This window comes from Oryza brachyantha, chromosome 6, assembly GCF_000231095.2.
Source record: "Oryza brachyantha chromosome 6, ObraRS2, whole genome shotgun sequence".
NCBI lineage: Eukaryota > Viridiplantae > Streptophyta > Magnoliopsida > Poales > Poaceae > Oryza > Oryza brachyantha.
Window position 1 is genome coordinate 15,778,995 of NC_023168.2, and position 70,759 is coordinate 15,849,753.

The 70,759-nt window shown below is 38.8% G+C and overlaps 8 protein-coding genes across 16 annotated transcripts; 5 read left to right on the forward strand and 3 right to left on the reverse strand.

The window, feature by feature from the left end:
- Window positions 1–4,336: 4,336 nt before the first annotated feature.
- LOC102704347 (receptor kinase-like protein Xa21) lies at window positions 4,337–7,952 on the forward strand. Its single transcript, XM_015838900.2, has 2 exons — window positions 4,337–7,373; window positions 7,486–7,952. Exons 1-2 carry the CDS (start codon window positions 4,337–4,339, stop codon window positions 7,854–7,856), a joined length of 3,408 nt encoding a protein of 1,135 aa, XP_015694386.2. The 3' UTR covers window positions 7,857–7,952.
- A 6,950-nt stretch (window positions 7,953–14,902) lies between these two features.
- Window positions 14,903–24,471, reverse strand: LOC102704625 (anther-specific proline-rich protein APG-like). Of its 8 annotated transcripts, XM_015838923.2 has the most exons (6): window positions 24,291–24,471; window positions 19,698–19,782; window positions 15,746–15,963; window positions 15,396–15,443; window positions 15,194–15,289; window positions 14,903–14,969 (listed from the first exon to the last, which is right to left on the reverse strand). In XM_015838923.2, the coding sequence occupies exons 2-6, from the start codon at window positions 19,709–19,711 to the stop codon at window positions 14,962–14,964; spliced, it is 384 nt and encodes a 127-aa protein (XP_015694409.1). In that variant the 5' UTR covers window positions 19,712–19,782; window positions 24,291–24,471; the 3' UTR covers window positions 14,903–14,961. The 8 variants fall into 8 exon arrangements, 4 of the variants coding, with proteins under 4 accessions (XP_015694409.1, XP_015694411.1, XP_015694410.1 ...); XM_015838925.2 differs by lacking the exon at window positions 19,698–19,782 and having other exon boundaries at window positions 15,746–15,957; XM_015838924.2 differs by lacking the exon at window positions 19,698–19,782.
- LOC102703872 (LRR receptor-like serine/threonine-protein kinase EFR) lies at window positions 20,164–23,691 on the forward strand. Its single transcript, XM_006656123.3, has 2 exons — window positions 20,164–23,200; window positions 23,311–23,691. The coding sequence occupies exons 1-2, from the start codon at window positions 20,164–20,166 to the stop codon at window positions 23,667–23,669; spliced, it is 3,396 nt and encodes a 1,131-aa protein (XP_006656186.1). The 3' UTR covers window positions 23,670–23,691.
- A 9,379-nt stretch (window positions 24,472–33,850) lies between the features above and the next one.
- Window positions 33,851–37,574, forward strand: LOC102704900 (receptor kinase-like protein Xa21). Its single transcript, XM_006657028.3, has 2 exons — window positions 33,851–36,898; window positions 37,012–37,574. The coding sequence occupies exons 1-2, from the start codon at window positions 33,880–33,882 to the stop codon at window positions 37,368–37,370; spliced, it is 3,378 nt and encodes a 1,125-aa protein (XP_006657091.1). The 5' UTR covers window positions 33,851–33,879; the 3' UTR covers window positions 37,371–37,574.
- Window positions 37,575–43,635: 6,061 nt separating this feature from the next.
- On the reverse strand, window positions 43,636–49,826 carry LOC107304313. The gene is made up of 3 exons (XM_015837913.1): window positions 49,767–49,826; window positions 49,474–49,649; window positions 43,636–44,080 (listed from the first exon to the last, which is right to left on the reverse strand). Exons 1-3 carry the CDS (start codon window positions 49,814–49,816, stop codon window positions 43,791–43,793), a joined length of 516 nt encoding a protein of 171 aa, XP_015693399.1. The 5' UTR covers window positions 49,817–49,826; the 3' UTR covers window positions 43,636–43,790.
- Window positions 45,498–49,104, forward strand: LOC102705171 (receptor kinase-like protein Xa21). The gene is made up of 2 exons (XM_015837914.2): window positions 45,498–48,585; window positions 48,679–49,104. Exons 1-2 carry the CDS (start codon window positions 45,558–45,560, stop codon window positions 49,029–49,031), a joined length of 3,381 nt encoding a protein of 1,126 aa, XP_015693400.1. The 5' UTR covers window positions 45,498–45,557; the 3' UTR covers window positions 49,032–49,104.
- Window positions 49,827–54,846: 5,020 nt separating the features above from the next.
- Window positions 54,847–58,808, forward strand: LOC102703587 (receptor kinase-like protein Xa21). Its single transcript, XM_006656122.3, has 2 exons — window positions 54,847–57,898; window positions 58,000–58,808. Exons 1-2 carry the CDS (start codon window positions 54,847–54,849, stop codon window positions 58,365–58,367), a joined length of 3,420 nt encoding a protein of 1,139 aa, XP_006656185.1. The 3' UTR covers window positions 58,368–58,808.
- A 1,254-nt stretch (window positions 58,809–60,062) lies between these two features.
- Window positions 60,063–67,795, reverse strand: LOC102705445 (ABC transporter A family member 8-like). 2 transcript variants are annotated; one of them, XM_006657030.2, is made up of 18 exons: window positions 67,625–67,795; window positions 65,973–66,351; window positions 65,668–65,744; window positions 65,429–65,573; window positions 65,053–65,172; window positions 64,818–64,945; window positions 64,268–64,426; window positions 63,980–64,142; window positions 63,772–63,897; window positions 63,593–63,676; window positions 62,987–63,345; window positions 62,522–62,722; window positions 62,084–62,193; window positions 61,893–61,977; window positions 61,283–61,411; window positions 61,091–61,196; window positions 60,899–60,987; window positions 60,063–60,667 (listed from the first exon to the last, which is right to left on the reverse strand). In XM_006657030.2, exons 1-18 carry the CDS (start codon window positions 67,727–67,729, stop codon window positions 60,368–60,370), a joined length of 2,865 nt encoding a protein of 954 aa, XP_006657093.1. In that variant the 5' UTR covers window positions 67,730–67,795; the 3' UTR covers window positions 60,063–60,367. The 2 variants fall into 2 exon arrangements, with proteins under 2 accessions (XP_006657093.1, XP_015693401.1); XM_015837915.1 differs by having other exon boundaries at window positions 65,053–65,175.
- Between the last annotated feature and the right edge of the window lie 2,964 nt (window positions 67,796–70,759).

Here is a 70,759-nt window from a genome sequence, read left to right on the forward strand (position 1 = left end):
CAAGACAAGAAACTTCCAAAATAAATTAATCGACCAACATGTCATAGATTTAACCTTAGTACCCCACAATCAATCCATCTCCTCTCTCTACCAGTGCTCAACTCACCTTAGGAAGAACACTGGAGGAAACTTGCTCGGTTAGGGCACTAGATGCAGCAGCCAGTAACAGAGCTCAAGCTCACTTGGGGGGAGGGAAGGAGATGGAGACGGCGGCCAACTATAGAGCTCGAACTTGCTCAATAAGGGCACTGAAGGCGATGGATCTCGATATGGGCGGTACCCGGTGTGGGGCAGCTTAGGCTCGAGCCTTATGCCTGGCCAAAAAATGAAATAAAAAATTACTATTTTTTAGTTAAAATTTAATAAAAAATGTATATTTTATTGTTAAGACCTAACCTCGGTAAATTTCTGATTTCGTTCATGGATATCGAGCTCTCTCAGGGAAGGTGTTATCAATAGAGCACATGCTTTTCTCGAGGAGAGTGCTCGAGGAGGTGATAGACCATAGAATGATGGCAGGAAGGTGTAGATGGACATGGATGGAAGAGGAGTGTCTCGCCTGTGGTTGAGACATACCTCAGAGTTGTCACCATAGGTGTTGTTTGCTAGGGAAAAGAGAAAGATAAGAATTTAAGAAGTGGAGTTAAGATCTGATATATGGGCCCATCGATTTTATAATATTTTTATCTGATTTGTTTCTGTGACATATACGCCAAGTGGGACCAAATTTGATCCGGATTGAGTCAAGGGTTAACCTTTTCTGTTTGAAAAGTCTAGGATATGAAATGTATGGTATTTTGTTAGTTAAGTAGGTAATTAGGACCTTTTTATTAAAAAAAGGATGGCTTAGCATACAAATATTTACCTAAAAAAACATAATCATATTTTTTTGATAGTAAAATTTTTAAAACTACTATTAATAAATTTCAAAATAGTAAAACGGTATGTGGAGATTCACCTTGAAAATTACTACTCCCACCGTTTCATAATGTAAGACTTTCTAACTTGCCTAGATTCATATAGTTGCTAATGAATCTAGACATATATATAAATTGTATACACTCATCAATGAATGAATCTAGGCAAACGTAGAAAGTCTTACATTATAAAACGGAGGCAGTAGCTTTTTATGACCTCATAAAATTATTGGACTTTATTGAGTTTTTAGAATGAAAAAGTTGCGGTCAAATTTACACCTCGATGGCTTTAAAAAAATAAAATCAAACGCTACATATTTGTGACCAGAAAGTAAATCGTAGTCCTTTGATATTGATAATGTGTGGTAACTAAACAGTGGCCGCTGGTCGCTGACTCGCTATAGATCAGTGATACCTGGGCATATCGTATCCAAATGAACATAGAAAAATTGATGAACAGAGACATGTACAGAGGCATATTTTGGAAACCTTCCGCCTTCTGATTTAGTGATATAATAACACCATTTTCTACAATTGCACAGCCTCTGTTCTTTCTATTTACTGACCGTAATAACCGACCCTGTTGCCGGCCGGTGGAATTTATTCCCTGGTCACAGTGTCTGAAATTATCGGAAACAACATTACAATTAACCCGTTAATCCTGCGGTACATTTTAACTGAATCTTTCGCAGTGGAGGACGGTTTTCACGCTACATCCATCCCGGCCGGTGCCTCATCATTTACATGTCTTATTCTTCGGACAATCCGGAACTTTGTGGTCAGAGCCCTGACGCTCCTCCTTACTCCGATCAAACGGTGCAACTGCAGCACATCACCATGGAGCAGCGAACCAATAATTAGCAGCTACTCCCTTTCATTTTGAATCGTAACATATTTTTCCTATTTCTATATTAGTATTCATATAAATCTTAAGAAAATAGAAATTTACTCCGGTCCAACAAAAAGTACCTTGAGGTACTAAATCATTTCTCACTATTGGATCTAGCTATGTATGATGTACGCGGTTAGATCCAACAATCAGAAACGATTTGGTACCGCGACGTACCAGTACCTCGAGATACTTTTTATCGGGAACAATTTTACGGTCAACAAAAAGTATCTCGAGGTACCCGTACCTCGAAGTACCAAATAATTTTTCACCGTTAGATCTACCCGAGAGTATGATGTGTATGGTTAGATCCAATGATCAGAGACGATTCGGTACCGTAAGGTACCAGTGCCTCGAGGTACTTTTGTTACTTTTTATTGTACTGAAGCAAATCTCTTTTATTGGCCTGTAAAATTACTCTAAAAAATATTACAAAGTTCGATGGCAAAAAACGAGGCCACGGAGGTAGCATGGATGTATATATACACATGAAGAAAAATGGAGAAGCGGCTTGTGTGCGGTGGTAGCTACCTGGAGCGTCTTCCGTAGGCTTGGCAGCCGGAGGAGGAGCAGCAGCTGGAGCCGGCGCCGGAGTATCGCCGGATGAAGCCACCACCGGGACGGCGGAGGCGGCGGAGATCTCAGCCATTTCTCTCTACCTAGGCACTTGGGCAGGCCGGTGGTGAGCTTGTTCAGCGAGTGCATTCAGAATATATATAGTCACTTGTTAGGGAAACTTTTCTTCACCCTCTATTTTAAAATAATAATATAGAACGTATTTTATTTTCCTAAGACAAGAATTTGACCAACGACTACTGTATTAAAATATAACTATCATGATATTAAATATGTATTGGAAAGCACTTCCTTATACTTATACTTTTATGTCACATAAGTAATATATTAATAATCTTTGAAAAAGTCCTTATTCTTAGTAAGCAAAATAAAATAATGTTTATATTTTAAAATAAAGGGAGTATCAGATACCAGAGACTACTTGAATGTTTTCAGTCACAACCACCAAGTCCATGCGAAATCGAAGAATAACGTGCGCTGGCATTTTTCTTCAGTAAACAAGGTGTGCGTTTACACCTGTACACGAAAATATTCCTGGTTTTTTTGGCAAAGTCCTGGTTGATTATTCGTTGGGTGATACTAGCATCCTATCTTTTATTTCTACTTATATTTATAAATCAATTTAAATTTTTAGCCTTAATTTTAGAGTGATTTTTTAGGGTTTTTGTTATAGTTTTTTTTCTGTCTTTGTTTTTTATCGCTAAAAATATGTATATAAAATTTTTATTCACGGATATTTTTTTATTTACAAATATGTGTTTTCTTTTTTCTATCAAAAGGCAAACAATCACCGCTCTAGCAGATAGGAGATGGCGGCTACCTCAGTGAACTTATTGATGTCGACATGTAGTTTCGCAAACTTTAGCTAAATGAATGCATAATGCATGTGGACTGCAAGTGCTTAAAGCCACAACCCACAAGTTTCATAACACAATTTGTTAAACTATCACCCACCTCTCTTCGCTTTTCTTATGCTTATAAGCCAAAATTTAAATGTTCAACCTTAAACTTAGAGTTGATTTTAGAGTTTCAAACTAATGTTTATTTTACAACCTTAAATTTTAGATCCCTAAGATTACATATATAAGACTTTTATTTATAAATTGTTTTTCGTTTGCAAATATATTATTTAGCTTTTTCCATAAAAACCAAACAATCATCCGTGTCATAGTTTTAGTAGGTATTGTTTGGCTCCTACCGTAACTCTAATTAACTTAACCCTTAGCCACCTAACCCACACGTTATGCACTGCATTTTGTTGTTTAAATTAGCTTAAGCTTAATTTATGATTTATTTGCCAAAAGACTATGGGGGTGATATTTTGGCTTATGCAGGAAAAGATCCAAATAACATATTTACAAATAAAAATAATTAGTGAATAAAATGCTTATATATATTTTCTTAACGATCTAAAAGTCAAGGCATAAAAATAAATTACGATAAAAAACCTTAAAATCTACTCTAAATTTAAGTTAAAAATTTAAATTTTAGCTTACAAATATAAACAGAAGCAAAAAGATAGCTGTGTGACTAAGACCAGTGTTAGCCATCTTAATTAGTTGCCAACCAATCATGCCATAACTATAAATATAATCAGAAGAAAAAGATGAGCCGTGTGACAAGACGAGGGTTAGCCATCTTAATTAGCCGCCAATCAAACATGCCACAACTTTCCAAAAAAGCGTGTGCAGAGAAAATTCCGGTCAACTTGCAGTTTGGTCCACACACTTCCAGCCTTACATGCAAATAACCAACCGAATTGCAAGTCGCTTTGCTGACATGAAGATGTTTATTCATACGGCAACAAGGTTTTCAACTTTGAACAAACACCAGGTGGCCGATCTGTTTGGCAGTCTTTACCTGTATATACCTTCCCACCATATATTGCACTACCAAGTAGCACACGATATTTGAACAACCATTCGTCATCGCATAGATGATATCTCGTCAGGCAATGGTCTCTTCGAGTGCCTCGTCTCCATATGTTGCATGGGTTCTTTATCTCTCTACCTTCTTTTGCTCCACATTGTTAGCCATCTGCAATCAAACTGAATACGATAGACAGGCTCTCCTTTGCTTCAAGTCTCAGCTCTCTGGTCCATCCAGAGCTCTATCCTCATGGTCATGGAGCAACACATCCTTGAATCTCTGCAATTGGGATGGAGTCACCTGCAGCGCGCGACGCCCACATCGTGTCGTTGCAATAGACCTTGCATCAGAAGGCATCACAGGTACCATATCACCTTGCATCGCCAACCTTACCTCTCTTACAACACTGCAACTGTCAGACAACAGCTTCCACGGCAGCATACCATCCAGGCTTGGTTTCCTGAGTGAACTCAGGAACCTCAACCTCAGCATGAACTCTTTAGAAGGTAGCATCCCGGCTGAACTTTCTTCATGTTCCAAACTAGAAATCCTAGGTTTGTGGAACAATGCCATCCAGGGTGAGATCCCAGGTAGCCTAAGTGAATGCATTTATCTTCAGGAGATCAATCTCAGCAGAAACAAATTGCAAGGTATCATCCCCCCAGCTTTCGGAAACCTTCCTATGCTGCAAGTACTAGTCCTCAGTAGCAACAGGCTCACCGGTAACATACCACCGGTTCTAGGCAGCAGCTTTTCTCTCAAATATGTTGATCTTGGCAGTAATGCTCTCACAGGAAGCATACCAGAGTCCTTGGCAAACAGTTCATCTCTCCAAGTGCTTAGGCTCATGGGAAATAGTCTTAGTGGAGAACTCCCAAAGTCTCTATTCAATACTTCATCACTTGTTGCCATTTACCTCCAACGGAACAGCTTTGTTGGTTCTATACCCGCTGTTACTACAAAGTCCTCCCCTATTAAGTATCTCGATTTAACTGACAACTATATCTCAGCAACAATACCTTCCTCATTGGGTAACCTTTCTTCCCTACTGAATCTTCGCCTTACAGGGAATAATTTAATTGGTAACATCCCAGAGAGCTTAGGTCATATACAAACACTTGAGATGTTGACCTTGAATATGAACAACTTGTCTAGCTTAGTTCCACCATCTATCTTCAACCTCTCATCCCTGACATTTCTTGCAATGGCAAACAACTCACTCATGGGAAGATTGCCCTACGATATTGGCTACACACTTCCAAAAATTGAGGGCTTGATCCTCTCATCCAACAAGTTTGTTGGCCCAATTCCAGCTTCTATTCTCAATGCCTACCACCTAAATACGCTTTACCTAGGGGGAAACAGTTTCACTGGGCTCATGCCATTCTTCGGGTCATTGCCAAATTTGGAGGTACTTGATGTGTCATACAACATGCTACAACTGGACAATTGGGGATTTATGGCATCACTCTCGAATTGCTCTAAATTGACTCAATTGATGCTAGATGGGAACAGCTTCCAAGGAAATTTGCCGAATTCAATCGGCAATCTTTCCAAAAATCTTGAAGAGTTATGGCTAAGAAATAACAAACTCCACGGACCCATACCACCAGAAATAGGCAATCTGAAGAGCCTCAGTATATTGTTTATGGATTACAATCTTTTCACTGGCAATATACCACAAACAATTGGGAATCTGAACAAATTAGTTGTTCTATCATTTGCAAAAAATAAGCTCTCAGGCCATATCCCGGATGTTTTTGGCAACCTACGTCAGTTGACAGATATAAAATTGGATGGGAACAACTTCAGTGGAAGAATACCTGCAAGTATAGGACAATGCACTCAACTCCAGATACTAAACCTTGCTCACAACTCATTAGATGGCAACATACCAAGCAAAATATTCAAAATTTCTTCACTTTCTCAAGAGATGGACTTGTCACACAATTACTTGTCTGGAGGAATACCGGACGAGGTTGGAAACCTCATTCATTTGAACAGACTTAGCATCTCAAACAATATGTTGTCCGAAAAGATACCCTCCTCCCTTGGCTACTGTGTGGCTCTGGAGTATCTCGAGGTACAAAGCAACACCTTTTTAGGAGGTATTCCACAATCTTTTATGAAATTAGTAAGCATTAAAAAGATGGATATATCTAGGAATAATTTGTCTGGGAAAATTCCAGAGTTTCTCAAATCGTTGAGTTACCTACAAGAGCTCAATTTATCCTTCAATAATTTTGACGGAGTTATTCCAAGGGGCGGTATTTTTGACATCGATGCTGCAGTATCAATAGAAGGAAATGACCATTTGTGTACAAGCGTTCCAATAGAAGGTATTCCTTCTTGCCCTGTTTTGGTTGACAGGAAAAAGAAACTCAAGGTCTTGGTTCTAGTCCTAGAGATACTAATACCATCTGTTGTTCTTATAATAATTATGTCCTATATTGTGAGAGTGTTAGTGAGGAAGGAGATGCAAGGAAAACCAATGAGCCAACTTATTAGTGAGCACATAAAGAACATAACATATCAAGACATTGTAAAGGCTACAGATAGATTCAGTTCTGAAAATTTAATTGGGTCGGGGTCATTCGGGATGGTTTATAAAGGTAATCTAGACCCTCAAGGAGATGAAGTTGCCATCAAAATATTTAACCTTAGTATTTATGGGGCACAAAGGAGCTTCGATGTGGAGTGTGAAGCCCTAAGAAACATTCGTCATCGAAATATTGTCAAAATCATCACTCTCTGCTCTTCTGTGGATTCTAGTGGGGCAGATTTCAGAGCCCTTGTGTTCCAATACATGACCAATGGGAACTTGGATGCATGGCTACATCCGAAGGCCCATGAACACTCTGAGAGGAAAACTCTGACTATTAACCAAAGAATCAATATAGCCTTGGATGTAGCTTTCGCTTTGGAGTATCTCCATAACCAATGTGCATCTCCACTAGTACATTGTGACTTGAAGCCAAGTAATATCCTGTTGGACCTTGACATGATTGCTTATGTCAGTGACTTTGGCCTAGCAAGATGTCCAAACATTACATCAAATGGAAATGAAGGGCATTCAAAAAGCTTTACTTTCCTAAAAGGATCGATAGGATACATCCCACCAGGTGAGATAACCATACTCATACTCGTAATGACTTAACTCTTTGTTTTTTTATAGAATTATAGAGACTTGCATATATATTATCTAAATTATTGCATAAAATAAATTACATGCAGAGTATGGTATGAATGAAGTGATATCAACCAAGGGTGATGTCTACAGTTTCGGTGTGTTTCTGTTAGAAATGATAACGGGGAGTAGGCCTACTGATGAAAAGTTCAGTGACGGCACAAACCTTCATGAACTTGTTGCAAGTGCTTTTCCTAATAATATCTACGAGATAGTTGATCCCAGAATGTTACAAGACGAAGTCAACGTAACAACAGTGATGCAGAACTGCATCATTCCATTGGTCAGAATAGGTCTCTGCTGCTCCGTGGCATCTCCTAAGGACCGATGGCAAATGGGACCAGTGTCTGCTGAACTCCTTAAGATCAAGCAGAAATTCTCAACCATACATGGTGTAAAGCATCAGCAAGATCAGTAGTGTTCTATTTAAAAATGGAAGTGGCTGTGCTGCTGAGCTACCTTCACTTTGTAAGTTTGTTCTTGCAGAACAATTAAACTATTTTAGGCAGAGTTCCAGCCGAGTTCTTAAAAAAAAAAAAGTGGGAAAAGCACCGATCAAATGGCAAGATCTCAACCGATCTGCACAACTAGTCTTCGATCAAGTGCAATTATGTATTCGCGGAAGCTGGATTTGGGTCAGACTGCAAATGGAGAAGGTGAAGAGCGGAGACGGAGGAATATGGATCAATCTCACACCGCAAAATTCGCACAAAATCAGATGATGGATAGATGATGTAGATAGATATACTACATGGATAGGGGGCGCACCTCCTTGCTGCTTGTGTGCACCCTCGGAGCCCTAGATCCCGCCTCCCGCGCCGCTCCAGATGGTCGGGCCTCGCCTCGGCATAGGGCAATCGCCCCCCGCCGGCCTACTACACCGGCCGCCATGTCCTCACCGCACCTCGCGCGCTTTCGCACCGGCCAACGAAACATTGGTCGCCGCAGGGATCAGCACGGGCCACGAGCGCGCGCCACTGCTGGTGCCAGCCTCGGTGAGGGGGGCGGTGGCCTGTTGCCAAGGTGTGCTATGCTACACGCTCGCCGTGGCGCCGCCGGCGTCGGCTGACGCTCGGCTCGTCAAGAGTGACCGGCTCGCAGATTTGGAAGAGTTTATTAAAAATAAGAAACTGGTTTAATCTAGGTTGTACCTGGGAAACGGTAACCACCAATATTTTTTTTCCAAAAAACATCACACCAAATTTTTAGATATTTAAACAAAGCATTAAATATAGATAAAAAAACTAATCGCAAAGTTAGGGAGAAATCATGAGACCAATCTTTTTAAGTCTATGATTAGTCATAAGTGCTACAATAATTCATATGTGTGATTACGGGTTAATTAGGCTCAAAAGATTCGTCTCACGGTTTTTAGACGAGTTATAAAATTTGTTTTTTTATTCGTATTGAAAAACTTTTTTTTATATCCGATCAAATGTTTGACGTGACTGTAATGACACCCAAAAAATTTTATTTCGTAAACTAAACGGGGCCTTAACTTTGGGAGGATGTGATTGGTGATTGCCCCCTTAGAATTGTCACTAATAAATTGTATGTTACTTGCAATCAGCAAAATTGTTTGATGGGAGAGGTTATCACTTATCACCAATGGTTGGTTTAGAGTTTTTCGCTTTTAGGCTTTTAGCAGGGATGTTTGGCCACGGTGAGATTATTTTGGGGCAACAGTTGAAATACTTGATTTTAAGTGTAGTCCTCGAAGATTGTGTTGTAGAGAATTAATTGGGATCTAGAGAGAAAAAAATGTTTTCTTCCGGATCTCTCTATAGATTTCTTATCTTCAGGGGGGTGACTGACAAAAGGATGATATATAACACTATGGGCTACTCCTGTTCCTTTATAAGTTAAACATTTCTTATGGTTGGTTGATGGTAAGGGATAGGATCCAGTCTTATGCTAATTTGAAGGCCAGAAATTGGGAGGGTTCTGCATTATGTAAACTATGTGATCAAATAGAAACTTCTCATCATATTACTTTTAATCGTCCTTTGGCAAATTTCCACTAGTGTTTGAGCAGAGATGTTTTTCTTATTGTTGGCCTATAGCTCCGGGTAGTTTAGAGATGTTTTTTTTATATGGTACTACCTTCGTTACCTCCGTTCCATAATACAAGACGTTTGACTTTTTTGGGTTGTAACGCTTGACCATTCGTCTTATTTAAAAAATTAGTACAAATATAAAAAACGACAAGTCTTGCTTAAAGTTCTTTTGGTAATAAATTAAGTCACAAGTAAAATAAATGATATTTTCGTAATTTTTTGAATAAGAAAAATGATCAAACATTGCAACAAAAAAAATCAAATATCTTACATTATGAAACGAAAGGAGTAATGAATAAAAAGAAAGATAAATATAGTAGAGTTGATATGGTGCTCTTAGGGGCTTCTTGTTGGAGTATTTGGTTGATTAGGATTGATATGGTTTTTAGAGACAATCTTGTATCTTCACCTTGTATTATCGCTTATAGAGTTGTATCGTTCTTGTCTCATTGGAAAGTCTTGTTAAAAGAAGATGAGGATGATCAACTGGAAACGATGAAGACTAAGCTGCTATGCTAGATCACATCAAGAATCTAAGTCCAAGATCAAGGATAGGTTGATGTTGGCTTTAGTTGTGTCAGTAAGTTGTAGGGGTTGTGGCTGGTGTAGAAATGGTTGTCGTTTGCTCTACTCGGTTTTGTTGTTCGAGTTGATAGTCGGTGTTGTCTTATTTATACTTCGGTGCTATCTTTGTAAGCCGGTGTCCCTAGCATAACCTCTGCCCACTTATCCTTTGCTTTAGTGAAAAGTAGGCTGAGGGCCTTTTCTAAAAAAAACATCCTTTGCTTAGCTCTATAAAATATATGGGCTTGCGTTCGCTGACTCCCCACGAGCTCTATAGGGGCTATTATTACCACGAAAGGGAAATGGATTTGGGCCACTGTGATGGTGTCTTATGGGCCTATCCATTAGGCCCATGTAAATTGTGTAGCTCTGTAGTAGTATCGGGTTAAAAAGTTTTAAGGATTAAAGTAGGTTGTGAAAGGATTCTAAGACTCTTGGTCTATTATCATCCCTACGTAGGCCAGTCTCAGTTTATCGATCCTAGGTGCCAAACCATGTGGAGGATTCATGCTAACCATCGAAATGATAATTATATTATATTTTATTATCATTTGCATCTTAACATTTTTTTGTTAATTTTTTATTTATTTACCTTTTCTATGTGATGGTGTCTTATGGAGGATTCATGTTAACCATCGAAGTGATAATTATATTATATTTTATTTCTCGTGTCATTTGCAACTTAACATTTTTTTTGTTAATTTTTTTATTTATTTAACTTTTCTCTGGATTTCTGAGTATTTTCTGAATTATGGGTATTTCTCATGATGTGACTAGATTTTTTTTTCATGTGTGATTCTCATTTTTACTATGGTTATATTTTTTCCTTGAGGTTTCATTTCTTGGGTGGGGCTGCACACAAACGAGAAAGTTGATCGGGCGATGACCAGTAAACTGCTATTCAATATTTTTGAATAGGGCATATTTGAAATTATTTTATTTAATAAAAGAAATGATTTAGACCTTGTTGTTACGAGAGACATATAAAAACTACCAAAACAAAGTAAAGAGACTCCATATCTTAGAACACTACAAATGAGTAGGTCAGTGTAGCCACAATGCTCGCCAACTCTGATACAGGCAGAAGTACATGAACGAGTATCAGCCATTATCTCAGTTCTTCTAGTAGTTCCTCAAACCGGTGCTATTAAATAAATCGATGCGGACCGTAAAAAAAGGTGTTGTGAACTAGACCATCGATAACTTGATAGACAAGAATCTTTTAAGTAGCCACCAACAAAAAGTAAAAGAAGACAAAAAACTAAACAAATCCAACTTATATACCACAGAAGATAAATTATAGTAGAAAAGAAACCTAAAATACTTAGGCCACCATCGCGGAGCATGAACTCCTAAAGTGCGCGATCAAAGGACCCTTTTGTGTTTGGTTCAAGGAGCGTGGGAGAAATCATGAGCGTAAGCTCGGTATTTGGTGATGTAAACAAACAGAGGGAGATGATGTGGAGAAGAAGCAATTATACAGGTCTTAGTTAGAATACAAGCCAAGGGGGTCTGATTCTGGCAAGTTTAAGACGGGATCTCCTAGTCCTCGTTTTCTCCTTTGTTTTGCTTCCCCACTAGATTTAGTCTTCCCTTTATAATACCAAAGGGTTGCCACAATCAACCTAGTATAGGACGAGAAATGTGCTGCCATAGGAGGGTCATTAACTTCCTCTTATGCCTTCTAGGGAAGCCATGTAATGTTCACACTCTTCTTCAATCAACAAGACATTTGACATGACATGTAACATCGGAGGCCGGCGGGAGGCCTACAGAGCCTATGAGTCCCTTCGTGTGGCATGTACCTGAGGTATAGGCAGAGTTGATAGCCCTCAATTGGTGTCGTCAGACCTTCGGCTTATGGTTTCCACCAGTCAGTGGAGGTAGGTGGCGGGAGGCCATAGACCCGGTCTTGCGTTATCAGATGGTCATCCTAACCGATGTAGATGATGATGAAGGGGACTAATGGAACCTAGCATGGGTGCTTGTACTTTTCATGTATCTTCAGTACAACCATATTTAACACTATGATATGGGGCAGATAGTGCCTACTACCTAGTACCGTGTGTGCCTAGAGCTGCATGTGCTCGACATTGAATGCAATTGGTGAGGTGCTGCCGCGACCCACATAACTCTTTTGGTGGAATGCCCTGACATTCGCCAAGAGGGGATCGGGGTAGGATGAACCCTCCCAAAAGGGGAAACGTCCAAGTCGTGAGGCATCGCCGAGCCACCGATGAGGGAACACCCTAGTTCCTATATCTCTGATAGTAGTCCCTAAACTTTACACCAGACCACCAACATCTGGTGGTCAGGGTGAAGGCCCAACCATCCCGGCGAAGTGGAATTTCAACATGGCCACAACTCAAGGGCTTTGCCATGTAATGGGTCGGCCTTGCCAAGTGGTCATCCCATTCTCAACCTCTGCAGCCCACGCTAGGACATAGGGGGTGCAAATCTCCTCCTAGTAGATGAAGGGTTGCCACACTTAATGTGGCGTGCGCACACGTGACGAGGGTACTTTTCCTCTAGAGTGAATGCCAAACATGGTAGTATGGGGCAGTGGCTACCTCAACCATAGGAAATGAAACACATATTTCCTTGGAAGACGTGTGGAGTTGTCCACATGGCATGAGGACTATGGTTGTCGCAAAGGACTGGGCTTTGAGGGCGAGGGAATCCTAGAAGTTTCAGGAGTGTGGGAATCAAGTGAGTAGAGCTATAAGAAGATGGGCCTTTCCCTTAGCTTACCACACACTCTTACCATTGTTGCCAACTTCCTCACTCTTGTTGTTTTGGTCATCCTTGCACTGCACCAGTCACCACTTGCAATGGAGTGTCATGCTGTTCCGCGCTCTAGCAACCTCATGCCACTGTCGCACCTCAGCAACAAAGCTTTATCCAAAAAATACTCCCTGCTCTCGGATAGGCCCAAGCCACCGCATCCCAACTTGGCATCGTCTGGTTGGCCCAGAGGACCACAAGGAGCGCATCGATCCAGTCGATGCCATACGTTTTGAGAACGATGTATGTTCTTGTCTTGAGGCCTTCAAGATCTCGACGTTCATCGGCTCTACTTATCCATTGCTCTTTGGGTCAGCGGGATAGGCCAAGCAAAGCTTGATGCCATGTCATAACCATAGTCCCCCAAACAATTCACTGGTGAATTACATCTCATTTGTCAATGATGATGTGATCGGCGATGCACGCCAAAGTAGCTTGTGATACCATGGATGAACATGAGTGTTGAATGCTTGTCGATCTTGATCACCAAGTAGGCTTCTGACCACTTGGTGAATTTATTGATGGCGACAAATAAGTACACATAGCCCATGAGTGCTCAGGTGAATGGCCCCAGGATATCCAACCCCCAAACCGTGAATCTGTTTGGTGTGGACGGCACGCCTAGCACCGCTACAAGAGGTCAACTGCGTCTTGGAATGCCATTGGCCAGTAGAAACCTTAGCGGGAGGCTTTCCCGACCAAGGTATGCGAGGTGGTGCGCACGCTGCACTCTACTTCGAATTCATGGACATTTTCCAGAAGCTTGATGCCCTGTTATGGTTAATTGCAATGGTTTTCAAAGAAAAATGCGAGTTGAAAGGTATCAAATACATACAGAACAAGAAATATACACCCTAATTAATCACTCATTGACAAATAAGATAATATTATGTACAAAAGGACAGAAAATAGACTACTAATGGAAGTAATAAAGACTCTTGTATTTCTATTCTTAGTGGTACCAAAATTAAAACTGAATCACAAAAGTAATAAAAACATTGTTTTACATTCAAAATTGGCTAAATATGCCTTGTAAGCTGAGGCTGACACAAATATCAGAAAGCTGTAAGAGGGCTCGATCGACCTTGCACTTGTACTATATTGATTAGACACAGAAGTAGTTATGTTTTTCTTTGCCTCCTTGCCGGCGATGCTCAGCTAGCTATCTTCTCCGGCGCCGGGAGAACGTCGTCCCGTCCACTTCATTGGCTTTTGCATCCGGCAAACTGGTGTAGGGGTTTAGAGCTTTGAGTGACCTTAGCGAGCAACTGGGAGTCAAACAAGAACCGGTCATACATGAGTGGAAATGAACAATTAAACACATCGTACATATATGCGAACGTTACGGCAAGGTTTGTAACGATTATCACCACGATAATCGGCCATACCGCAAGGGCACGATAATGATAAATTATGATTTGTTTCAGTAAATATTGTGAAAATTTAAAAATTTCAAAAAAGGAGGAAAAATCTAAAATAAATCATGGTGATATATCGTGGTAATCGCAACATATCGTGTGGTTTTCACACAAAACCACCATTATCGATATCGCTAATCGACCGCAATCATCATCTCAAATGCTGCGATTATCGTTTCCGCCAAAACCGTGGTGATAATCGCTACAAACTGCGTGGTTATCGTGCCGTATCACGCGGCATCCACTTCAAAACCGTGGTGATTTTATTCAAAAATTTTAAATTCAAATTCATACAATTTTGTGCGATATAATCATGCTATCATGGTGCAACGGTAAACCCTCCACCATAAACGGAACCCTGGTTGTGACACGTGCAAGCGTATATGTGTTGTTACCCTGAGAAAAATTAGGAGGGTGGTTCCCAGGATCAGGGAATGAGTCCACAGGTGAATGCTCTGGAGCAGGACTACGGCTTGGACCAACCAGTGGAAAAGCTGGATCCAACGTAGAAGAATTGATCACATTAGTGAAAAATTAAACACATTGCAAATATGCAAGCCTTGAGGGTTAATTACCGCGGGGAGGAGGAGGGTGGTGTTTAGGATCTTCAAATGAGTCAACAGGTGAATCTTCCGGAATAGGTTTATGGTTTGGACCAACCGTAAGCGGAGCAACTGGGAGCCAGAGAAGGAGGAACTGATTACGCATCTGTGCAAACAAACAATTAAACAAATTTCTCTCTCCAGCTTATTTTGGTTTTTTCATTAGCTTTCATGCACATGCTTCCTAAACTGTTAAAGGTGAATATTTTTGCAAAAAAAAAGAAGTTCATCATCTTACTTTTTTCGTTTATATCTTTAAGTAATCATCACAAAATAAAAAATATTTCATATTTTATTCTTCATTAATAAAAGAACATAGAAGTGCCTTACCCGGAGCATGAGGAGGAGGAGGGTGTTTAGGATCAGGCAATGGGTCCGCAAATGGTACAGGATCAGGTGTACGGACTAGATCAACCTGTGGAGCAACTGGTAGCCCAAAGAAGAGAATGTAACCGATCACACGTCAGAGAAACTAAACAGTTGAACACACGTCGCAACCGTATTGTGACACAAACAACCGTAGTCTTTTTACCATCCGGAGCTGTGTCATGTCGACCTGGATCATCCTCCGGCACCGTCACTGTGGCAGCCAAAGCGGAGCCGATCGTGCGTTGCGTTAGTGGCGTATCTCATCGGAGTGACGCTTCATGTACATTGTCTTTACGCACACAGCAGAGCTTATCTTTTTCGTTTATGGTTACGCTTCTAATTTATAATTTAAAATTTTAACCTTAACCTTAAAGTTTATTTTAGGTTTATTTTAAGTTTTTTTTCTTTTAGATCGTTAAAAACATGTATATAAATTATTTTTTATTCTTAAATACATCCTTTGACTTTATTCTAAGAGAAAAACTAAAAAGATGAGGGCAGCTAGCATGTTACCTGGAGGCGGCGGCTTTTCACGTTTGGACTCGCTGCTAGGTGACAGTGGAATGCTTAACCCTGGAGCGGCCGGAGGCTCGACGGCCGCCGCCGGAGCAGCTGCAGGGTCACCTCCTGGTGCCGCCGGAGTGTCGTCGCCGCTAGGAGCTGCCGGCGGTGGAGTGGCTGCGACGGCGCTGATGATCGGTGCCATCTTAATGTGGCTGGCTGTACTGTAACTAGAGCAGAAGACATGACCGATCAGTCGCTTGTATGTCTCTTTATATACGCGTTCCATGAGCGTCATCGTTTTGACTTTTGAAGACATAACCTAAGTCGCTTAGTGATGATTAAAACATAATTTATAAATAAAACTTATATATAAGTATTATTAATAATTTAAAAGCAAATGATAGAAAATAAGTTATGGTAAAAAATTTCTTAAAATGTATTTGGGTCAGATTGCATGCTAGAGTGGCATGCGTTTACACCAGGAATATGATGTGGCGTAGACTTGAAGCTCAGATCAGTCCAAAAGACATATTTAAAAACTCATTGCAGAAAAGAAATGTGGCGTAGACTTCAAAGTTGGGAGTCAAAAACTCGGAGTCTACGCCTGCGGTCAACTATGAAGTGCTTTTCCCTTACGTCAGCCTAAAACTCAAATTTTCAGATCGATTTCATGGTGTCAGTGGATTTGTACGTACTCAATCCTCACAAAGCTGCCTGTTAGTCCTGCACCGATTGCTTGACTAATCTCTCGTAACTCTGTCCATTCTTTTGTGAAGAAAATGGTGATTTTGTCCATTCTCTCGTAACCCACGTCTTCGACAAACCCATGAGTTGTGTTGTGGTAGACATTTCGTTTGAAAGTGTTGAGGTATAAAAAAAAATTAAGAAGATAGAAATATATAGACTTCGAAAATAACTTTGTTGTCAAGCAATACTTAGCAAGTCTCTATCTCTATTGTTTTATGTTTTTCTTGATTTGTGCACCCAAACTCAACATCACCTCAGTTGTCGGCTAGACGTCAGTATTTGTGTTCAACATTTATTTCTATAACATTTTGTATCAAGCAATTTTCATATTGCTCTTTACATTGTTCTTCATTGTTTGTGCTTACATTCTAGAATTGATCCTCGCGGTGAAGTTGGCTGTGCCCATGGCATGGTTGATTGCATATCACCAAGTCTTGTTCACCGGTTACGGGTGTACTACTGCATGTGGTTAATTTCTGAGTTGACAATGCAGTGCATCCACAAATAGAATTACAATTTCATCAAATTATTGGACCAAATATATGCAATACCTCATAGGGTCATGACCAAATTCAGTCAATTCTTACTGTAGAAGTTACTTTCTAACGGGCCTCGTGTGCCAGGTGATTATACGTAGGAGAGCACGGCCTATAGTTTACAGAAGGAAGGAGGCGGTGGGGAGAGAACGGGAGTAAGGGCACCATATGGTTATTTGTGAAATCGAGAGTGCAAACTTTTTCGATAAATCCAAAAATCTAAGATTTCAAAAGTAACTGATAATGTTCCTTTTTGCGCACTTATTTATCATTCATGGTGAAAATATTTATACATCAAATATAAATTCTCTTCGTTTGCTGGTCCTAACCATCAATGTAGACATAGGACAAATATACTTGCAGCTGGCGTCACAGCCGCATGAGATCCTCTCAGCATTGCAGTTACCATGTGGTTCTAGGATCGTTGCATGTTGTCTTCTAGCAGCATGTCAAATCTAACCCTTAAAATTTATAGGTAAAAAATATAGGTGTAACCATGTGAAAAAGAGGAGAGGGAGAGGGAGATGGAGAGAAAATATAGTGACAATGGGAAAGGAGAGGGCCGGAGAGGTTGACATGCGAACGAAACAAGCGAAGAGGGTGAGAGAGGGAGAGAAGAGTAGGTCACTCAGAGATTGGATGGACTGAAGGGCGATTGATTGTCTTTTCTATGATTTATAAAAAAGTGAAACGACATATTACAAAGACAAAATTATTTGTGAATAAAACTTCTATATACGTATTATTAGCAATCTAAAAGTTAAGGCTAGAAAATAAAATACAATGACACCAAAAATCATCTCTAAATTTAAGCTTAAAATTCAAATTTTAACTTATAAGCATAAGCAAAAATGAAAAGATGGGGGTTTTAGGGTGCTCCATAGTGCCTCTTGAGAGGTAAGACACTCCTATGCAATCGTAATAATTGATTGTTGGGTTTTCTTTATTTAATATTAATAAAAATATTCAATTCCTTGTATTATATACCGTTGCTAAATAAGTAAAATGCTGAAACACATAATTAGCATATCTTAACCATACACACCATTTACCAAATCACGCATAACATAACATGCATGCATGAATGTCATTTGATTTTTCAAAAATTCTAAATAATGGAATCTCCTAAGTATTCAAAATAATATAAAATATATTGACAGTATTTTTCTAATTTGGAGAAGAGCTACTATTATATTTCAAGCCTGTATTTGCTATTGTGCTAACTAAAATAAAAAATGTTCGACTTTAATATCTATGTTGTTCTGTATATTTTAATGAATATAAAATTTATTTTACAGCCATGATACTCTAAATTTTAAATATTGCAAGTCTGAAAATTACAAGTACATATTTTCAACAATAATAAATGTTTGTATTGTTAAATAAGAAAACACTAATACATCAGGTATTATACAATAAATAACATTAATTGACTTTGAGGTAAGACTAATATTAGCCATTTTATTTGAACCCAACAGATGGTCCCAAATTATCTAGGTGAAATTGTGTTACCATATTTTCTAGTATAAAAATTAATACTCTGAGTACCAAGTACACCAAAACTTTAGTATTTTGAGATACTTTCTCATTAAACTTCCCTATAAAAATACCCTATATACTGATATTATTTTTAGTGATGGATTAAATTGAATTGGAAAAAGATTAAGGGATTTGCATAGATGCTTTTGGGCTAGTGAATGCATTTTGCATTTGCAAGTTGCAAGCACATTGTATTAGAGCATGTACAATAGCAGACAATAAATCGGCTACAAACATATTTTAAAGAGATAAACTGGAAAGAGAAGAGCATTAAGCTACAGATTCATAACCAGCTATAGTACAAGCTCTGTAGGACCAAGTATTAATGTTTTATAGGTAACTATTATATGAATTGACTATTAGATTGACTATAGATGATTTGGGGTTATAGATGATTTGGGGCTAGTAGTTGGCAATAATATTGAACTTGCTCTTAGTTACACACTTGCACTTTCAGACAAAACGCATACTGCAACAGCTATCGATGAACTCCAAAGTCCAGACCCAGATCACTCAGTTTTTAATATTACTTGTTTTGGTTATGGATTTAATACTTTACATCCCAACCGTGCAATCCCTCACCGAGAGCAAAACTACCATGACCAGCTAATCACGTCCATGAATCCATTGCTCATATTTAAGTTTACTAGAAGGAGTCAAGGTCTTTGCCCCTTCACCTGGTCAAAAATTCAAAATAACTCGATGCATGCATTCCTACGGATGGATTGACTTCCCTGTCTACACTGATAACTTAAGTGTGACGTTAAGCAAAAAGGCAGGTTCAGAACAATGAAGTCAGTAAATACCCCCTCTATTAAAAAAAAAGGGTTTTTATCATCTTTGAAAGAATATCACGAGATAACAAAAATTTTAGTGTAAAATTCTGGTACCTCAAAATACATTACACTTTAAGGTACTAAATTTTTACACTGAAAAATGTAATATCTTGAGATACTTTTTAAAGGATATTAAAAAAGCTCATTAAAAAAGATTCGTAGAATCCCATTGCACTATTGCTAGGGAGAAGGAAAGACCAAAATTTATTTATTAGTTTATCAATACTAGCATTAGAAGACGCACATAAAACTACAATTAGGAATAATATATTTTGATCCAGGGAGTAGTTGGTGACTACTTACTAAGAGACATTCATCTGAGGGCTTTAAAGTCAAGTCTGACTTCTGCATTGCCCATGCTGGTTATAACACATCCTCGAGTCACCAACTACTTGCAATGGAAAAGAAAATTCTGGTTAGAACACATCCTCGAGTCACCAACTACTTAAACAACTCAGCTGCAAGGTCTGCTTGGCAGCAATTTCTCATTTCATGTTGTACAAGCGTCAAGGACTACGATTTCTTCATGAAACAAAACCCCCAAGTAATTTAAGCAGTAGTTAGTGGCAAGTTAGTCAATGGGTTGAATGAAAGCCAACAAGTTGAGCTCAATTAAAAAATTGTGTATTCATGGATCATCCAAGTTCCCACCGTGCCATCGATTAGACTAGATAAATGTCTGGTGCCAAAGAGAGTATTTATCTGTCGAAGTTGCTACTGCAAAGCAAATTTTTCATCTCCATAGAATCAGCTTAGTCACAGAGAAGTAATGGCCTGCTTGGCCGTCTTGTCTTCAGGCATTGTTTGGCTCTGTCTGTCCACTATCTTTATCAGTCTACCACTAGCCATCAGTGATGAACACGAAAATGATCGTCAAGCTCTCCTTTGCTTCAAGTCTCAGCTGCTCTCAGGTCCAAGTACAGGAGCACTGGCCTCATGGAGCAATGCGTTCATGGAATTCTGCAACTGGCATGGTGTCACTTGCAGCACACAACCTCCCCGTCGTGTCACTGCAATAGACTTGGCATCTGAAGGCATCTCTGCCTCCATACCACCTTGCATTGCCAATCTCACCTCTCTTGCAATGCTGCAGCTATCAAACAACAGTTTCTATGGTAGCATCCCGTCTGAACTCGGTCTGCTCAGACAACTCAACAACCTCAACATCAGCATGAACTCTCTCGAAGGTAACATTCCTCCTGAACTTTCTTCATGTTCCCAGCTTGAGATCCTAGATTTGTCAAGCAATTCGATCCATGGTGAGATCCCAGCTAGCCTAAGTCAATGTAACCATCTTAAAGAGATTGACCTCAGCAAGAACAAGCTCCAGGGGAGGATCCCTTCTGCTTTTGGGGACCTTCCTAAGCTGCAAATAATTGTTCTTGCTAGCAACAGGCTCACCGGCGACATACCAGAATCTTTAGGAAGGAGCTTTTCTCTCAAATATGTTGATCTGGGTAGCAATGCTCTCACAGGGAGCATCCCAGAGTCCATGGTGAACAGTTCATCTCTTCAAGTACTTGTCCTCACAAGCAATACCCTTAGCGGGGAAATCCCAAAGGCTTTGTTCAATTCCTCATCTCTTATTGCTATTTACCTTGATGAGAATAGCCTTGTTGGTTCTATACCACCTGTGACTGCTACCTCTCTACCTTTGAAATATCTCTACTTAGGGGGTAACAAATTATCAGGAACAATACCCTCCTCGTTAGGAAATCTTTCTTCCCTACTTGATCTAAGTCTTACACGGAACAATTTAAGCGGGAGCATCCCAAATAGTTTACGCCATATTCTAACACTAGATTTGCTGAACTTGAATGTGAACAACTTATCTGGGCATGTTCCATCATCCATCTTCAACTTGTCATCCCTGACAATTATTGCCATGGCAAATAACTCACTTGTTGGGGAACTACCATCAAACATGGGTTACACACTCCCAAATATTGAAACATTAATTCTGTCCAATAACAGGTTCAAAGGCCCAATCCCACCAACTCTTCTGAACGCTTCCCACCTGACTTCGCTTTACTTGCGCAATAATAGCCTTACTGGGCTCATTCAATTCTTTGGGTCATTGCCGAATTTGGAGGAACTTATGTTGTCATACAACAAACTAGAAGCAGCTGACTGGAAATTTATTTCTTCTCTATCGAATTGCTCCAAATTGACTAAACTATTGATAGATGGGAACAATCTCAATGGTAAGCTGCCTCACTCCATTGGTAATCTTTCCAGTAGTCTCAAATGGTTGTGGCTAAGAGACAATAAAATTTCTGGGCAAATACCATCAGAGATTGGCAATCTAATGAGCTTAGAAATGGTGTACATGGATTATAATCTTTTGACAGGTAATATACCTCCAGAAATTGGAAATTTGCATAACTTGATCGTTCTAGACTTGGCCCAAAACAAACTATCAGGTCAAATCCCTGATACAATTGGCAACCTTGTTAAGCTAACTGACCTGAAATTGGACACGAATAACTTTAGTGGAGGCATACCTGCTACCCTAGAGCGTTGTACTCAACTCAGCATACTCAACCTTGCTCATAACTCACTAGATGGGAGAATACCAAATCGAATCTTCAAAATTTCTTCACTTTCCCAAGAGTTGGACCTGTCACACAATTACTTGTTTGGAGGAGTACCAGAGGAAGTTGGAGATCTCATTAACCTGAAAAAACTCAGCATGTCAAACAATAGGTTGACTGGCAACATCCCATCCACTCTTGGCCAATGTGTTGTTCTGGAGTCCCTTGAGATGCAAAGCAACCTACTTGTAGGAAGCATACCAAATTCTTTTGAGAACTTGGTAGGCATCCAGAAGATGGATATTTCACAGAACAACTTGTCCGGGAAAATACCAGATTTTCTTGGAAACTTCAGCTTACTATATGATCTGAATTTATCATTTAACAATTTTGATGGAGAAGTTCCAGCTGGAGGTATTTTTCGTAATGCTAGTGTGGTATCAATGGAAGGGAATAGTGGCTTGTGTGCAAGAACATTAATAAAAGGTATTTCTATTTGTTCAACACAGGCTCACAAGAAAAGGAGGAGCAAGTCTTTGGTTCTAGTCCTAGTGATAGTAATACCCATTATTTCGATGGCCATAATTTGTTTAAGCTTTGCTGTACTTCTCTGGAGGAAGAGAATACAGGTGAAGCTAAATTTGCCACAATGTACTGAGAACATGTTGAAGAATATAACATATGAAGACGTTGCCAAGGCCACAAATATGTTTTCTTCAGATAACTTGATTGGCTCAGGATCATTTGCTATGGTTTATAAGGGTAAGCTAGAGCTTCAGCAAGAGGAAGTTGCCATCAAGATTTTTAACCTTGGTACATATGGAGCACATAAGAGCTTCATGGCAGAGTGTGAAACACTAAGAAATGTCCGTCATCGAAATCTTGTAAAAATCATGACTTTATGTTCATCACTGGATGCCACTGGGGCAGACTTCAAGGCGCTGGTGTACCAATACATGCATAATGGGAACCTAGATACATGGCTACATCCAAAGGCCCATGAACTTAGTCAAAGAAAGGTTTTAACTATTACTCAAAGAGTTAATATAGCCATGGATATAGCATTTGCTCTAGATTATCTTCATAAGCAATGCGCATCTCCACTAATACATTGTGACTTGAAGCCAAGCAACATTCTTTTGGATCTTGACATGGTTGCACATGTCAGCGACTTTGGCCTAGCAAGATTTGTATATAATAGATTGACTGCGCATGAAGATACCTCGACAAGTTTGGCTTGCCTAAAAGGATCAATCGGATACATTCCACCAGGTAGATAAGCTCACTTCTAAACTTTACTCAGTTTGTTCTTTATTACTTCTATAAAAAAATAGAAAAACAGAGCCTAGCCTATAGTTTTAACCTCTCTAAATCTAATGCAGAGTACGGCATGAGCAAAGATATCTCAACCAAGGGCGATGTCTACAGTTTTGGAGTTCTTTTATTAGAAATTATAACTGGGAGCAGACCAACTGATGAAAAGTTCAATGGCAGCACAACCCTGCATGAATTTGTTGATGGAGCATTTCCCAACAATATCTACAAGGTAATTGATCCAACAATGCTACAAGACGACCTCGACGCGACCAACATGATGGAGAATTGTATCATTCCATTGGTCAAAATAGGCCTATCATGTTCTATGCCACTGCCCAACGAACGACCTGAAATGGGACTAGTTGCTTCCATGATTCTTGATATAAAGCACGCAGCCTCATGCAGTCATCTTAGATTGAAATAAGATTTGGCAAGTTCTGTTGCATGTATAGAAAAATATAATGTACCAATATAACACCATGTAGGATATGTGTTTATGAATGCAGAATGGTTAATGGCATTATTAGAAGCTTGCGTGGGCATCCCTATGTTTTGAACTACCAAAGTCGCTATGCAATACTCCATAACTGATCCCTATTTTCCTCAAACAGAATGGCTATGTTGGTTATACAAGCTATTATTACCACAATTATCTCCATTTTCATTAGCATCTTATAAGAACCTCTTCTTATACGTCTATTAAAACTTTCGCACAAAAGACAAAAAAAAAAGTTGAACATTTTAATGAGCACCAATCAAAGGGCAGGATCTCAGCCGATTTGCACACTAGTCTGCAATCAAAGCCAGTTTGACATTTGCAAAAGCTGGATTTGTTGGGTCAGATTGCAAAACCTCAAGTTCGAACCATGACCTCAACAACACAAAAAATAGCCCAATCAAGCGGAGAAACGAGAGGCACGCATCAATCTCATACCGCCCTGTTCGTACCAAACAAGATGATATAGATCAAGCAAGCAGATAGACACACATTAGTAGGATAGGTTAATTAGGACCATCGAGGGGTGGGGGAGGGGGGGGGGCGCACCTCCTAGGCTGCTTCTGAACCTCAGAGTCCTTGCTGCCCGCGCCGGGGCCTCTCCATCCCGAGCGCCGCCGTCACGTGGCCGGGCCTCCCCACCGGCCGTAGCCGTCTCAGCGGTGCGATCCAACAAACCAAAAGTTGGTCGCCACGGAACGAGCACCGGCCACGAGCGTGCGCCACAGCTGATGCGTTGGTTAGGGGCGATTTATTTTTTATTTTTTATACTTCTTTAATAAATAATTTTATTACTAATCCTTAAAAAAGTATTTTCAGTTGGTTATTTTTTATATTTGCAGTTGGTTATTTTTTACAAATTTTTAGCAGCAGTTCTGTAAAATATAGTTTAAACCTTTAGCAACTTTGCAATTGTCCCTTCAAGAAAATTTAAGCAACTATGATTTACCTATGGTTATTATATTAGAAACATACGTGTATTTTTATTTCATTCTAATTAGATGCAACGGTATAGTTTACCTTTTTTACTATTGTTTCTTCGTCTTTCATGTGGTTTGTTTATTATGTGGTTATAGATGACAAATTTTTTGGGGAAATATTATTTTTTATGGAAAATCACGAAATTGGAGTCCGCCCGCGGGAAATCGCCAAACTAGTGGTTAGTCGAACATCCGTAGATCGATAGGAGGCAAATCGAACAGGCGAACAGTGACTGGGTAACCGATCGAACGACCGCTTGATCAACAAGACCTATCGAACGATGGAGGATCAATAGGGCACCCTGTCGAACAGAGGCAGTTCGACAGGTCCTGGACAGGAGGGCCTGTCAAACGTTGGCCTATCGATGTCCTGCAGTTCGATAGGCCATTCTGAGCCAAGGTGATAGGGCCTGTCGCCCTTCCACGGTTCAAACATGCGCCTATCAATCTAGGGTTGTTTGATAGGCCACTAGTTTAGCGATTTTTCGTGGATGGGCTCTAAATTTTTTGATTTTCCATAAAAAGAATAATATTTCCCCAAAAAATTCTATATATGACCCAATTAAATTGTTATGCAGCATAGCCCCACCAACACGTACAATTCTCCCTGTTCATTGGCTTCTTCTTTGCTTTTCACGTCTCCCAAAAACCATAATATTTTGTTAACACAGTCCCACACCAATGCGCCATGTGAAATCTAGCCATATTAAGACCAGAAAATCTTCTTTGTTTTCATCTCAGTAATTTCCTTTGTATTGAATTTAATCTGGTAGGTTTGGCTTTTTTAAAGGCATATTTTTAAATAAAAAATACATGTGAATAAAATTTTTATATATGTATTATTAACGATCTGAAAGCCAAGACTGGAAAATAAACTTTTGTAAAAAAAAACCCATCAACCACAAATATATGGATAAAAATTTAAATTTTGGCTTATAAGCTAGCATGAGTAGAAGCGAAAATATATGCATACATTTTTAAAGAAAAATACACAGTTAATTTGTTCCACACCTATAGCGTCGATTTGGTTTCGGTCTCAATTATTAAACCGCTCGGTTTTGATACTTCAACTCTTAAAACCAATCAATTTTGATCTATGCATCAAAACTACTATGGATTTAGATGACGGGACGCCTACGCAGAAAGTCCACAATGAGCCGACACACTAACGCACGCACAAATCATTTAAGCTGGTTAACTTGTTAACTCGCAAAACTATGATTTATAGGTGGGTCGTTGGGTTATGTGGCTTTATTAGTCGAAAACATATGACTGTAGCAATGAAATGTAATTTCAGTTAAGATTTTTATTTGTTTGTTTCAGCAGTAAAAAACCAAGGCTAAATTAATGATAAAGGTGGCAAAATAGATTTAAAAATTTAAAATTCGCTATGGCTTAGGACATATACAAATAACTGTTGTTTATTTGATACATATAAATAGCTAAGCAGATAAATTATATAATGAGTTATCTAGTTGATTGCCGGTACAATATTTAATACATCATTTTTTTATATTTTGTGTTTGTTATACACAACCAATGGATTAAGTTTTTCTCCAAAAAAGATCACATGTCTGAGCATTAGACAAACAAAAAGACAACGTCTAAGTTGTTTTTAAGTTAATAATGTCATATAGGATGATTAACCTATCATGGATATGTATATAAGCAACTATTATCTCAATGTTATACATGCCCTTACAAGTTGAGGGCTAAGCTATGGAAAATAAGCTGCAAAGGGCCCGTCAATCTTCCATGTGGATACACACCGGACAAATTATTATCCTCGCCCCCTTTTGCTACTGATGCATGGCTTCTCCGGTGCCGGGACAGCGTCTACCTCATGGGTGTTTACAGTAAGGAAATTGGTCGAAGGTATATATGTTCCGGAGAAGAGCAGCAGGTTCATTGTTGTTTAGAGCTTGGAACAACCTTGCAGATCATCAGCAACAACGGAATCCGTCATATAAATATTAATTAGAATTAAAATTACCTCACACACCTTGCTGCGAGGTTTATTAAATCATTATAACAATTGAAGTATAATACTATCATATGAAAATAGATGCTATATCAAATTAGTAATGTTACGTTACTTGAAGTTTATCTTTTTTCGAAGCATGTGTTACCTCGAGCCCCAAGATCAGGAGGAGGAGGTTCGTGACCAGGATTACGAACTAGGGCACACAGGGTAACTGTCAGCCAAAGCGAAACCGGTCATGTATATTAGTAGTTAACGATGGTTTATGAAAAAAAAAATATATTTAGAGGTAATAAATTTTTAGCGTAAAATTGTGATATCTCGAAGTACCAAGTTTTACGCTAGAAATTATGATACCTCTCTTGAGTACGAAAAAAGTAGCACATCACGATGGCAACAATAGACGGTATGGCACAGGCAAAGCAAGAAGGCTAGCGTTACATGCAGGAGGCTTGGACTCGGTGCTGGGTGACAGCGGACGGACCCCGGCGTTGATCGTCAGTTCTATGCTTAACCCATTGTGTTCTACGACAAGGACTGGTTGCTCTGGACAAATTATAACTGCAATTCAAAGATGAACCAGTTAGGACTTCTTTGAAACATAAATTACAAGAATTGCAACGTGTCTGAACGTATCACATGAACATATAAGAGATTTAAGATTAGCACTTGAGATGATATGCTAATCGGTTAAAGAGATAATGGAGAGAACATGCACTGAAAATGTCAAAGGAATTTCAAAACATGAGGTAAATCCCATGCTAGAATTCCTCCAAAACAGGAAATATTTTTTTCCTATCGTATAATTTTGTTTGGAAGCAATCCTACAAACCAAACGACTCATACCAAAATTATTTCTTTGGATTCGATATCTCTACATTTTTTCTCCAAAAGCCCTTTGATCCAAATGAGTTTCATCTAGAGCACGGGCGGAGCTACGTTGTGCGAGGGGCCAGGGATTCCTACAAACCCGGTCTAGAAACATTTTAGCTAGAGTTAATTTAATTTTATCATAAACCCAGACTAAGGCGCCCACAACGGTTAAAATATTTTTTAAAAAAAGTAAATGACACCATCTCTGTTTTGTTGCTCGCTCTGCCCCTAATTCAGACACAAGTACCGTGCACACCTAGAGCGACTGGAGGCGTGACAGCAGGAGCAGCAGCAGGCCGTGGCGCCGGAGGCGGGTCGCCGCCGGGAACGTTCCCGGCGGCCGGAGTAGCGGCTGCCACAGCACTGATAACGGGTGCCATCTATATCCTTTTCTTCTTTGGCCGTCTGTACTGCGTTTATCGTGACTACGGATAACGTTTGCACACACGAGATGAGATGACTACTGATCATTCTCTTAATTCGCTTCGTTCTACGGCTATTTATATATGCGTTTCATCTACCGATCGAGCAGACCGGTTTATCGTACGTGACACCTCGCAACCGGATAATGCGCATGGCTGGCATAGAGGTTAAAGTTCAGAGTCAAAAACGAGGTGGAGAAACAGAAATGGTCATCCAACTGGGCAGTACTATTACTCTTCGGTCAACCCAAAACCCAAATTTTCAGATTTCATGGCGTCAAATGATCGATGTGTCAAGTCTCCAAAAGGTACATATACAGACCACTTGACTAAGAGCATGCGTTCATATCTACTGCCTCCGTTTTTTTTGTTTTATTCGATGCTGTTAATTTTTAGATCTATGTTTGAACTATCTTATTTGAAAACTTATTCTCTCTCTTTTATATCGTAAGATTTTTTAGCTACGTCTAGATTTTCTATTGATTAACGTGTGTGTATATATATATATAGGAAGCCTCTATCCTACTACCAGGTGTAGCTACTCCCTTCACGTCTAAGGTGTAGAAACACCTCTATATATATTTCTTTTCTCTTCCAACAGAAAGTACAAACTCTATACATGTAGTTGTATCATTCACATGAAATTTAATAATGTCTATACTTTCTGTTGGATAGGAGCAGAAACAGTTATGAAAACTTGTTTATGAGGTTTAGCGAAAGCTTAATTCCTAGGGCATTGATTATGGGCACTAGGTATCAACGATCATCAACCGGTATCACTGTCAGCATGTCGTCCCTCACCTATGCTAAAGTAACCTTAGTTGATGTAATAAGTCCATCTTTTATCAAGAGAGAGAGCGCCTAAGGGCAACTTTTGACTCTAACTCTATCTACACCTATTATAATTTCAAGTCTTAAACTGTAAACGACTTTGTACATATATTTGATATAAACTCTAACTATCTCCAACTTGGAGAATATACCACATCAACCTAAATTTGTTTGTTGCGCGAACCTTCGTTTAGCAATACTTAAGTTGGTTCCTTCTCTGCAGTTCATACCGAGCTGCTCCACAATCCTGCACTAGGTTTGCTGCTATCAAGAGACTCCACTATCCTCTACAATTTCATCCTCTAGAGTCAACCTACAAAAGTGCTCCACCTTTTCTTCTATCATCGTAGTCATCTTGCCAACCGAAACTAGATTCCTCCTTAGCAAGCACATAATCGACTTCCCAAAGGATACATTCAACTCTACCTTTCGTCTTAAATTTGATTTTATTTACTGTATAGCTAGATTACCAATGTCATCATTGAATTGACAAATTCACACTTATCAGACCGATACAAAGATAACCCTTTTTTCCTTGGTGTGATATGAACAAAGATAACAAATCCAACATCCATGTTTCTCGCATCCCTATACTGGACCAATCATACTTCTAGAAAAAACACTATTTCCTTGAATCATCTAAAGAAATTATCATAATAGCTTGCTCTTCTTCCTTTTGTGCTGCATAGTTCATATATCTGTAGCATGTTGACTCGCATATCTTTGGATATATCGTGTACTGCCAAAAAACAATGTTAACTCCATCAACAATATTTATTAGAGGTTGCCTTGATCTTCTTGCCATATGGGAGATACATTGTCGTCTTCTTTATGGAAGGGCTTTATTGATGATTTGAATCGGCAGTAATATATGAGGTGGCTAGCGAGGTGCAAAGATCAATAATTAGATGAAGATACGGGGTTACCTAAGTTTAGGCTCTCGGTATGCGAGATAATACCCTATTCCTACTTGGCGATTGTATTCGATTATGTATAGATCGACTAGGAAATAGCATATCTGAATATGACATGTCCCTAGGGATGACCCATTTCTCCTTATATAATGGGGGATAGAGCTTACAAATAGAGTCCTAATCTAATAAGACTAAGATCTATCATGTACATATATGGTAGGGTCCGGTATTCTTAGCATGCAATCCGGATATTACTAAAACTCCTAGCCGATCGGGTACATATAATATTGTCTTCCTATTCGGTACCCCCTAACCTACACATACATACACAGATTATGAATTCCCCTAGTACAGGTATCCACAGGCTCTTACCCACGAAGCCTCTGTCGTCTGTGCTAATCTTGTCGGTGGGGCAACCATCACTACTACTCCTTCGTGCTTCCCTAATCACCGCCTACACCAGCCCTGATGTTGTGGGAAAAACCATTACTACCTTAGGCAAGGTAGTTGCCAACCTCCGATCAAGGAGCTGCCATTGCCCCCTTGCAAGGATGGTCTCTTCCACCTCCCTACCGATTCCCGCCTCTTGTCACTAGAGTCGGCATGCATTGATTTCCATTAACACTTACAGATCACCACACTAAGACCATGCTCCTCCACCCACCCAAAGTTCGTCACCATCATTGTTTCTCCACCATGAGCTGCTCCAAATTCTGATTGATGAACCACCAATCTACTACCTCTGTTTCATATTGTAAGACTTTTTAGTCTTGTATAAATTCTTTCATCGATGAATGTATATAATTTATATATATGTCCAGATTCACTAGCATCCATATGAATCTATACAATATTAGAAAGTCTTACATTACGAACAGAGGGAGTAACTGCTGATCAAAGCTAATGAAACAACATGCTATATTCCTACCCACCAAACGACTCGAGCATTATGTCTAACCATTTCACTACTGAATGCAGCTCGTTGAAAGGCCTGGGCCACCTCGATCGGAGTGTTTGATTCCACCAACTGAGAATGTCGATCGTCTTTGCCATCATCAATCCGAGCACCAAGTTTACTCACCTCCTTGTTGATTGCAGCACATTGGACAATTCAGGTTGTCGTCCGAAGTGTTCGACTCCACCAATCAAATTTCATTGATCACTGCCATGCTGCACCATGCATCCATGTCATTCTCTAGATATCTTGTGCAATTGCTACATTGTGGAGCGCCACCTATATCCATGGATCTCCCTCCATCGCTAAGCTTTGATATACCTGTTATAAAACCAATCCCACAATAACTAGCCGAAACTGAATACAAAAGTATATTATATAACATCTAGATCCAAAACTGACGAAGACACCGAGCCACAATATTTGTTAACAAGGTTTAGCTGAAGCCTAATCCTTGAGGCGCTAATTAAGGACACTCCTCTATCCAGCGTATTATAGTGTATCTGGATATCAGGGACCATCGACCAGTAATGCTACTAGCCAGTCATACTCTCAGTTATGTTAAAGTTGCCTTAGTCATCGTACAGTCACAGTAGATTTGTCTCTTTATTAAAAGAGAGCCTAAGATAGAGTTCGACTCTAATATTTATCACACCTTGTAGGATACCTATACTAGGGGTATCCGTAGATTATATGAGCACATACGGTCGTAGGGTGCCGAATAGGAAGGAGTTTATATCTATACTGTATCAACCAGAGTTTGGTAATTATCGGATTGCATGCCGCACGTACCGGATCCGAGTTAGGATAGATCTTAGTCTTATCAGATTATGACTCTACCATATTTGTAAGCCCTATGCCCCACTATATAAGAGGATAGGGGGCACCTCACAGGGGATATGGTCATACACATCCAATACAATCGTCAAACAGGGTCTCACCTAGCCAAGAGCCTGAACCTGCGTAAATTGACTTCTTCATCCTAACCATCGAGTTCCGAGCTCAGTAGTCACCTTATAAGTTCATTGCCAACGTCAATCGTCGACACACCTATTACAACTCTAAGTACTAAACTATAGCCGACTTTATGCTTGTATTGAACACAAACTCTAACAGCGTACAATCACAGTAGATCTCTCTTTATTAACAGAGCGGTTTGACTCTAATCTTTTATTACACCTATTACAACTCTAAGTACTAAACTATAGCCGACTTTATGTGTATATCCAACACAAACTCTAATAGCGTGGGGCGAAGGCAAAGAGTGAACTGACGACTTGGATGCATCACCGGGACCAGTTCACAAATAATTAATTTTCTGAAGTAAATCTATTGTTAGTGGTGGATTTAAATGAATAACTAGGAGCGATGAAGAGATCCCGTCTGATGTTTCTGTCCTAGTGAATGGAATATTGCATTTGCAAGTGATCGTATTAGCATGTACAGTTCACTCGTAGACTTCAATAGATGACTGCATCGAGATTGAAAGCAGTCAATTTTCACGTTATTTATCTATGTGCTTATATATATATATATATATATATATATATATATATATATATATTAGCTGGAGTAGATACCACTTGAGCCGGTCGCCACGCGCGCAACGATAATAGTGACATGCTGAGAGCATTTCTAATACAAGACACTCTGGTGATGATTTTTATATTCTCATGTCATCAGGAAACTAGTACTAGAATTATTTATCTCTCATCATGTTTTGAGTGTTGTGTATAAACTATCTCATGCAAGTATGTAACTCATGGCTTCTTTCTCTTTCTTCATTTAATCACTTGTCACATCATTTTTCATCTTAAATAATAACTTATTTAATTCTACGACATCATCCTAGTCAATGAATAGTGAATATATGGTCTAATCACATGCACAGATTCATACATTGATTGCTAAAAAGTATGCCGCTAATTAATCATGCCCACTGATTCATTACTAAAAGACAAATGGAAGCATGCGTTCGGATTTTGTTTGCTAAATACGAGATCAAGTTCTTCTGTTCCTGACTTTGGTCAAAAAAACTGAAGGCATGCATTCCTACTGACGGGTAGACTTCTCAGTCTGTACTGAACTACTGAAGTGTGAAGTTAAGCATTAATCTATGGACAATGGACATGATTAATTTTGAAACAAGTGGTTGGGACTCGTACAAGATCCCCCACCACTACACTCCAATTGCTACATATATAGTGTCTAAAACTTATATATTATTCGACCAAAATCAGTTTAGTTCCCAATATGTATTTACTTATTATTAATTTGATTGCATTTCATAGAAAATTTATCTATTACTTTATTAATACTAGTGATATGAAAATATGTATGAATATAAACTCGTGAATAGTATAATTTTATCCAAGGGGGTAACTGTAAGGAAAATTTATTCATTCCTTTATTAATACGAGTGTTATAAGACATACATGAATGTACAGTTGGGAACAATATAGTTTCATCCAATACTTCCTAAGAGATAAATTCATTTGAGGACTATAGACTGACGTTGTCCATTGCCCATTTGCCCATATGGTGGCATAAATATATAGCAACTGGCAACTTTTTTATTTGAACTGGAAAATATGTAGTTAGGTCACACCCCAAGTCCCCAACTAATTTAATTATCAATAATTCTTATTGTTTTAGACAAGAGTATAATTAAAATCTTAAGGCTTTGACTATTAATAAATTTAAAACATTTAGTTTGAAAACAATAGGACGACATGCATAGATGAGTCATAAAAAGTACTTTAAAAAATTAAATATTTATTTATTCTTATATATACTTTAATAGAAAATCACAATGAAATATAGATTTAGAATACCAATACATTGTCAAAAACAACTAGAAATATCAAAACAGAATAAACAATCCAGTTGCAAGGCTTACTTGACAACTACTGCTACTTCATATAGTACAAGATTCAACGATTACAGGCCCCAATTAATATCTTTTTCAAACAAAACCTCAAGTAATATTATATAGTCAATCGGTTGAGTAAAAACAAAAAGAGCTGAATTACAAATGCGTGTGTGCGCGGATCATCCAAGTTTCCACCGTGTCATAGATTGGACTGGACGTCACCAAGTGCCATAGGAGTATTTATGTATCACAGATACTGCTATTGCACAGCATGCTTCCATCTCCATAGAAGCTTAGCCACACAGAAGAAATGGCATGTTTGGGCGCCTTGCCTTCAGGCCTTGTTTGGTTTTGTCTGTCCACTATCTTTCTCAATCTACCATTAGCTATAAGTGATGAAACTGAAAATGATCGGCAAGATCTGCTTTGCTTCAAGTCCCAGATCTCAGGTCCAGCTGGGGTACTAGCCTCATGGAGTAATGCATCCCTGGAATTCTGCAGTTGGCATGGGGTCACCTGCAGCACACCATCTCCCCGTCGTGTCACTGCAATAGACTTGAAATCAGAAGGCATCTCTGGCTCCATATCACCTTGCATTTCCAACCTTACCTCTCTTACAAGGCTGCAGCTATCAAACAATAGCTTCTATGGCAGCATACCATCTGAGCTCGGCCTACTCAGCCAACTCAAGAACCTCAGCCTCAGCATGAACTCTCTAGAAGGTAACATCCCTTCTGAACTTTCTTCATGTTCCCAACTTGCAGTCCTAGATTTGTCAAACAATTCCATCCAAGGTGAAATCCCAGCTAGCCTCAGCCAATGCAATCATCTTGAAGAGATTAACCTCAGCCAGAACAAGCTCCAGGGGGGGATCCCTTCTGGTTTTGAGAACCTTCCGAGGCTGCAAATAATTGTTCTTGCTAGTAACAGGCTCACCGGCAGCATACCAACGTCATTAGGAAGTGAACTTTCGCTCACATATGTTGATCTCGGGAGCAATGTTCTCACAGGGAGCGTCCCAGAGTCGTTGGTGAATAGTTCATCTCTTCAAGTACTTGTCTTCAGGAAAAAATTTCTTAGCGGAGAAATCCCAAAGGCTTTGTTCAACTCCTCATCTCTTACTGCTATTTACCTCAACGAGAATAGTTTTGTTGGCTCTATACCACCTGTTACTGCCATCTCTCTCCCTTTAAACTATCTTTACTTAGGGGGTAACAAACTATCTGGAACAATACCTCCCTCTTTAGGAAATCTTTCCTCCCTACTTGATCTAAGTCTTACACGGAACAATTTAAGAGGGAGCATCCCAGATAGTTTAGGTCATATTCCAAAACTAGGTCTGCTGAACTTGAATGTGAACAACATATCTGGGCATGTTCCACCGTCTATCTTCAACTTGTCAACCCTGACAACAGCTTCCATGGCAAGTAACTCACTCACTGGGGAATTACCATCAAACATAGGTTACACACTCCCAAATATTGAAACATTAATTCTGTCCAGTAACACGTTCAAAGGCCCAATCCCACCAACTCTTCTGAACACTTCCCACGTACGTTTCCTTGACTTGAGCAACAATAGCCTTGTTGGGCTTGTTCCATTCTTTGGATCATTGCCAAATTTGGAGGAACTTACTTTGTCATGGAACAAGCTAGAAGCAGCTGACTGGAACTTTATTAATTCACTATCGAATTGCTCCAAATTGATTGAACTATGCATTGATGGGAACAATCTCAAAGGTAAACTGCCACACTCCATTGGCAATCTTTCAAGTAGTCTCATGAGGTTGTCCCTAAGAGACAACAAAATTTCTGGGTATATACCACCAGAGATAGGCAAACTAAAGAGCTTGCAGATGTTCAAAATGGATTATAATCTGTTGACTGGTAATGTACCCCCAACAATCGGAGATTTGCATAACATGGTTGTTCTAGCCTTAGCCCAAAACAAGCTATCAGGTCAAATCCCTGATACAATTGGCAACCTTGTTAAGCTAACTGACCAGAAGTTGGATGGGAATAACTTCAGTGGAGGCATACCTGCGACCCTAGAGCATTGTACTCACCTCAATATATTCAACCTTGCCCATAACTCACTAGATGGGAGAATACCAAATCGAATCTTCAAAATTTCTTCACTTTCCCAAGAGTTGGACCTATCACACAATAACTTGGTTGGAGGATTACCAGAGGAAGTTGGAAATCTCATTAATCTTAAAAAGCTCAGCATCGCAAACAACAAATTGTCTGGTAACATTCCATCCACTCTCGGTAAGTGCGTTGTTCTGGAGTCTCTTGAGATGCAAAGCAACTTATTTGTAGGAAGCATACCAAATTCTTTTGAGAACATGGTAGGCATCCAGAAGATGGATATTTCACAGAACAACTTGTCTGGGAAAATACCAGATTTTCTGGGAAACTTCAGCTTACTATATGATCTGAATTTATCGTTTAACAATTTTGATGGAGAAGTTCCAGGAGGCAATATATTTCGTAATGCTAGTGTGGTATCAATGGAAGGGAATAGTGGCTTGTGTGCAAGAACATCAATAAAAGGTATACCTCTTTGCTCAACACAGGTTCACAGGAAAAGGAGACACAAGTCTTTGGTTCTTGTCCTCGTCATAGCAATACCAATTATTTCTGTTGCTATCATTTATTTATATCTTTGGAGGAAGATAAAACAGGTGAAGCTAAATTTGCCACAATGTAATGATAACTTGTTGAAGAATATAACATATGAAGACATTGCCAAGGTCACAAATATGTTTTCTTCAGATAACTTAATTGGCTCGGGATCATTTGCAACGGTTTATAAGGGTAAACTAGAGCTTCAGGAAGAGGAAGTTGCCATCAAGATTTTTAACCTTGGTACATATGGAGCACATAAGAGCTTCATGGCAGAGTGTGAAACACTAAGAAATGTCCGTCATCGAAATCTTGTGAAAATCATGACTTTATGTTCATCAGTGGATGCCACTGGAGCAGATTTCAAGGCGCTGGTGTACCAATACATGCGAAATGGGAACCTAGATACATGGCTACATCGAAAGGCCCATGAACTTAGTCAAAGGAAGGTTTTAACTAGTACTCAAAGAGTTAATATAGCCATGGATATAGCATTTGCTTTAGATTATCTTCATAACCAATGCGCATCTCCACTAATACATTGTGACTTGAAGCCAAGCAACATTCTTTTGGATCTTGAAATGGTTGCACATGTCAGCGACTTTGGCCTAGCAAGATTTGTATATAATAGATTGACTGCGCATGAAGATACTACAACAAGTTTGGCTTGCCTAAAAGGATCAGTCGGATACATTCCACCAGGTAGATAAGCTCACTTCTAAACTTTACTCAGTTTGTTCTTTATTACTTCTATAAAAAAAATAGAAAAACAGAGCCTAGCCTATAGTTTTATAACCTCCCTAAATCTAATGCAGAGTACGGCATGAGCAAAGATACCTCAACCAAGGGCAACGTCTACAGTTTTGGAGTTCTTTTATTAGAAATTATAACTGGGAGCAGCCCAACTGATGAAAAGTTCAATGGCAGTACAACCCTGTATGAATTTGTTGATGGAGCATTTCCCAATAATATCTACAAGGTAATTGATCCAACAGTGCTACAAGACGACCTCAATGCGACCGATGTGATGGAGAATTGTATCATTCCATTGGTCAGAATAGGCCTATCGTGTTCTATGTCACTGCCCAACGAACGGCCTGAAATGGGACTAGTTGCTACAATGATTCTTGATATCAAGCACGCAGCCTCATGCAGTCATCTTAGATTGAAATAAGATTTAGCAGGTTCTGTTTCATGTATAGAAAAATATAATGTACCAATATAACATCCTGTGGGATATGTGTTTATGGATGCAGTATGGTTAGTGACATTATTGGAAGCTTGCGCAGGTATGCCTATGTTTTGAACTACCAGACTATCTATTCAATACTTCATAACTGATTGCCATTTTCCTCCAATAGAATAGCTTTGTTGGTTATACCAGCTATTATTACCACAAATACTCCCCTATAAACAGTGATATGCAGAACTGCCTCATTAATTTCCTTTTTTAGAATAGGTCTCTATTGCTCCGTGGCATCTCCTAAGGACCAATGGGAAATGGGACATGTTCCTGCTTAATTTCTTAAGATCAATCGTACACGGTGCATGAAACAAAAGCATCAACAAAACATTTGTTGTTCTATTCAAATGAAAGCGTTTTAGCTGGCTGTCATCTCCATTTTCATTTGCATCTTATAAGGATATGTTCCTAAACATCTATTAAAAGTTTCGCGCAAAAGATAAAAAAAAATGTGTTGAACATTTTAATGAGCACCAATCAAAGGGTAACCGATTTGCACACTAAACTCCAATTGAAGCCCAGTTTGACATTTGCAAAAGCTGGATTTGTTAGGTCAGATTGCAAAAACCTCAAACTCGAACGATGACCCCAACAATACAAAAACAAAACTAGCCCAACCAATCTCATACCCGCCCAGTTCGCACCAAACAAGATGGGCATATAGATCAAGCAATCATAGATAACGGAGGGAAGGGGGGTGGCGCACCTTCTAGCTGCCGCGAAGCCGCAAACCAAAACAACGTTGGTCAGCACAGGACCAGCACCAGCCACGAGCGTGCAATGCCCTTGTGAGGGGATGGCCGGCTGTCTGGTGTCTGCGGCGTGCTCACCGGGCGGGGCGCCGCCGTCGTCGGCTGCCGCGCCGTGCGAGCTGGCCGGGCAGGCTAGGCCTAGGCGGCTAGGCCCGCCGCCCGTGTAGGGTTGGTCTAAAAATTCTGACGCAAGTGTCCAACTCTTGCGTAAAATTCACGGTAAGGTCTGGTCTGGTTCGGAGAATTAGGCTTGTTTAGTTTCAATTTTTTTTAAAAAACATTACAACGAATTTTTGACACCTAAATAAAACATTAAACATACATGAACCAAAAAAACTAATTGCACCGTTACGAAAGAAATGTTGAGACGAATCCTTTGAGTCTAATTAGTCCATGATTAGCCATAATTATTACAGTAACCAATATGTGTTAATAATGGATTAATTAAGCTCAAAAGATTCGTCCCGTGGTTTCCAGGCTAACTGTGAAATTCGTTTTTTCATTCGTATCCAAAAACCCCTTCCGACGTTTGGTTAAACATTTGACGTGATACTTCTTCCAAAAATTTTCTCAATCTAAACACCTCCTTATAACACACATAGTAAGGGCTTATTCGGTTCGTAGGATTCTAAAACTTAGAAATAGGAATATGATAGGAATGCATGTGCAAACCTATAGGATTCAGAAACACAGGAATTTTTCCTCTAGTATTGTGAAGTGAGGTTGGAGTGGATTCTTTTTTTCCTATTTTTTGCGTTCTATAGTGGAGAGATAGGAAATTTTCCTATAGTATTCCTTAGGTGCATTCCTTTGAAACTAACGTTGCTACAGTATACAGTTCACGGGATTTCATATTTCTACACTTTTTCTTTGCAATTCCTTTAAAACGAATAGGGCTAAAAGGCTCAAAAATCGTCAAACTAGTTCCCTGTCGAACAGTGGAAGAGCGATAGGGATCAGGGTTTCACTTACAGCGTAAACCGCCAAAACCGTGCTACCGTGCTCTCGCGGATCCTGCACGGAAACCGCAAAAATCACAAAAACCGTGATAAATTTGAATACAAAAAATTTGAATTTAAACTCGCGCGGTTTTCGCAGCTTGCCGCTCGATTTTTCACGGTTACCGTGCGGTTTCGCACGGTAACCGCGGTAAGTAATTGCTGAAACAGCGCATGAAAACCACGGTAACCGTGGTTTCCCGTGCGGTTTTTCGGCCGAAACCGCGGTTACCGCGAGGAGACCGTGGGTGTAATGTCAAATGCAAAAAACTTTAAAAAATCTAAAAAAAATACATGAAAAATAGGAAAAATATTTTGTGCCTATATTTATGACATAGGAAAAATATGATATGTTATAGGGAAAACAAGAAAATTTTCACGGGACATTTTCTAAATTTTTGATATTGCAACATACAAACATACACCGTCATATCACCATTTCATCAAATAATTCACAACAATAAGAAGTAACAATAACTTCATTTTGATTGTTGCGTTACAACTATACCTATTACCCGTAATTACGAATAAAACTATTATGTATGCACTAACATGCACGAATAATTTTTCTCCATATATATTTTTCATATATCCGTCGATATATATTTATATTTTAACATTATGTACTCTAGTGTCTAGTGTAAATTAACAGTGACTCAACACAAAATATTCTTAACCATCTTCCTATGAAATATTATTTGCAATAGGCTATTTTTAAATTTTATTTCCTAAAATTCTCGTTTATGATTTTTAATAACACCAAAAATATATTATTTCATGAATTTATTTGACAAAACTACACTATATATCAACCTATGCAACATATATTTTTTCCATTAAATTTCTTCAAAATTTTTAAATTCTTCTTAAATTTAAACTCGATTACTGCCTCACGGACCACACGGTTACCGTGGTTACCGCTGCGGTAATCGCGGGGTCGTGAACCCTGTAGGATCCTGTCAAATGGCCGAAGAACTACTGATACCTGTTGAACTATGGGAGTTTGACGGGATCCCTATCGTCCTACCCACGAACGACAGGGCCTGTCAACTACGAACTGTGAACTAAAGATTTTGCATTTAGTACCATGTTGCCTTTGACAGCTGACTCAAAAGCACCTTTCTTTTCCCTCTGACTAAAACTAAGGTGGTGTTTAGATTAAGAAAATTTTTGGGAGAAGTGTCACGTTAAATGTTTGACCGGGTGTCGGAAGAGGTTTTTGGCCACGAATAAAAAAACGAATTTCACGGTTAGCCTAGAAACCGCGAGACGAATCTTTTGAGCCTAATTAATCTGTCATTAGAACATGTTGGTTACTGCAGCACTTATGGCTAATCATAGGCTAATTAGGATCAAAAGATTCGTCTCAAGATTTTTTCTATAACTATGCAATTAGTTTTTTGATTCATCTATATTTAATGCTTCATTTGGATGTTAAAAATTTGATGTGATGTTTTTGGAAAAAAATTTAGAAACTAAACAAGACCTAATTAATTTTTCCCCTCCTGTTTTTAGTTTTTGGTTAGGTGTCCTTCACCTACACTACACTCGACTCGTCGATACCCCCTCAGTGAGATTGTTGTTTGCCAGGTGCACTGGTTAGGGTGAGCTGATGCAGGAGAATAGCCACAGGCTCACGGGGTCGGCCTGTCGCACAGCCAAAGAACGATAGGTCGGGGGCCCAGTCGAACTTGTCGAGATCGACAGGGGGTGGGGAAGGCCTATCGGTGGTCTGCAGTTCGACTGTCCTCTCCCGGCCGGCCAGTGGGTCCAGGTCGATCGTGGGGAGTTCGACTGGACGAACTGTCGCTCTTCCCATGTTCGACAAAGCCGTATTGATATTTTCCTGTTCGACCCGATGCTATTTTCGCGATTTCTCTCTAACTGCCTACAGTTTTGCGATTTTCTATAAAAGAAATAATATTTCTTCAAATAATTCCATAGTAAAAGGCTACATTTAGTTTTTAAAAACTTTTCCTAAAAAACATTATATCAAATCTTTAGACACCTAATTAAGGGTTGTTTAGATACTTATTATAAATATTAAACATCGGATGTTTGGATACTTATTATAAATATTAAACATAAATTAATTATAAAACTAACTACAAAAATGAGAGCTAATTTGCTTGACAAATTTTTTAAGCCTAATTAATCTATAATTAGAGCATGTTTACTGTAGCATCACATAGGCTAATCATAGATTAATTAGACTCAGTAGATTTGTATTGAATTAGTCCAAAATTATGGATGGGTTTTATTAATAGTCTACTTTTACTTATTATTAAATAAGTGTTCATACATTTCATGGGACAAGAGGCTAAAGTTTAGTCCCTTGTCCCAAAAATCCCCTAAAGCATTAAATATACATGAACATTAAAACTAATTATACAGTTATAGGGAAAATGTGAGACGGATCTTTTAAGTCTAATTAGTACATGATTAGCCATAAGTGCTACAGTAACAAACATGTGCTAATGGCAGATTAATTACACTCAAAAGATTTGTCTCGTGGTTTTCAGGCGGAATCTGAAATTTGTTTTGTAATTAGACTACGTTTAATACTTTAAATGTGTGACTGTACGTGTCGATGTGATCTTTATCCCAAAAATTTTAGGGAACTGAACGGGGCCTAAATGGAAAAAATGAAGGAATATGTACACATAACAAACTTGTTCAGGAGGTTAGAGTCGATATAAAATTTTCTTTCTGGTGTCCCTACAATTTCTAGGAAAGAAAGTTTTCCTTGGCTTTCATATCCTTCATTCATATGAATTGGATGATACTCGTAGAAATTAATTCTAAGGAATCCAAATTATTTGTTTTTCCTCTTAAACGAATAGCCATAAAATGATTGACATGTTGAAAGTCTTATTGTTTGCAACTACACAAATTTCTTTGAATATGACAAATGGACAAATGTGTATAGAAAAGTCAATAACGCCGGAGGGAATAATTTCTTTTTATCATTGTTAAAAGATCCAATGTTTTTTTTTTCATGAGAATACCTTTTTTATGTTTGACATGTGTTGACATGACTAGCAAATTCATCATTTCTGCTGAATTAAATCAATATGTTTTCTCTCTTTAGTTTGGTCAAAAATAATAAAATAATAGTTACAATGTCCTCTAACAAATTACCAGTTTCTTTAACGTGTCTCTGTCTGTCATGTTTTTAGATGTCGGCCAGCAAATTACATAAATTTTGAGTATCCTACAGCAAACTTTGCTTTATAAATAAAACTTGGAAAGATTACAGGATAGCTAGGCGTGTGATCATATATTTGATCAACTCGAAGTATTTTGCTCGTCGTCCTGGCCCAGAATTCAAAATTTTTGGATTTTGTGATGAGTTTCTTGATATGTCAGTCTCATGCCGAACTGCCCACACCGGCTACTCAAGTAATTACGAGCACAAGTTCAAGCACAAGTTCATATACTTGTCTCGATTTTGTGCGTTTGGTCGGGCGTGGTTTTTAATTAGGAAACTATGTTCGATAGTTCGGTTCTCTGCTCCTTACCTGTTCAATGCAATGCATGCCGCCTTCTCTATTTGATGTTAGATACAGGGCATGTTCTTTTGCCAGGTTAGTGATCGGCACGTAAAACGTAGCAGCGAATTAACTGATAATTAATTAATTATTAGCTATTAAAAAACTTGAAAATAGATTCATATGATTTTATTAAGAAATTCTCCTATAATTTGTTTTTATAAAAAAATATACTGTTTAGCAGTTTGAGAAATGTGTTAGTGGAAAACGAGGGAATATGCGTTAGGTAACTAGACAGTTTAGGAAACGTGCTCGCAAGAAACATAGAGAATGAAGATTCATACCACCCCTGATTTTTAATATATGATATTGTTAACTTTAGCCACGAGTTTAACCATTCATCTTATTAAAAAAATATATAATTATTATTTATTTTATTATTACTTAATTTATTATTAAATATACTTTAAGCATAACTTATATTTTTACATATTTACATCAATAATTGAACAAGATAAATAGTCAAATATATACTTAAAAAAGTCAATGCCGTTATCGGATTGAAGAAAGGGTACATGTTTTCTAAGACGCAACTGAAAAATATATAAAATTCAATAACTTTAGAGTAGAACTTTTAACCTTGTAAAGTCTCAAGTGTGAAAATTGACTACTTATGCATAAAGCTTCCGGATGTTTAATGAAAATTCCCTCTTGTTTAGAGTAAAAACGGAAAGATTACACCTTTACGTCCCCGGTCTCGTTTCAACGCGCGTGTATGGTAACCCCCTGGAACGCTTTGACTAATTACATTCAGAAGGGTTTTTTTACCGTAGTTAAAAAGTATCTCAAAGTAACAAGAATTTTAGTATAAATTTTCAGTATCTACCATACTTTTTACACTAAAAAGTGCGATACCTTAAGGTACTTTTTCAAGGATAGTAAAAAAGCTCTTTAGACAATTACAAACTATGCCGAACTATTTTATTTGAATTCAAACTCAAAAGTTCCTGCCAAATTCATCCGCTCTAGCGACAACAACTTTCACAGCAGCCCGAGAATTTACAGGTTTACACGATCCAAACACACGGCAAGGGTGTGGGGGCCCACCTGTCATACCGTGGGACTTTTGCTAGGAACCATAGGATCCTTACCTGCATCTCCTAAGATGGATACGTCTGTGGGTCTATTATCAGGAACATTAGGATCTTTGCCGTTGTGTTTTGTGTCTTCCAGAATCGAGATACCCGGAGCAAGGGTGGGCCTTCCGTCAGGAACCGTAGAATCCTTACCGGGGTGCCGTGTATCTTCCAAAATGGACATGGATGGAGCAGCTGTGGGCCTATTGTCCGGGATCTTGGGATCAACCCCATTGTGAATTGGAGCTTCCAGAAAGGATATGCCTGGATCAACAACAATGGGGCACTAATTAAATGGGAAATGACCCAGGAAAAACATAAGTTAGTTTCTTTTTTGAACGAGCCGGCAAGCTGCCAATTTCATTGAACAGAGATGTAGTAAAAACTGTATATGAACAAGGAAAAATACAGGTTTAAGGCCTTTGGGCCGAAAGAATTAAAAGGTAAGCCATTTGTCCAGGTGTTTCGCTCCCGCGAAGGCCCATGTTCTGGCCTCCTCCCTGATTTTGGCTAGCAGACTGTTCGCTGGAACATAAGTTAGTTTCAGGAGAGGGAAATCCCCCCAGCTTAAACCTACCTGGGTCACCGGCAGCGGCGGCGGCTGACGGAGCAGCCGGAGAACAGCCGCACGCGACGGCCGGAATCTCGGGGACGCGGCGAGCCTGAGGATCGCTGCAAGGCACAGCCGCTGCCGGCGGCGGGTCTGCTGCGCAGCAGTTGACAGGTGCCATTAGTATCTACGACTATGCTCTAATGACAGATGAGATGAGATGAGATGAGATGAGTGCCTCCAGACCAGTCCCTCGAAGAAGCACTTTATACTAGTGTATATGTCAAGAGTCTTAGAGATAAAAATGTCTAAGATAATAACAGAGTCTAATATATAACTGTATGGGTTTTGCTTTGTCGTAGCATATGCACATGCAAGCTGCATCTGCCCTCTAGTCAGGTCGCTGGTTGATGAATGGACGTAGCCAACTGTAAACGCCTATTAAGCGTGCGTCCATACATGCTAATTTAGGGCAAAAGCACGCGTTCAGACAGGGCATAATCATGCATTAGGGAGATAATGACAGGGCTAACTTATGAAAAGAACCAAAAAAAAACGTGGTCGGTGGTTTTGTTTTTTTTGTTTTTTCTCTCGCTAGGAGATCGATCTCGCTTCAGTCAAACTTCAAGATTCTTTGGCGCAGTTTCACACGGAGCTAGCTAGATTTTGAAGATTAGAATTGAATTTCATACACAACTCTTTTTTTACCCATAAATATAGTCGTATTTTGTGTGCAAATATCTTGATCAGTTTTGGTTACTGAATACGGTTGTGCTTTATACAATGTATATTGGTAATCCTGCACCATTATATAATCTGAAGCAACCAAGATCAAACGGTACGTATGTTCTCTTCTTTGATTAATGTGGCAAACTGGCAATTTATCTAATTAACGTGGTAATTTGGGGGTGAGAGCTCTGCTGGCATTGGCATAACCGCGTGACTTGGCGCCATCTCGTTGGCTTGGTCTGAAACTCTGAACAGCAACAGCTTGTACAAATGTGGACGGCTCTGCAGCTTCCAAAAGATTCAGCCTGTACAAACCATGGGCTCCTGCATCCTCCTTGTGCCACCACCATATCTTAAGCATTATGCATGTATGCTTAACCATTCAGATCAGCCCTCAGGTGTTACACCCGTGCAAAGCCATCCTCTTTAAAAGGACAATCTTTTGTAGCTTTCAAAGTAGCAATGGCTTCTTTGAGTGTCTTCTTCTCTACAGGCGTCGTTTGCCTTCATCTGTTCGCCCTGTTTTGCCTCCTACCATTAGCCATTACTGACAAAACTGAAACTGATCGCCGAGCTCTCCTTTGCTTCAGGTCACAGATCTCAGCTCCAACCGAGGCCTTATCCTCATGGAGCAATGCATCTTTGGATCCCTGTAACTGGCATGGGGTCACATGTAGCACACGGCCCCCTCGTCATGTCATTGCTATAGATCTCGCATCTGAGGGCATCGCAGGCCCAATCTCACCCTGCATTGCCAACATCACCTCGCTTGCGAGGCTCGAGTTGTCGAACAATAGCTTCCATGGCATGATACCATCCGAGCTTGGCCTCCTGAGGCAACTCACCAACCTCAGCCTCAGCATGAACTCCCTAGAAGGTAACATTCCATCAGAGCTCTCTTCATGTGCACAACTTCAGAGCCTAACTCTGCAGGGCAATTCCCTCCATGGAGAGATCCCATCTAGCCTAAGCCAATGCATACATCTTCAGAAGATTAACCTTGGTAGCAACAAACTCCAAGGGAGCATACCTTCTGCTTTTGGGGATCTTCCTGAGTTGCAGAAACTACTCCTAGCCAACAACAGACTTTCGGGTAATATACCACCGTCTCTAGGGAGCAGAGTTTCACTCACAAGTGTTGATCTCGGGAGGAATGCACTCACAGGGGGGATCCCAAAGGCTTTGATGAATAGTTCATCTCTCGAAAAACTTTGGCTTGACAGCAACAGTCTCAGTGGAGAACTCCCACAGGCTCTGCTCAGCATTTCGTCACTTACTGTCATTTACCTCCAATATAACAATTTTGTTGGTTCTATGCCACCTGTTACTGCCATCTCCCCACAGGTGAAAAGTCTTGATTTAGGGTACAACAATCTCACAGGAACAATACCTTCCTCTCTAGGGAACCTTTCCTCCTTAATTTATCTTCGTCTTACACAAAATGATTTACATGGGAGCATCCCAGAGAGCTTATGCCACATTCCAACACTACAGAAATTGGCCCTGAATTCAAACAGCTTTTCTGGAGCAGTTCCACCATGTCTCTTCAACATGTCATCCCTGACATTTCTTGGGGTATCAAACAACTCACTAACTGGAAGGATTCCTCCCGACATCGGCTATACACTCCCAAATATTGAGAGCTTGGGGCTCTCAGCTAACAAGTTCGAGGGCTCTATCCCAACTTCTCTCCTCAATGCAACCCAGCTGCAATACCTTAACCTAGCCGACAACAAGCTAACTGGGATCATGCCACTCTTTGGGTCATTGACAAAGTTGGATACCCTTGATGTGGCATATAACATGTTAGAAGCAGGAGACTGGGGCTTTGTCTCATCACTCTCAAATTGCTTCAGACTGACTGAGCTACTGTTGGATGGGAACAATTTCCAAGGCAACCTTCCAAATTCTTTTGGGAATCTTTCCAGAAGTCTTGAGTCATTGTGGATAAGAGATAACAAAATTTCAGGGCATATACCATCGGAGATAGGCAATCTTAAGAGCCTCACCAAACTGTACATGGATTACAATCAATTCTCCGGTAGTATACCACCAAGTATTGGAAATTTAAGCAAATTGGGAGTTCTATCCTTTGCACAAAACAAACTCTCTGGCCAAATCCCAGATAATACTGGTAACCTTGTTCAGCTTAATTCTCTGAAATTGGATCGGAACAACTTGAGTGGAAGCATACCTGAAAGTATAGGGAACTGTTCAAAGCTGCTGATACTCAACCTTGCTCACAATTCATTAGATGGAGGCATACCAGAAAAGATCTTAAGAATTTCTTCACTTTCTCAAGAGCTAGACTTGTCACACAATCACTTGTCTGGAAGCATACCAGAGGAAGTAGGGAACCTTTTCAATCTGAATATTCTTAGAATTTCAAACAACAGGTTATCTGGAAATATACCACCCAGTCTTGGACACTGTTTTGCTCTAGAATATCTCAGCATGCAAAGAAATTCCTTAGTAGGAAATATTCCGCAATCTTTCATGAACTTGGTAGGTATCAAGGAAATGGATATTTCTCAAAATAATTTGTCAGGAAATATTCCACAGTTTCTTGCGTCATTAGGTTCTCTACATAATCTAAATTTATCATTCAACAGTCTAGAAGGGGCAATCCCAAGTGGCGGTATTTTTGGCAACATTGGAGTGGTATCAATTGAAGGAAATGATCGATTATGCATGAATACACCAACAGATGGCTTGCCTCTTTGTTCATCATTAATTGACAAGAAAAGGAAGCACAAGTCTTTGGTTCTAGCCCTAAAGATAGTAATACCAAGTGTCCTTGTCGTTTTCTCTTTGCTATGTCTTACTAAAATTCTTTTGAGGAAAAAAATTGAAGCAAAGACACCAGTAAATCCGGTGATTGAGCACATGCAGATAACATATGAAGATGTTGTAAAGGCCACAAATAGATTCTCTTTTGCTAACTTAATTGGTTCAGGGTCATTTGGAATGGTTTATAAGGGAAATCTACAGATTCACGGAGATCAAGTTGCCATCAAAATTTTTAACCTTGGTATATATGGAGCACATAAGAGCTTCGTTGCAGAGTGTGAAACACTAAGAAATGTCCGCCACCGTAATCTTTTGAAAATCATTACTTTATGCTCTTCCGTGGACTCAAACGGGGCAGATTTCAAGGCCCTGGTGTTCCCATATTTACCAAATGGGAACCTAGATATGTGGCTACATCCAAAGACCCATGAACACACAGAGAAGAAAGTTCTGACTTTAAGCCAAAGAATTAATATAGTCCTAGATGTAGCATTTGCTTTGGATTATCTTCATAATCAAAGCACATTGCCTGTAATACACTGTGACTTGAAGCCCAGCAATATTCTCTTGGATCTTGATATGGTTGCATATGTCACTGACTTTGGCCTAGCAAGATTTGTATATACTAGGTCAAATGCACATCAAGATACATCAACAAGCTTGGCTTGTCTAAAAGGATCTATTGGATATATTCCACCAGGTTAGATAAGCTAATTTACAAGTTGTTCGTTCTGTTTAATGATAAACGTGGAGCCTGGTTTCTAACTATATGACTTCTGTGATCTAAATGCAGAGTACGGCATGAGTGAAGATATCTCAACCAAGGGTGATGTCTACAGCTTTGGAATTCTTCTCTTAGAAATGGTAACAGGAAGAAGTCCTACTGATGAAAAATTTAATGGTGGAACAACCCTACATGAGTTTGCTGGCAGAGCATTGCCCAATAATATTCACGACGTTGTTGATCCCACAATACTACAAAATGGTATCAGTGTTACCAATGTGATGGAGAGTTGTATCATTCCATTGGTCAAAATAGGGCTCTCATGCTCCATGACATTGCCCGGAGAGCGGCCAGAAATGGGGCAAGTTTGTACCATGATCCTTAGAATCAAGCATGCAGTCTCAAATATGCATGTGAGATGAGGCAAAGATTTGACAGGTTCATGTATGGAAGAGTACTAATGTAAAATATCTTTTTTATTTTGTTTTGAATCCAATATCGATCGGTAGTGGCATCAGTATTCATGCCACACACCTTTTAATTATCCAATTAAGTAGCATCAGACCAAACCAATTGGATGTTCTGGAAGCTGATTTGACATCACATTCTGACCAAAAACTACAGGTACAGTTCAAGCCACTGGAGCAAAATCTATTTGCACAACCAAACCAATTGGATGTTCTGGATGCTGTGGAAGCCTGATTTGGCATCAGATTTTGACCTAAACTTAGAAAGACACCCCCCCCCCCCCCCACAACCAAGCAGATGTGGGATCGGATGCATACAGATCGACCTCGCGGCAGCCTGCATAATCCACCCCGAAATGCCACGGTAAATCAACCAGAGAGACAGATGGGCGTGTACCTCCTAAGTCACGGACGCGGATCGAAGAAGCCCTAGTTGCTGCGCCGGCCGCTTCCCTCCCAAACGCCGCCGCATGCTGCCGCTGCTTGGATTCTGCCGAGGCGACCGCTTCCCCGCGCGAGCGCCTCGCCGCAGCTCTCGTGCCAGAAGCCCACAACTGGGCACCGCTAGGCGAACTTAGAAAAGAAATTATCGGTGGTACAACGCATACTACTTATTTAATTTTTATACTTATATATTAATTAATATGATATAATTAAGTAAAAATCGAATAATTTTGTATAGGTTCGCACCTGGACACCGCTGTAAACCTGCAACTCGTGGTTCCCCATGCTTTCGCCATTGTCTCCTCGTAGCAGCAACACGTCTTAAAATAAAAACACTTTTGCTACTCAAACGATTGACTTTTTTCTTCTATCAAATATGTACGCAATGTATAGGGGCTGAGGGAGGAAGTATATGACTTTTTTCTTCTATCAAATAAGTACGCAATGTATAGGGGTTGAGGGAGGAAGTATATGAGTTTTTTGACGCGCGTGCACGTTTTTAAATTACTATCATCCAACAATAGTGACCAGATTTGATCGATAAAATTAAAATTTTCAAACATTTGATCATGAGGCAGACTCAAATAAAAAGTACTATTCAAAGAAAGTTCGTGGAGAGAAATTTGTTCATGTGCCACTATAGAGATTTGAGATGGCTTTAACAAAATGCCACTGTTTTCAAATATTAAGATGACGCACTATTAAAAGTTCCCTCTGGATCAGTCGTTTATGTTGGCCTTCATTAATTACAATCCAAATTACAGTTCATGTTGGCCTTCATTAATTACAACCCAAATTACATATCACAAGTAACAAACAGATAGATCGCATATAAATAAAGGAAGCTCCATCTACCTCTTGAATGTGACATAGGTAGATGTCCGGTGATTCCAACCCCCTCTAGCTCTACCGAACAGCGGGAAGATGAGGAGGATCTTAAGACTTGGTCACTTTTTTGTCTTGTACTGTGTGGCTAGGCGACGTTTTCGTTCTCTCGTGGCGGCGGGCCTGGAGGATCCTTGTGTGGATCATGAGGGGTGTGCACTGGAGCTCCAGTTGGTGCAACTGCAACACCTGCAACACCAAGGGTTCACAGATTAAGGGTATACTCGTTTCGAGGAAAAATAAAGAACTAGATTCATATTAAAGCCATTCGGTTAGTACACATGAAGTATACGAAAACCAAAGAAAATTTCTTTTCTACATGTTGTACATAGAAAGAAAAAATAGGAAATTTTTTATCCACTTGAAGCTCTTGGAAAAGTTTGTATGAACTTATGTGAGCTTGCATTCTAAATCTCACATTTTCCATATTCCTATGAGTTAATATTCCTTCAGAGTGAATAGGCCTTAAATAGTTAATCGCTGAAAAGGAGAAAACATGTATATGCAAACATACTAGTACTTGAGGGGAAGAGAGAAATTCAGTTACACTATAAATAATGAGTATACATCAAGTTGCTATGGGGCATTAATATTAGTGTAGTTGTAAGGTTGTAATACATGGATCGGACGTTTTAAATCTCACTAAGAAACTATTGATATTGTATCTTATATAGTGTGTAAAAGTGTAAAAGATGGTGATGGTGTAAATCGTTAAAGCATGGTACAAGTTAAAGATTTGAATAATTCACGATGGCGTGGTTATATTCCCCCTAATTCTTACTTAATGACGTTGGCAGGAAGTGGTTAAATCTTTTTATTTAAGTTTAAATAATAGATTTGATACAGATACTTATATTCACGGCTAATAGTAAGCGATAAATGATACTTATGATGACTACGTCAATTGATAGCAATGCACTTATGGTAACTGTATGTCAGCACTTGATTGGAGGCAAGAGTATGCATTTATGTTTATAAAGATGAGCGCACACGTGTAATTAGCATATGTATTTGCACTATTTTTAAACAAAATAGATAGAATTTACTCATTATAATTAAAGGCAAAAAAGTTGGTTTCAAAACCTATACTGTTACCGGATGGAGCAGGCGGAGACCGGGGATCGATGGCCTCGAGGGAACGAATCTGAACCGCGGCTGGAGAGCCGCTACTGGCAACGGCAGCGGCTGGGCGCTTGGTGGGATCATTGCGGCTCATAATGCATCCCATTACCGTTGCTGTGGTTAGTGAATAGTACTGGTACGACTGATGAGTGTGGCTCAGGGTGCCTTTGGAGTCGAGAGCAGTAACTATTATAGATGAACTTTGCCGTATCAGACGTGTCAGTTGTGAACGCACGCCACGCCATCAGACGACAGGTCGTCTTTGTTAAGGTGGTGGGTAGATTTAGAAAATTTTTAGAAAAAGTGTCACGTTAAATGTTTGACCGGATGTCGGGAGAAGTTTCGGACACGAATGAAAAAACGAATTTCACGGCTAGCCTGGAAACCGCGAGACGAATCTTTTGAGCCTAATTAATCCGTCATTAGCACATGTTGGTTACTGTAGCACTTATGTCTAATCATAGACTAATTAGGCTCAAAAGATTCGTATAAAGATTTCTTCCGTAACTGTGTAATTAGTTTTTTGGTTCATCTATATTTAATATTTTTATTTAGGTGTTCAAAAATTCGATGTGATGTTTTTGAAAAAAAATTTTGGGAACTAAACAATGCCTAATTATAAGAGCAAACTACAGGACAAAAAACATCCCATCCTATAGATTTATGATTGAATATAGTTAAATATTATAGATAGGACGAATATGTATTCGTAGAAAATTAGTACGATGCTGGTGCTAACCCATCATTGTGTCTTCTTTTATTACATAAAAGAAATTTAAATCAAATGATAACTGATCATACAATAATTATCAATAATTGAGCGTACGATACATATCAAATATTTTATCACACGAGTTCTTTTTAGTTCCAAAAATATGCTACATAGTTTTGTTACAAAGTAAAATTACCTGTAATGTTTCCACTGATTATGTTTTCCGTTCATTATTATCAAGAGGTGTATATATCCTTCAATGAATAAAATATATTATGTGGTTATGTATCATTTGACAAACAAAAAAAACTTATTCCATATAAAAAGATGGTGCCGATACCATGTTCGTAGAACCCTAAATACTTAATACTATTTTCCAAAGATTTATGTGATCTGATGGTTACTGATTTAGCCATTTGGGCGTTCGAGAATAATGGTTTAGAGTCTTGATTGATTTAATGATGAGCACAACTACATTATGATGATGAGCACAAACTTAATTGTCTTAGCATCATTATCGGTGTTCTAATGGCATTTTCTGTCGGCTTGTGCTACCACGTCAACTACATCGATATTATAATTGGACTTTGATTCTAAAGGTTTATCGTGCATATTTATAGAAACTAACGTATGGGAACTATTTGTAATTGGAAATTATATATTTATCTTACTATAAAGTCTTTAATGTATATAGAACTATTTGTAATTGGAAAAATAATTTCTAACGTATGGGAACTATATAATTAGTAACATAACTTTTAGTTTAGAAAGTCCGTTCTTATGAAAAAGGATTTTAGCCATTGGGTTTAAAGAATGATGAATGAATAAATGATGATAAATGAGTAAAATGAGTTGGTGCACTATATGATAATAAATAATATAAGTAAGATGATTTGACATACTTACATGTTACATAGTAGTAAACTCTAGAATATTATAAATACCGATAATACGATACAGAGTTTGTAATACTTCCTACGTCCAACGATACAAGGTTCTTTGGAGTCTTTTAAAGAGATTATGGTTGAAACAAGCGTGGTGATTGATTAAAATAACAAAATAGTTGAAAATTTCAAATGAGAGATAGCTGTGATTTGTTGATATGAGTAGGCAAGTAGAGATGTTAAACAAAATTTAAACCCAAGATGCCCAGGCCCCAGAGAGAGTAATTGCTAGTGATATACAAGAGAATAACTTATAATCATGATGCGGTGTGTTTACACATCTAGATGTAATGTTGATTGTTAGTGTGGGTGTATAGATTATAAGATAACCTTTGCCGTATCAGACATGCCAGTTGTGAACGCACGCCATCAGACAAGTCATCTCCTGGATAAGAACAGATTACAGATGAACTTTTGCCGTGCCAGACGTGCCAGTTGTCAATGCAGCCATCAGACAAAGTCAATAAGTCAACTCTTGTATACCACACGGGCCCACGCTTTTGGATCGTGAGAGTTAACATTAGTAGCAGTGTTCTGTTACTAGGGGAAGATCAATCACTTGAGTCAAATGTCGTCGGCAACTCGTTATCAATGTTTGAAATACTGGACAATGGCCTGCAGAATTCGTTGGCGACTCGTTATCAATGTTCGAGCGAGTGACGCTAGAATTGACTAAATATTTCGCTAAGTCAATCCAAGTTTAGTGTTTCTAGTAAACCAAGTTGAATTTGATAGCAAGAGAAGAAGATGATGATTACGTAAATCAAGGTATCTCGTTAGTGAATGATAAATTAAACATAAACTATTGTGATATTGAAAAATAAATTAATATAATTTTTAAAGCAACATTTAGATGAGTTTTAAAAGAAAACATATTATTTAATAGTTCGACAAGTGTACTCACGGAAGAAAAAAGAAGTTCTAACCCTAAATCTTTCAAACTAACATAGATAAGTATAGTTTCACATCATCTCTTTTTTATGCTTATAAGTCAAAATTTGAAGTTGATTTTGTAGTTTTTCCACCAAAGTTTATTTTTCAGCATTGACTTTTGGATCGCTAAAAATACTTATATAAAAGTTTTATAAACAAATTATTTTTCGTTTGTAAATATGTCGTTTGGCTTTTTCCATAAAAGCCAAACAATCACTCCGTTTGTCTTTTAAATGATAAAGTATACTTATTTTGGTACAGTACAATACTGCAGTAAGAGCATAGGACCAATGGAAAAGGATGCTTCCTCCGTTTTCAAATCACTTAGGGTTTGAGTATAGTTAGAATACAGCAAACTAGTGTTTCATGGTTATGTTTAGGAGTTAACACGCTTTAACAATATGTCGTCTGCTAATTTAAAAAACTTTTAATAAAACTAGTTATCAAAGCTCGAGGATGAATATTGTCCTATCACAATTGTTTTTTTAGAGGGAATAAATTTCAATTCAGTCCTCACGCATTTCGGTATTGGCCAAAACGTCACTGACGGATGTGAAAGTGAATATGGGCTCCTCCTTTAACATTCCGAGAAATTCAGCTGAGAGTTTCTGCCCTCACAGTGACTTGTACAAAAGCAACTTCAGTTCCAGGCTTCCAGCTTCTACAAAAGCATGCATCGTTCCATCCTCTCAAAAACGAAATTAGCTTTAATTTTGAGCTTACACCAGCAATGGCAGCTTTGAGAATCTTCTCTATAGACATTTCCCTCCTCCTACTATTTGATCTCTTTTTACTGCCATTAGCCATTGGTGACAAAACTGAGATCGACCGAGACGCTCTCCTTTGCTTCAAGTCGCAGCTCTCAGCTCTAACGGGAGCTCTAGCCTCATGGAACAATGCATCCTTCTCACCCTGCAGCTGGCATGGAATCACATGTAGCAAGAGAACTCACCGTGTGATCGCCATTGATCTCCCATCCCAAGGCATCCTGGGTTCCATATCACCTTGCATAGCTAACATCACCTCTCTTGCAAGGCTGCAGCTGTCAAACAATAGCCTCCATGGTGGCATACCGTCCGAGCTCGGCCGCCTGAACCAACTCAGCAGCCTCAACCTCAGCATGAATTTTCTGGAAGGTAACATACCATCAGAACTCTCATCATGTTCACAGCTTCAGATCCTGGATCTGCAGAGCAATTCCCTGAAGGGTGAGATTCTGCCTGGTCTAGGTCAATGCATTCATCTTCAAGACATTCTCCTTGGCAGCAATAAGCTCCAAGGGAGCATCCCCTCTGCTTTTGGGGATCTTCCTAAACTGCGGGTGCTTGACCTGGCTGACAACAAGCTTTCAGGTGACATACCACCCTCCTTGGGTAGCAGCCTTAAACTCATATATGTCAATCTTAAGAACAATGCCCTCACAGGAGGGATCCCAGAGCCCATGTTGAATAGCTCATCTCTCCAACAGCTCATCCTCAGTAGCAATAGTCTCAGTGGAGAACTCCCAAAGGCCCTTCTCAACACATTGTCACTTAACGGCATTTACCTCAACCAGAACAACTTTTTCGGTTCTATACCGCCCGTTACAACCAGCTCTCCACAGGTTCAATATATTGATTTAGGAGAAAACCATCTCACAGGAACAATACCTACCTCTCTAGGGAACCTTTCCTCCCTAGTTTATCTTCGTCTTTCACAGAATTATTTAGATGGGAGTATACCAGAGAGCTTAGGACACATTCCAACACTACAGACATTGAGCTTGATTTTAAACAACTTTTCTGGAACAATTTCACCATCTCTCTTCAATATGTCATCCCTGACATTTCTTGCTGTGGCAAATAACTCACTCTGGGGAAGATTACCTTTAGATATAGGCTATACACTCCCAAACATTGAGGGCTTGATTCTCTCAGCAAATAGGTTTAAGGGCTCAATTCCAACTTCTCTTCTCAATGCAACCCATCTACAAAAGCTTTACCTAGCTGACAACAAGTTAACCGGTATCATGCCATCCTTTGGATCACTAACAAACTTGGAGGATCTTGATGTGGCATACAATTTGCTAGAAGCCGGCGACTGGAGCTTTATCTTGTCACTCTCAAATTGCACAAGATTGACTAAGCTGATGTTGGATGATAACAATCTTCAAGGAAATCTGCCAATTTATGTTGGCAATCTATCTAGTGGTCTCCAATGGTTGTGGCTAAGAAATAATAAAATTTCGGGACCTATACCACAAGAGATAGGCAATCTTAAGAATCTCATTGAATTGTACATGGATTACAATCAATTGACTGGAAATATACCTCCATCAATCGGAAATTTGTGCAAATTAGGTGTTCTGGCCTTTGCGCAAAACAGACTCTCTGGTCAAATCCCAGACAACATTGGGAAACTTGTTCAGCTGAATTATCTAAATTTGGATAGGAACAATTTGAGTGGAAGCATACCTGTGAGTATAGGGTATTGTACACAACTCGAAATACTCAACCTTGCTCACAATTCACTAGATGGAGCAATACCAGACACAATCTTTAAAATTTCTTCACTTTCAATAGTGTTAGACTTGTCACATAATTACTTGTCCGGAAGCATATCAGATGAAGTAGGAAACCTTGTCAATGTGAATAAGCTTATAATATCATACAACAGATTGTCTGGAGATATCCCATCCACTCTTAGTCACTGTGTGGTTCTAGAAAATCTTGAGATGCAAAGCAACTTCTTTGTAGGAAGCATTCCACAAACATTTGTGAACATGGCAGGCATCAAGGTGATGGATATTTCTCATAACAACTTATCAGGAGAAATCCCACAGTTTCTAGCATTCTTAGGTTCTTTACAAGTTCTCAACTTATCATTTAACAATTTTGATGGAGCAGTCCCAAGCAGTGGTATTTTTGCCAATGCTAGTGTGGTGTCAATTGAAGGAAATGATCATCTGTGTGTAGAAACTCCAACAGGAGGTATGTCTCTTTGTTCAAAATCAGTTGACAGGAAAAGGAACCATAGGTCATTGGTTCTAGTCCTAAAAACAGTAATGCCAATTGTTGCTATCACTTTCACTTTATTATTCCTTGCCAAAATTATTTGGTCAAAGAAAATGCAATCAAAGTCACATGTACAAGAGCCTAATGAGCACAGGAACATAACATATAATGATATTGTGAAGGCAACAAATGGATTCTCTTCAACTAACTTACTTGGTTCAGGATCATTTGGAATGGTTTATATGGGCAATCTGCATTTTCCTTTCAAAAAAGAGCGCACTCTGCATCTTCAGGAAGAGCAGGTCGCCATCAAGATTTTTAACCTTGATATCCATGGATCTTATAAGAGCTTTGATGCAGAGTGTGAAACCCTACAAAATGTCCGGCACCGGAATCTTGTCAAAATTATTACTTTATGCTCTTCTGTAGATTCCACTGGGGCAGACTTCAAGGCTATAGTGTTTCCATATTTTCCAAATGGGAACCTAGATGTGTGGCTACATCCAAAATCCCACGAACAAATTACTCAAAGAAAGATTCTGGCTTTACGACAAAGAATTAATATAGCCTTGGAAGTAGCATTTGCTTTGGATTACCTTCATGGCCAGTGTGAGTTGCCGTTAGTACATTGTGATTTGAAACCAAGCAATATTCTGTTGGATCGTGACATGGTTGCATACGTCAGTGACTTTGGTTTAGCAAGATTTGTATACACTAGATCAAATGAACATCAACATACATCAACAAGCTTGGCCTGTCTAAAAGGATCCATTGGATATATTCCGCCAGGTGAGATAAGCTAATCTTTTAAGTTGTTGGTTCTGTTTAATGATAAACTTGGACGTGGTGCCTGGTTTCTAACTACATGACCTCTCTAAATCTAAATGCAGAGTACGCAATGAGTGAAGATATCTCAACCAAGGGTGATGTCTACAGCTTTGGGATTCTTCTATTAGAAATGGTAACAGGAAGAAGTCCTACCGACCAAAAATTTAATGCGGGAACAACCCTACATGAGTTTGCTGACAGAGCATTGCCCAATAATATTGACGATATTGTTGATCCCACAATGTTACAAGACGATACCAGTGTAGCCGATGACCTGGAGCGCTGCGTCATTCCGTTGGTTAAAATAGGGCTCTCGTGTTCCAGGGCATTGCCTAGTGAACGCCCAGAGATGAGGCAAGTCTCTATCATGATCCTTAGAATCAAGCATGCAGCAGCCTCAAATGTGTCTGTCAACGAGGCAAAGATTTAGCGCAAAATCCTCCCCCCCCCCCAAAAAAAAAAAATCTTCGAGCCCCGGACCGGAGCGGAGACAGATGCATACAGATCGATCTCGCGCGGCGTAATCCAGCCCAGAGGCTCACTATAAATCAATCAGAAAGACAGATGAACGGGCGCCGCCGCGTACCTGCCTACTAGTCGCGGAAGCCCTAGTTGCCGCGCCCGGCCGCTAGCTGCCTGGAGGACGACCTCACCGCGGATCGTGCCGCTTGGCCTCGCGGCAGCAGCCCAAGCACTGGGCAGCGCCACCGCTTTCGCCACGGGCGGCCCATTCGCCGACGAGCCCTGCCAATCGCCGGCGTCGCGCGCACAAGCACAAGTCATCGTCTCCACCATGTAATATGAAATAGAGGCAATCTCTCTTTTGCCCTTGGCAATAGTTCTCACCGCACAAGTCATCCGAATGGTATTTTTGTCCTCTTCAAAACTCGAGAAAATTGCATACATACATACATACATAAATACATATATATATATATATATATATATATATGTGGGGAGGGATTCGCTAAAATGTTATTATGTAAAGGGGTTTCGCATAAATGTCATCCAAATGCAGGTGCGGTTTGTTATTTTACCATTTTGGTTGTTGACTCTATTTTAGGAATTTTTTTTCTAATTTGCCCATCCCAACTCATTTTCTTCATTTGTGTCACACGTACGCCATTTGCTCCTAATTTTTCTGTATCGCACAAGAGGCACGCGACGTTGACGCTCTCTATTTTTTTCTCATCGCACAGACGACATATTTTCTTTTTTTTATTTGTTGAAAATGAGTAAATGAGTAAATAAAAAATACAGTGAAAATGGAGAAAATATACGCGTGCGATAAATAAAAAAGAAAACACGCCGTCTTGTGCGATGAGAAAAAATGGAGAGCGTCAATGTCGCGTGCGTTTTGTGCAATACAGGAAAATTGAGAGCAAATAGCGTATGTGTGACATAAATAGAGGAAATGAGTTGGGATGGGCAAATTAGGAAAAAGAACACTAAAATAGAGTTAACAACCAAAATGGTAAAATAGCAAACCGCACCAACATTTGATAGCATTTGGGTGAAGCCCATTTATATAATGGCATTCTAGCGAATCTCTCCGTTTATGACTCACTAGATATGCAATTTTCTCTCAAAACTCACACCCTCTCACATTTCTTTTTCTATTTTCTTGATTCTTTTTAGATTTATTTTTGTGCTGGTCTCCCGATGCAGCTAATCACCACACGCATAATGAGAAACGTCATTAGTATATGATTAATTAAGTATTATCTATTTTAAACTTGAAAAATGGAATAATATGATTTTTTTAAACAACTTTCATATAAACTTTTTTGAAAAAAATATACCATTTAATAGTTTGAGAAGCGTGTACACAGACAGATTAGCCCCTTGAGCCTCCTTCGAACGCACCCATTGATTTGTAAACCATCACGTCAATCCTTCCATCCCAATAATACGATGTTTACCTATCATGTATATTGTTTTAGTACAATTTTCTCATCCAACATCTCTAACTGTCTGGACCTCGGCTCCTCACTAAGTATAGTCCTGATCATCGCGTCGACCAAGATATATAAGCCTTCTCTACACATAAATAGATCAAACAACCATACCAGAAACAGATTCTTCGTAACCTAATCCACATTAATCAACACACGCACTACTGCTGGAAGGCACCACCATTACAACTTCAAAACCAAATGACATGCATGAACAATGCCAATTTTCATCATAATCCATCAACCGTATTCACGTGGTCTTACACGACACACATATGTGCAGCAAAAAACTGACAAAACACATACACAATACCGTCATCAATATACACATACAAACACCAACACAAAAAATGGGTGAACAAAGAGAACAAACCATCACCATGATCCTTGTGTTATGTACAGAAATCAGCAAGCTTAACGCCTGACAAAAGATCTTCTACTTGGTGTAGCACAACAGAAAACATTTGCACCCAGATCATGAGAGTTCTTCGCTGGACTGTGCCCCTTTGGCAACTTTGACGAACACATCCTCCATGGTGGTGTCTGCGAGCCCCCACGCCTGCACCTCCGTCCTCCTCTTGAAATTCTCCACGGACATGAAGACATCTCCGATCCTCACCTGCTGCTTCGGCAGCTCGTACTTCTGCGTTCCTGACAGATGGTACACCTTCCTTGCGTTTGGTGAGAGCTTGCGCGCCAGGCTCTCAACCTCTTGCTCAGACTCCGGGGATGTTGTCACCGTCAGCACGTAATACCCTCCGTATCGCGCTATAAGCTGCCGGATGAACTTTCGTGTTAATCTTGAAGTAGAGAACAGTGCTTTCACAGTTATTGGTGTTGAATTGTGAAGTAGGTTTGTTCACCGAGGTTTTTTTAAGTGTAAAAGTTTAGTACCATATTTTCTAGAGTAAAAATTTAGTAAGGTACCAGAATTTTGCACTAAAATTTTGGTACCTCAAATTACTTTTCAAAGATAGTAAAAACGCCCTTGTTTAGATATATATACCTCTTTGGGTGTCCCTATGCACTGCAGGCTGCCATCTACCATGATGCACAGTCTGTCGCAGAGAACTTCAGCTTCCTCCATGGAATGGGCTGCAAAGATGTCACCCAAACGAAGGTGCATTAATTCAACCATAGAAGAGATATTATGTGCAAACACAAGGCATGAAAAAATGGTATGTAGTTTGGGCATTACTTGTAAGAACGATTGCTCTGTTCTGCTTTGCTTGCTTCACAGCATCCCATAGATTCTTCCTTGAAGCCGGGTCCAATCCTGTACTGGGCTCATCCATGTACACAACCTGAGACCATTTTATGAATGTGTAAGCAGGGAATTTATGAGTCAGAACGCAAGAAAATGTTGGAAAAATGCTGTAGAAAGGTGTACTTTAGCATCTCCAATCAGCGAGATGGCAACACTAAGCCGTCTCTTCATGCCACCGCTGTACTTCCCGACTTGCTTATCAGGAGCACCACCATGAAGTAAATTTACACTTCTTAAAGATTCGTTAACAGCCTACAAATCATATTCATTCCAGTAAATAACTCTCAAAGGCTTTAAAATAGAAATAGTAGGAAGGTATCCTACTGGACATATAAACATACATCTAAAACAATGTTCTGGAAATATTTACAAGACAAATAAAATAGAAAAAAAGGATGGAGGAAAAAAACATCGAAGATTATATATATTGCATCATTTTTTCAGTTCAGTATTTTAAAAACCATGGCACTTTATGCTTCAAACCACCCTTCCGAGTCTCAATAAATGGTTCAGTGCTTTCGAACATTCACACACTTGTATTTATTCTAATCCTGTCAGGTTTATTTGGAGCTTGAAAACACATGGTTCAGTACTTCTACGGGTACTACTAGTTGAATCCAAAGACAGTAAAGAAGTTTTTTTACATGAAAGCAACAACATATGTTGACTTCACCCTAAAAATTTAAGCTATTGAAAGAAGAATGAGGCACCAGGTATACTTGATATAACTTACATGGTCCAAAGCAGGGCCATTGAGGCTCTTCAGTCGTCCATAAAACTGGAGATGTTCTCTGCCAGTTAGCATTTCCCAAAGCATACTGCATGTGACATAGCAACAACAAAAGGTGATAATTCGAAGGTGTTTTTACACAAACAAGTGTTATTGCACACAAAACATCTGCAATAGAAGGTTGCTTATCCTACTCATTCTGTGGACAAACCCCCATGCTGTTGTATATCTTTTCCATGTCAGTCTGTATGCTGAAATCCCGTACAAATGCATTTCCTGATGTTGGCCTTGTAAGCCCAATCATCTGTAAGGCAACATAGCAAAGGAAACATAATGATTATAGAACAACAATAGGATTAAAAAATCAAAATTCAAAAGCTATAAAATATAAATTTTGAAAATGACATTTAGTGATCCTAGTGATTTGATGGCGAAGAATATCATAATTTAATTTTGCGGCAATATATACCACATATACAAATAAAAGAGATTATTGTAAAGATAAATTAATTGACATTGCAAAATCCTAAAACTATAATTGATGTGTTTAAGTAGAAGAAAGAAAAAATGACTAGGTTTTTTTGGTATCGTTTGGATAAAGCATGTCATGTGTGAGGGATCAAATTACAAACCATGCTAATAAAAGAGCTTTTGCCAGCTCCATTAGGACCAAGAATGCCCAAACACTCTCCGTAAGGCAAAGCAAGTGATAGACCTCGAACAGCAAACTTGTCAGGATTACCATCCTTTCCATGATAAACTTTCTTAAGATCATCACAGACAACTGCATATCCACTACTCTGTTGTTGTAGTACTTGATCGACGGTCTCCCTCTGTAATCCAATTACATAAATTTAACATCACTAGATATCTAGTGGTAGGTGACATCTTATATGCAGATTTATTTATAAAGCCGAAGTAATGTGATTCCCAAGATATGAATAAAGATTAGTACAGGATGATATACATAGAAGAGTTTGTTGAAAATTATTGAAGTCTTACAGGAAACCCTGAAACTTCAAAGTTAAAATTATGATGCATTGAGGGGGGCAATTGAACTGTCTGAAAGACTGACGACTGCAATATAAGAAACTTACTTCGTTGATAATGTCTTGCTTCACCATTTCTTCATGAACAGCATTGTTGCCTACTTCGTTGACAGATACCCTTCTCCAAGTGGGGTTCTTTAGCAGATTTTTTATTAGGGAAAGGAGACTAGATCTTTGTCCAATTGAAGCAATATGATCCAAATAGTATGCAACAGGAAGCAAAACCAACCATTCCAGAACAACAATAATCAGCACATCTCGCATTCCATTTGCATGGTCATTTAGATCACTCCATCTCATGCCATGAATTCCAGCTTCTGAAGCCCTAATAGCATATTGGCCAAGCTCATACAATCCTCGATACAAAGAAAATGCAGGTATTATCTCCAGAACTGTAATCCAGTGTTCTGCAGTAACAAAGCAGGACAATTTGTCCAATCATTTCACAATTTCAGTCCCATTTGTAAAAATAATTTGACCCTAGAAAATATAATTAAAATGCTAGTAGCAGGTGAAGGCGTCCCATATAGATGGTTTACTTTCGTTAAAGAAAATGTTCCCCCTTGCTATGGCATAGTGAAAACTGTTACATAATATTGAAACAGGTAATGTGATTGTTGAATAGATCCATTTGGTGGTATTTGCTAAACTTACTTGGAAACTTTCCACCTTCAATAAAATTGCGAATAAGAGATCCTGCAATCAACCCCGATCCGAATACGTACAGGTATGCAATTGCTGGTAGAAAGAAAATAAGTAACAAGAAATATTACACATCTTGCAGCACTGGATAGGTCATCAATATGGAGATAAATGGCATAGGTTTGTTATACCTTGAGCAGTGTTGACTTTAGAAAAGAATGTAGCAGTTAGGAAGGCTAGTACAATCTGCAGGTTCATGAAACTAAAAAAGAAAACAAATTGGATACTGTAGTCATTTATCTTGAAAAAGTTTAGACCTGCAGGTTACAACTGTTGTTAGATAGATGGATAGAAGAAACTGCTAATTGGCTAAGGTGACAATTGGGAATAGCTTCCTACCTATAACAGATCCAAAAAAGACAAATAGAACCAAATACACCATAGACAAAATAAGAAAATATGCATAATAGATAATCCAGTAAGGACCATCCCCAAGCCCATGCATTTTCATCATTGTTCGGAGCTTATGTTGCTTCTCATATACAAGGTATGTCAACATAACCTGCATTAAATCTTAAAAGCTTCAAATTTTCATCACGCATTACAAAATTGGTAATGACTTGTTCCAATAGTCAAATTCATAGCTTTATCAAAAGGGAATACTATTGTCAACTTGTTGCCACTTACCGGGAAAAGCAAGGCAACAACCCATTCGAAAAATAGAGGACCAATAACAGAAGAAAATTCAAATGTCAAACGAGTCCCTTGCTTAGGCATTTCTTTTGTGAATGCAAGCAACATTTTTACACCTGGTCCTCGAAGAAACTGGAGATATGCATTTGAAACCTACACAGATACCAAGAAACATGTTATTGGCAAAAGTGAGCTGTATAGGTTCCGGACTGTTTTGCGAAAAGTATTGCCATGTTATTGATATTTTTCAAGTATCATGATTGTTCTGGTTCACATCATATATCATGTTTCATGGGATCCTGTTGTCAGTTTGTTATAAACCATATCCAGAATCTAACAGAGTAAAATATAAAAATGTTTCAAACTTTTAGGTGGGTTGGCAAACAAGAAAATAAGAATGAAAGGTCAACTTTACAAATAAACACATGTATTTGATTCCAAGAGGAGTGGTAAGTTGAACCCATGATCTCAACTGTGATTTACTACAAGGCCACATGGTTGTCCCCTAATAAAAGGTCAATTTTATGAAGTAAGTGAGACCCACCGCATTCAAGGAGCGCGGGATACGCATAAGTCCAAATGGCATTGGAATATACGAGACATTCTGATAAGTTGAGTTATATAAAGCTAACACGCTGAATCGCTTCTCATTTGAGTCTTGGAAATCGTAGGCTGTAATAACAGAAGTAATTATTCAGAGTTATTCTCATCTTTAATGCCCGCTTGTGATGCAATAATAATTCATAAACTAATGGCATAGGTAAGAAATGGACGCGTACCCATTGAAATTTCATTTATCCCTTCCACAGTTTTCCCTTTCCTGTAACCACTGAAGGTTTCCTCATTTATTATTGCTGAACTATTCCGCCACAAGGGTAAACCTTGAATACATATTGTCTCTGCTAAAACAGAAATTTGAAGTTCAGATATGAAGTCACTTTCAACCAAAAACTTTGGACAAAACAAAGAGGCGGACAAATCATAACACATGCGAATGCACAGAAGTTGATGGCTCTTATGAGAGGACAAACAATGAAAGTCACATTCCTGTCATGATATCAGGTTAACAACTGACACTGTCATCAGTTTGCCAAGACTGTTATTTCAGATTAATCTACTCAACGCAGTAGAACCGATACATAATTCAAACTTTACCTTTGTGAATATTAATAGCACCAGAGGTTATGGGGACTGTAACTGAATCACTAGCTTTACATTGAGGTCTAAGAATATATATGGGTCGATCTGAGATAAAAGCAGGTTCAATGAAACTTGCATAAGTACCCGGTACATCTGTCCCCTGGAAGTTACATAATAACAAAGAAAGTTCTTTGAAACCCATCCTTTGGGAAAAAAAAAAGCATACACGCAATAATATGGTTATTTCAACTTACAAGGAGAAGACTGGATATGCTCGCGTTATCAGAAAGATTTGAAAGTGGTAAGCTTGGGAACAAATTCTGCATGATAACTGCCAAACAAATGGGCAAAGTTAATGGGTTACGGAATAAGGTGAATATACTACAGCTTAGCAGATTTTTCTTCTATCAGAATCAGATATGGTAAGTCATCATTACTGAAAACAAAGAGAAAATCAGGTACACGGAACAAATCTTAATTCTTAGGACAAAAAAACCCTAACCAATATGGAACGGATTTGCAGCAGAGTTAAAAGAATTAGATGGTACAGATTACTTACTGTTAGATACGGTCTCATTTGCTCCTGTGAAGGGAATAGTCGCCGAGCAAGACTGTGATTTTCTGCACGATGCATCTGGGAAACCTGCATACAAGGAGGACTCCTGCGTGGCGCGATACTCAGGGCGGGGTAATTGCAAGAGAGCAGGCCATTCCGGAGGGTTTGGTATGGGGCAGCTGCCAGCCTGATCCACCGTGGAGTACTGAATTCCACACACGTTTTGGCAAGAACCTGTGCCGTTGGCATCAACACACTTGCACCCACACCTGAACTTGGGCTTGTCCAGAACACCGTTGATGACTCTCTGAAGAATGGTGAGCAAGAGGCAGAGGTATATTGGGACTATGATTAGCCTGATGGTTGCTTTCCTGTTCCGTTTCTGCAAAGAGGATGAAACATGGATGCCACCTCTTAGCTTGACTGAACCGACGACAGGTGTGTATGATTAACAAAACGAATTGCAATACTTTCCTATGTATGTAAAAAAAATTAAAAAATATTTCTTGTCATAGGCAAACCTAGAAATATTAACATCACTTGGCATGAATAATGTATAGACTACAGGTGTGTATGATTAACAAAACGAATTGCAATATTTTCCTATGTATGTAAAAAAATTCTAAAAAATATTTCTTGTCATAGGCAAACCTAGAAATATTAACATCACTTGGCATGAATAATCTATAGACTACAGGTGTGTATGATTAACAAAACGAATTGCAATATTTTCCTATGTATGTAAAAAAAATTTAAAAAATATTTCTTGTCATAGGCAAACCTAGAAATATTAACATCACTTGGCATGAATAATCTATAGACTACAGGTGAACCGTAAACGGCCAGACAAAGTGAAATATGCAGCACAAAAACAAACGAGATTCCAATATGTCTTTTCGCGTTTCAAACATCTACAATTCAAACGATCGAGAAAATTCACCTATGCTGATGGATCATGGACCTGTGTTGGTTCCCAAATTCATCCCAGTTTGACATATAATTTCAATCTAAAATCAACGGACCACTTCCGTGCCAGAAAGTCAACAGCAACGACAACAGAAAATACTACGGTGAATAAACATTGCTCAAGTCCGCGACTTCCCGGAATAGACCCAAATCTGGTCGTGGTATCATTAGAATATACTCCCTCGTTGTTTCATATTATAAGTATTTTTTGGGTCTGCAGGTTCATCCAATTTATCAATGTATATATATATATATATATACTCGTAACTGTGGTTTTGGTTTTGGCTGTGTACGACAAGGTGTAGAGGCCAGGTTTAATATAATTCATTATCTAAAAAAATACCAATGTATATTGGTTAGCACACATATGAATCTAGATAAAACCAAAAAGGTCTTAAAAAGTTATAATATGAAATGACGGTAATATTATGGTAACATCACCGGAAGAAATTGACGGTTATACTTCAAGAACAACGAAACACTAGCAGGAATTCTGCTGTTTTTTAAACAACCAAAACTCTGTAGTTACCATCTTGCAGTTCTCTCTTTTTCCCAGTCCAAATCATCAAAGATGAAATACTAACAAGAAAGGCTCGTCCAAGTACCAAAAATCACAAGAGTCAAAGGCAAACCGAGAGAGAGAGTGGCTGGCTGGGTGGATGGATGGATGGAAGGGGATTAATACGAACCTGGAAGATGAGATTTTTGCGCAGGAGGGCATTCGTCTGCGCGGCGAAGCTCGGTGGCCGCGACGCAGAAGCAGCGCCGCCGCCGCCGGCCGCCGAGGGCTCCATCACGCGGCGGCAGTTCGCGTGATTCCGCTGTCCGTCTTCTCCCTCCCCCCCTTTTTGACTGAAAAAATTGGGAGTTGGAAGGGAAGAAGGAAAGGGAGGAGTTTTATTAGCCGTTAAGATCTGTGGAGATGGGAATTTATAGGAAGCAGGGGGAGTAGGATATGGTTCCCGCCACAGATAACATTATTTATTAATCGTTGTTAAAATATATTTTTCATTCCTCGTTGAAATGAACAGTAGTGCACTATAACTTAATTACATCCATGGTATACGAACTTTTAAGATGGATGCAAATTAGTACATCAACTTGAAAAATTGTATATTTTCATACATCAATTTGTATAATGCGTGCATACCAAGACAAAAATAACCCATGCAACTAAAAAGTTAAGCAAATTATATCTAAATAAATATATTTCTACATGTACGATTGGTAAGCTAGACTCTTGTTTCCCTCAAAAATTTGCAGCATTATTATCTCATTTTTAAAAAAATTATATAAGTAAAATCTAAAACATTTAGTAACCATGGTAACTAGATAATGCAAGAATAATGCGATCTCAAGGAATTAATAGTTTAGAACCATCTTTTCTTGCTCTCTGTCATCATCACCAGTTTTCACAGAATCAATTTCAGAAATTAATAATCATCTTGTGTGGTTGAACTCTAATTCCACACCACAAAAAATCTTATCTTAATCATTATGTGACATAATAAAGAAATTAATACACTTTTTTCATAATCATTATATATGTGACATGTCATTGCTATAACAACATCTAATATCATAATTTTGGGATATAATACGGTTCTAAAATTTTCTATTTACTGCCATGATAAAAAAAGTAATGCATTTTTTTCTTAATCATCATGTGATATGTCATTTCTATAACAAAATCTAATCATGGTTTACACGAACTGGACAATTTATTATACTAAAATGATCATTTTACAAGTTATTGTATTAAATTGTACCCACCTCACAAGTTCATGTAGTTTACTCTTAGTTAAACCAGTAATTTGTTTGTCGTGGTGTTCTGGTGCCATAATATATTTATAATAGTTTGTTAAATTATGTGTTAGTTAAACTTATTTTCATATAACAAAATTCAATCAAGCTTTAAACCAATTCATGTCATCTGTCAGATATAATTAAAGTCAAGTGGAATAGTATAATGATCTCTTCGAATATTGAGGAATTATATATTGTTAACATAGGTGGGCCATGATCAGGGTTAAAATCTAAATGCCCTCGATTGCATAATATGTTTCGAACGAAAAATGAGATTTAGCATGACGTCAATCTCTTCAAACTTGTGTTAAGAGGACGTAATATCGATTAAACTACACCTCTATAATTTAGACTCATGCTATCTAACAATTAAAAAAAATGTTTCTTTTTTCTGATTAATGCGAGAGTTTTTAGCCTCAAGAGTAAACTTGCTAACTTCTTTTCGAGATATCATTCACTGTATATCTGCTATATTGCTAATCCACGTTAGATTACATGTATTGAAGTTGCATATATAATTCTTTGGAACTATTCTTCGGTTATGTGGATTTCTTCAATTATAAGGCCTCATTTTGTATTTCGTACCGTGGCTTCAAATTCCTAGAGACGGTTATGCTATTTGTGTATACGATATATATTTGTCTTGATAACCGCCAGAAAATATTGTTGTATACTCCCTCTGTATTATTTTATATGACGCCGTTGACTTTTAGATCCATGTTTAACCATTCATCTTATTCAAAAAAATTATATAATTATTAATTATTTTGTTATAATATGATTTATTATTATAGGAAGTTTAAGTATGCATTATAATTTTGCATATTTGGATATAAATTTTGAATAAGACGAATGGTCAAACATAATCCTAAAAGTAAACGGTGTCATATATAAAAATATGAAGGGAGTATTAGGTTTCACATGTCAAAAGAGCTGTGTTGACAACCAATACAGAAAGAGAAAATCTAACAAATGCCATTAACAAACATTTAATTCTAAGAAATACCATTAACGAGCATGTGTTCTATAAAATGTCATCATACAAATGAATTTGTCTAAGAAATGTCATCACCGTTAGGGTTCCGTTAAGTACTATAGTATAGTATGAATAGTGATTTAACGGCAAAAAAAAAAAGATGGAAACCTAATGGCAATGGCATTTCTCATACAAATTCGTTTGTATAATGACATTTTTTAGAACTCGCATTCGTCAATGATATTTCTTAGACTTAGACGTTTATCAATGGCATTTTTTAGATTTTCTCATACAAAAATTAGTCAAAACAATGGTGTATTCACAATGGAAGATGTGCCAATATGTAATAAGCAAATGTAAAAAGAAGATTAAATTTACCATCTTTGAGAAACCACAGACAGTTACTATATAAAATTTGATAAAATTTGGTATATCTAGTTACCTATCGAAATTTTGAGAGCCAATTAAAATTATCCTAAAAAAAGTGTTCAGTGGTGTGGCACGTGCATATATTCTGTTGTCTGGAAAATCAATTAACCGGGTTGATCTATGTGTAGGAAAATTCCAAATAAATCCCCAGCAAATAACTTCAACCGAAAAAGGTCAAACAATTCATGCAATCAGCGAAGTCAAACATCCAAATGTCGCACCTCACTTTTTTTGACGTTTACTCTGAATACGACATGGATCAAATGAAAGTTGATATTCTTTTTAGGACTATAGGTCGACGAAAGCACCGGGAATATCTTATTTGTCCACGATTTAGAACCATACTTACCTGGCAAATACTCGTGATGACTGACAGTGACCCATATGATACTGTATTTGAGTGTTTGACCGCATATTGTTTAATTTGCAAACACTTCATTGATAAATATAAGGTGTCCCGATTTTTGAAGGTTCAAAATTTTTGTAAGTTGGAAAATTGATAAACGATTGGTTGTCTAGTTGGGAAGCTGCGATATATCACTTTTATCTTTTCGTTTTTGCTTGTGTTTATAAGCCAAAATTTAAAATTTTAACTTTAAATTTGTAGTTGATT

Excerpts from the sequence above, each read along its gene's own strand:
- LOC102704347 (XM_015838900.2), top strand. The coding sequence starts at position 4,337 with ATGGTCTCTTCGAGTGCCTCGTCTCCATATGTTGCATGGGTTCTTTAT. Across the intron at positions 7,374-7,485 it reads GATAGGATACATCCCACCAG|AGTATGGTATGAATGAAGTG; the intron begins GTGAGATAACCA and ends AATTACATGCAG.
- LOC102704625 (XM_015838923.2), bottom strand. Across the intron at positions 15,444-15,745 it reads TGAAAAGCCGCCGCCTCCAG|TGACGGTGCCGGAGGATGAT; the intron begins GTAACATGCTAG and ends TGGCTGCCACAG. Across the intron at positions 15,290-15,395 it reads ACATGACACAGCTCCGGATG|TTGCTCCACAGGTTGATCTA; the intron begins GTAAAAAGACTA and ends TTGGGCTACCAG.
- LOC102703872 (XM_006656123.3), top strand. The coding sequence starts at position 20,164 with ATGGCCTGCTTGGCCGTCTTGTCTTCAGGCATTGTTTGGCTCTGTCTG. Across the intron at positions 23,201-23,310 it reads AATCGGATACATTCCACCAG|AGTACGGCATGAGCAAAGAT; the intron begins GTAGATAAGCTC and ends AATCTAATGCAG.
- LOC102704900 (XM_006657028.3), top strand. The coding sequence starts at position 33,880 with ATGGCATGTTTGGGCGCCTTGCCTTCAGGCCTTGTTTGGTTTTGTCTG. Across the intron at positions 36,899-37,011 it reads AGTCGGATACATTCCACCAG|AGTACGGCATGAGCAAAGAT; the intron begins GTAGATAAGCTC and ends AATCTAATGCAG.
- LOC102705171 (XM_015837914.2), top strand. The coding sequence starts at position 45,558 with ATGGCTTCTTTGAGTGTCTTCTTCTCTACAGGCGTCGTTTGCCTTCAT. Across the intron at positions 48,586-48,678 it reads TATTGGATATATTCCACCAG|AGTACGGCATGAGTGAAGAT; the intron begins GTTAGATAAGCT and ends ATCTAAATGCAG.
- LOC107304313 (XM_015837913.1), bottom strand. The coding sequence starts at position 49,816 with ATGGCGAAAGCATGGGGAACCACGAGTTGCAGGTTTACAGCGGTGTCC. Across the intron at positions 49,650-49,766 it reads AGGTTTACAGCGGTGTCCAG|TTCGCCTAGCGGTGCCCAGT; the intron begins GTGCGAACCTAT and ends TTCTTTTCTAAG. Across the intron at positions 44,081-49,473 it reads CCGCGTCCGTGACTTAGGAG|GCATATCCTTTCTGGAAGCT; the intron begins GTACACGCCCAT and ends TTGTTGATCCAG.
- LOC102703587 (XM_006656122.3), top strand. The coding sequence starts at position 54,847 with ATGGCAGCTTTGAGAATCTTCTCTATAGACATTTCCCTCCTCCTACTA. Across the intron at positions 57,899-57,999 it reads CATTGGATATATTCCGCCAG|AGTACGCAATGAGTGAAGAT; the intron begins GTGAGATAAGCT and ends ATCTAAATGCAG.
- LOC102705445 (XM_015837915.1), bottom strand. The coding sequence starts at position 67,729 with ATGGAGCCCTCGGCGGCCGGCGGCGGCGGCGCTGCTTCTGCGTCGCGG. Across the intron at positions 66,352-67,624 it reads GCAAAAATCTCATCTTCCAG|AAACGGAACAGGAAAGCAAC; the intron begins GTTCGTATTAAT and ends TCCTCTTTGCAG. Across the intron at positions 63,346-63,592 it reads TGAAGGTGGAAAGTTTCCAA|AACACTGGATTACAGTTCTG; the intron begins GTAAGTTTAGCA and ends TTGTTACTGCAG.